This window comes from Carassius auratus, unplaced genomic scaffold, assembly GCF_003368295.1.
Source record: "Carassius auratus strain Wakin unplaced genomic scaffold, ASM336829v1 scaf_tig00215772, whole genome shotgun sequence".
Classification (NCBI taxonomy): domain Eukaryota; kingdom Metazoa; phylum Chordata; class Actinopteri; order Cypriniformes; family Cyprinidae; genus Carassius; species Carassius auratus.
Genome location: NW_020528237.1, coordinates 1 through 72,089, shown reverse-complemented (window position 1 = coordinate 72,089; position 72,089 = coordinate 1). Strand labels below are relative to the sequence as shown.

The 72,089-nt window shown below is 39.0% G+C and overlaps 1 protein-coding gene and 1 long non-coding RNA gene across 2 annotated transcripts in view; one reads left to right on the top strand and one right to left on the bottom strand.

The window, feature by feature from the left end:
- Positions 1-3,275, bottom strand: part of LOC113095716 (uncharacterized) — a 4,385-nt gene extending 1,110 nt beyond the window's left edge. The window contains exons 1-3 of the mRNA XM_026261063.1: positions 908-3,275; positions 324-404; positions 1-177 (exon numbers count right to left, since the gene is read on the bottom strand). The exon at positions 1-177 is cut by the window's left edge and continues 216 nt beyond it. Of these exons, the coding sequence (XP_026116848.1) occupies positions 1-177; positions 324-404; positions 908-1,139 (490 nt within the window). The 5' untranslated portion in view covers positions 1,140-3,275. The remainder of the gene's footprint in view (positions 178-323; positions 405-907) is intronic.
- A 41,750-nt stretch (positions 3,276-45,025) lies between these two features.
- On the top strand, positions 45,026-60,612 carry LOC113095713 (uncharacterized). The gene is made up of 3 exons (XR_003288399.1): positions 45,026-45,714; positions 59,228-59,287; positions 59,928-60,612. It is a non-coding gene; the product is annotated as an uncharacterized LOC113095713 (long non-coding RNA).
- Positions 60,613-72,089: the final 11,477 nt, after the last annotated feature.

The window sequence follows — 72,089 nt, the reverse complement described above, 5'->3', positions numbered from 1 at the left end:
GTGCCGCAGCGGTGTTCACCAGACGTGGTCTCTCTGTCCTCCATCTCTCTGAAAAGAGACTTTGTCTTGTGCTCCAGTTTGAGGAAGCTAGGAGAGGACCTCTTGAGGTCTCAAGAGATGATGCCTCATCATCTGAGGTATTGCTCAGTGAGTGCTGGAGATCTTGCAGAAAAGACTCTGTTAAAATAGTATGGAATATTTAAAAGCAATACTTTAATATATACATGAAAGTGTTCTGCATCAAGTGCATTTGACTGTGAAAAGGCCAGTATTCCGGAAAACTTTAAAAATGTTATTTGTTATTTACACAATGAAGTACACACCAACAGCCTCTGGAGCAAAGGTCACCTCACAGTTAGTGGCAGGTGCATTGATGGGAGGATCAGATTTCCGAATGGGATCAGCTGCACCAGATAAAAAAAGAAAAGAAAAGAAAAAAAAAAGAAAAACAACATTTACAACATTTTCAACTTGTCCCAAGGCGTGTGGCACAATTTTACCTCCCTTATTACCAGCCTGAAATGACCAAAGCTCATTGTTTAATGTTTAGCTACAGAGAAGGACTAGCAGATTTTTTTTTTCTCAAACACAAATGTGGACAGTACAGTTACTTAGTTATCTATATATCATGTAGAAGATGAAAGCAAATAAGAATGCTTGCTGTAGAAGCAAGCTGGTTGGCCACTGACAACACACTCAGAATAAACACAGCTTCAACACAGCCTTACCAAGACCAATCATTTAGTTTATACTGCTTTACACAAATACTGTACGTAATCAAATTTATTTTCATGTCAAAAATAAAATGAGTGCTTCTGATTTGATTGACATATTCCTTGTTTGATACATCATAAATGCCTAATCAACGCAGTTATTCAATAGATCTTGAATGAAAAACTATACTGACCCTTATTTGACTGATTCCTGCTTGATCTTGGCCTTGCATAGACAATGTTTCCATCAATGTCTCTCTTTCTCCAACGCACCCTCGGTTCAGGTGTCTTTACTGGTGCCACTTCCTTCTCTTCCTGCAGCTCACCAATCAAGTCATCAAGACTTTGGAGCTCATCATTGAGTTCTTGATCATCAACCAGTTTATCCAGCTCCATTAACTGTTCTTGGAGTTCTGAATCACTCATGGTGATGGGCAGAAACAAAAACAGACAGAAAGACTTACAAAAAAGATGGACAGAGACAACAAATAGAATTATAAACAGAGAGAGAGAGAGAGAGAGAGAGAGAGAGAGCTACAGACAGACAAGTGCAGGGTAACAAGACGGACGTGGCTCTTAAAAGTGCCTTTGGTTTGTGTGTGTGTGTGTGTATGTTTGTATGTTTGTGTTGAGGGAGGTTAAAATAAAGGAGGGGAGAATTTGAAGGACCTGATAAAAAAAGAAAGAGATAGAGAGAGAGAACAAATGAACTCCTTACATTTTTACCAGTATTTTTTTTCCATCGGTGTTGGCAGATTGGTCAGTTTTCAATTAGATATTAGTTTGTACCAGGTGGAATAAAATAGCTTTAGACAGGTGGCATTTTGATATTTCTGTTGTTCCCTTTTATTTCTTTAAGGCAAATGACAGACACGTAGCCTTACAATGTAGCCTTCTTTAGAGAGCACTTAATTTCCTTTATTACATGCCATTTGATGAGCCACAATACTGTAGTAGATGTGTGTGTTTATAATTTTGGATTGTGGATTTTGAACAATTACTGGAAAACACACCAATCTGGCAACTTGATCTGAACATTTATAAATGGCTAAAGTGTTGTGATCGAGCTAACTTAATATGGGTAACCGATCACATATAATAACGAAAAACCATACAATCTCCTATATTACCTTGCCTTGCATGATTGTATGTGAAAAAATACACAAGCTTGAATTTAATTAGCTAACTCAGCTAACGTTAGGCTATTGCACACGTGGTGCAGCAAGTTATATTTTGTAATGACTGCTGTCATTTACTGCATAAACTGATACCTTGCAACTCTAAAGGTTCTAAACACAACGTCTTGACCCAATTAAACGGTTTTTGTTCCATAAATATATGGATTGTTCCCATCTGTATTAATTAACTGCTCTACTTACCAAGTGGAAAATCGCACTGGACCTTGGGATCGCGCCTTACGATGACGTCAGCGCCACTGATTGATTTATTAATACATACAAATAAATAAATAGATAAACAATCAAACAAACAACCAAACAAACAATTAAATGCATAAATAAATGCATAAATAAATAAATAAATAAATAAATAAATAAATAAATAAATTTAATGAATGAATGAACAGGTTGATTGCATCGCACTGCAGTGATTAATCATTAAACAAACAATCACAGCACATTAAATACGTTTTTATCATCAACAAGCCTCCGATAAAAAAAACAAAACAAAACAAAAACAAACAAACAAATACCAGTATTACCTAGCAGGGCTGCAAGATTATGACAAAGATCATAATTGTTGATTATTCTCATAAAATTGTAATTGCGATTGTTAATTACGATTATCACAGTAATTTACGCTGAATGATTATACCATTGTCTGAAGAACCTGCATGCCATATTTTTACATAAACAAGATAAAAAACACTCTAACTGAAAAACCTTTATTGCTTTTCTATAGCATCTATAAATCTCAATTATACATTCGATTGGTTTATACTTAAAAAAATGGTAGGCTACTATAATGTTATACTAAAATTAAAACAATGAAAAAACCCTTAAGATAACCTGTAGAAAGAAAGAAAAAACTTCTTCAGCATGCAGAATAACATAAGTGGACTATAAACGATTAATTCACTTTGAACATTACATAATTGCGGCATCTGTAATTGTAATTGCGATTAGAAAATCGATTAATTGTGCAGCCCTATTACCTAGCAAAACTCGGTGGAGCGTTGTTAAAGTCACCGTTGCATGCTGTTTCACATGCGGCTCTTTAATATCAGACACCAACGTCATTTTTACAATAAAATAAAAAAAAACTGTTAAATATGACGCGGGGCGCCAATTGACTTGCCCTGCCATAACTAAATTATTGTAGCCTTTTCTTTTTTATGCCTAATTATCGTAGTCTCGACCCGTACGCGCTGCAGACAACGGTCTGGTTACCTGCACGTCAAATGTCAACGTCACGGGCTCCGGTCAGAAGTCTATGGGATTCCCTGAACGTTGAAACATGACGCCTAAGGGGTGCCCAGTAAGTTAAATATTGACGCCAAAGGGATCCTGACCAAGCTTCAATATGTGACGAGTTGGGAGTGAGAACGTGTTGCATAACCAGTCATACGGGTACATTTAGAGTTTTACTTTATAAATATTTTGCAGAGATAAAAACGGCAAAAAAACAAACAAAAAAAAAAAAATATATATATATATATAGAGAGAGAGAGAGAGAGAGAGAGAGAGAGAGAGAGAGAGAGAGAGAGAAAATCCCCAGTTGTCCAAATGAAGTCATTAGCAACAAATATTAGGCTACTAATGATAAATATTTTTGATAAATGTAGTGATCTTCACACAAACACCAATAAATATATTTACATTACTATTATTTTTATGGAACTTTTTTAATATCCTAATATTTTTTAACAACAGAAAAATCTATTATTTTGATCCATTTAATGTATTGTTGGCTATTGCTAATGCTACAAATATGACCTACATATGCTAGTTATGAGTTAACTTATGTTTTGTGGCCCAGGGTCAAATGTGACACGGATATATTATAAAAGACCAACTTTGGCCTGCGTGCCCTACAGTAGTTGACAGGTATCTGCAGATATTTATACCCGAGTTTGTCAGTCTGTATCACCCAACATGTTTTGCATTCACATGTGAAAGACTTTTAGATTATGGACCTGTCTATTGAATTTCTTTGTTTCTATTTTAAAAGATTTAATGAAATGTTAGGGTAGAATCATAATAACAAAAGAAACAGTGAACTTCAAATCATGAGACATCAGCAAAAACAAGCATCTTTAAATTTCACTGACTTATGAATATGGTACTGAATTTATCAACATCCTAGCTAGCAAAATGTGTTACATGATGTTTTTGAAACAGAATGTCTCATTTGAACTGCTTTTGTACAATGAATGCAGCACTGAGAGATACGTGCACAACATACTGACATAGGGCAGTTGGAGACATGTTTTCAAAGTGTTGGAAATATATATTCTGAAATAACATTTGTTGCATTCCTCTAGACTACATTAAACATGAAAAGTCCGAGACATAATTTTCACATATTAAAATGGTAATTGTGTCCATTGAATTTCAATTAATTTGAATGATGCTAAGTTTCTTAAATAGACTAATTAAATTATATTAATAATAAATGTATTTAGTAAACACAGTTTTTATGTTCCACAATACTGTATGTGCTGTCTTTACGAGACTTTGTTCCTACATACATCCACATACGTAAGGTTTCTGGATGTTTCCCGAGCTTCTATGTATTACCTTTCCAAGCACTCTGCCTCATTTATCTGGCAAACCTACAGTTTAGCTGAGATTTCCCATCCCGTATTTGTCCGTATACAGCTCTTTTCATGCAGTGAAGCACAGCAATGATATTTGAGTGTATTTTCCCTTTTCAGGAAAAGTATCAAAATCGAAATTCTTGACTAAGTATCGGTATCGAAACAATAATTTTGGTATCGTGACAACACTAATGGACGTCTGTGTTTTTTTCTCCACACGCAAGCAGCAAAAAAACAAAAAAAAAAACACTACAGCGAGATGGCTGCATTAGTGGCTTTACTAAACTGATTTGGCTTTACTAAAATGTGTGCATAAAGTGAAAATGACATTCAGCCAAGTATGGTGACCCATACTCAGAATTCGTGCCCTGCATTTAACCCATCCGAAATGCACACACACAGAGCAGTGAACACACACACACACATCCCCAGAGCAGTGGGCAGCCATTTATGCTGCGGCACCCGGGGAGCAGTTGGGGGTTCGATGCCTTGCTCAATGGCACCTAAGTCGTGGTATTGAAGGTGGAGAGAGAGCTGTTCATGCACTACCCCCACCCACAAATCCGTCCGGCCCGAGACTAGAACTCACAACCCTTCGATTGGGAGTCCAACCCTCTAACCATTAGGCCATTATGTTTTCTTGCATAATTAATATTTTAATTGTTTGGTCATCATATATAATATTCACATTAATCGGGGATCAAACGTGGAGTTATGTTCTGTATGCTAAATATGAAAACGAGTGTATCTGCACGGCTCCTATAACTGCGCTTTGTATCTGCTGATTTCTAATTGAGATTTACATGCTTGGCTCACTGACCCTGTAAACTCATTCATTTAGTTCATAAATGAGATGTATCAGTTCAACTCATTCACAAATGAGAAGATCTCTCGATCTCGTTCAGTGAAGGGTGGATTCGTTCACTACATTCAACAAATCACATGCTCCGTCACATCTTGAGTAACTCTTTGACAGGATGAAACAGTTCACAGAGCTGTTCACGAGCTGCACATGCACTGCTAATAGCGTTGAGCTTGCGCGCTGCTGTTGAGGGAGCTTCATTGAACGTGAAATATGAGTCTAGTAGCAACGTATCTTCTGTGGTGTCCCCGATGCGTGGGTCGGGGTGGGTAAAGAAATTTTACTTTATTTGCGGGCTGCGTTGGGCCAAATAATTTCATAAAAGCAGGACCCGCCGGTTGGAAAAAAACCCTGACCCGAGCATCACTAGGCTGCATGTGCGAGCACAAGTGATACTGTGGCCGCCGGTCCATGGCTGGTAGAAAAAGATGACCCTCAATAAAGCTCACTGGCTGAGTTTTCATCTCTGAAAGAAAAGTTGCACAACTGACAGAATAAGTTACAATATCTGAGATATTGCTGCTAATTGCCCATTTTTTTTAATTTTTTTTTACTTGAATGCCATTGCCACTGAGTTCAGAAACATTCTTTAATATAATCGATGTTCATATTTTTTTTTCAAAGTTCAGAATCAAGATACATTTATTACTCTTATGTTTCTATTAGCGATGGGCTTGAGGCAGCTACTAAACGCACCGTCTTAGAGCCATAGATCGTTAAAGGTACATTTTCCCATTGTAATAGCCAGGATGATTTCAATTAAACTAAGCAGTGACTCAGTATGATACAGTATTATCGGAGTTTGCGCGGTTTTCTATGAAAGTCCTTCTGACACGTCTGTATGCTGCCGCATGGACCTTGTAGTACGGGAACGCTGTGATACCAGTGTGATACCACCCAGATTCCTCATACAGAACTACAACAGATGAAACAAATGAATGCCATTGCCGCTGCGAGCGCATTTTGATGGAACAACAAATGAATCAGAATCAGAAAGAGCTTTATTGCCAAGTATGCTTACGCATACAAGGAATTTGTTTTAGTGACATAAGCTTCCAGTACACAGAGACAACAACACACAGAAAAAAAAAGATTTTTAAAGAGATTTACAAATTGGCAAATAAATAAGTGTATAAACAATTGTGCTATAAATGATAATGGAATAGGATTGAGTGAGATGCAGGAATGTTCTAGGATGGAGGGTTAACAAATAAATATAAGGATATTGCACGTTTATAAGCATAAGTAGGGAACATTTAACTGTTCATGAGGTAGATTGCCTGGGGGAAGAAACTGTTCTTGTGCCTTTCTGTTCTGGTGTTTGCGGCTCTGAGGCGCCGGCCAGATGGCAAAAGTTCAAAGATGGGGTGACTTGGATGTGAGGGATCCAGAGTGATTTTCTGAGCCCTTTTCCTCACTCTGGATGTATACAGTTCTTGAAGGGTGTGCAGGGGAGCACCAATAATCCTCTCAGCAGTCCGAACAGTTCTCTGTAGTCTTCTGATGTCTGATTTTGTTGCTGAACCAAACCAGACAGTTATTGAAGTACAGAGGACAGACTCAATGACGGCCGAGTAGAACTGTTTTAGCAGCTCCTGTGGCAGGTTAAACTTCCTCAGCTGGCGAAGAAAATACAACCTTTGCTGGGCCTTTTAAACAATGGAGTCAATGTGATTGTCCCACTTCAGGTCCTGAGAGATGGTGGTTCCCAGGAATCTGAATGACTCCACTGCAGTTCCGAAGGGCTGTTGGGATGATGGTGTTGAATGCCGAACTAAAGTCCACAAATAGGATCCTCACATAAGTCCCTGTTTTGTCCAGATGTTGCAGGATGAAGTGCAATCCCATGTTGATTTCATCATCCACGGACCTGTTTGCTCGGTAAGCAAACTGGAGGGGGTCCAGTAAGGGTCCAGTGATGTCCTTCAGATAAGCCAGAACCAGTTTTTCAAATGACTTCATAACGACAGACGTTAGAGCCACGGGTCTGTAGTCGTTAAGTTCTGCTATTTTGGGTTTCTTTGGGATGGGGATGATGGTGGAGCGTTTGAAGCAGGAAGGCACTTTACACAACTCCAGGGATCTGTTGAAGATCTGTGAAAAGATGGGGGCCAGTTGGTCAGCACAGATTTTCAGACAGGCTGGTGTAACACCATCTGGGCCTGGTGCTTTTCTTCTTTTCTTCTTCTTGAAGACCTGGCGCACATCATCTTCACATATTTGAAGAGCAGGAGGTGTGGAGGGTGGGACTGCAGGATGTGTTAATGGTTGTGTAGGGAAATGGTCAGAATGGGTGATGGAGGTTTCAAATTTGCAATAAAACTCATTCAGGTCGTTAGCAAGTCGTTCATTAGCCTCAGTGCAGGGGGATGATGTCTTGTAGTTTGTGATGGCTCTTAGACCCCTCCACACTGAAGTTGAGTCGTTGGAAGAAAACTGGTCTTCCAACTTTTTAGCGTAGGTCTTTTTAGCCGCTCTGATCTCTTTGTTCAGTGTGTTCCTGGCCTGATTGTACAAGACCCTGTCCCCATTTCTGTAGGCATCCTCTTTGGCCTGACGAAGATGTCTGAGTTTTACTGTAAACCATGGCTTATCATTGTTGAACGTTAAATAAGTCCTGGTAGGAATGCATATATCCTCACAGAAACTAATATAGGATGTTACGGTCTCTGTGAGTTCGTCCAGATCGGTGGTAGCAGCTTCAAAAACACTCCAATCAGTGAAGTCAAAACAAGATTGTAAATCCTGCTCTGTTTCGCTGGTCCATCTCTTCACAGTCCTTACTACAGGTTTAGCAGATTTAAGTTTTTGCTTGTAGGACGGTATAAGATGAACCAGACAGTGATCAGAACGTCCCAAAGCTGATCGTGGAACAGAGTGATATGCATCCTTTATTGTGGTGTAACAGTGATCCAATATATTACTGTCTCTGGTGGGACATGTAACATGCTGTCTGTATTTTGGCAGTTCATGGGAGAGATTGGCTTTGTTAAAGTCCCCAAGAATGATTAAAACAGAGTCCGGGTGTTGTTGTTCTGTGTCTGTGATCTGATCAGCAAGTTTCTGTAAAGCTGAGCTCACATGCGCTTGCGGAGGGATGTAAACACTGACCAGAATGAACGAGTGAAACTCCCGCGGCGAATAGAACGGCTTGCAGTTGACAAACTGCATTTCTAGATCAGGACAGCACATCTTCTTTAACACAGTTACATCTGTACACCACCGTTCATTGATGTAAAAGCATGTCCCGCCGCCGCGCGATTTCCCAGTTGATTCTGATTCACGATCCGCTCTGAACAGCTGAAAGCCAGGCAGATGGAGCGCGCTGTCCGGTATGGCGTCATTCAGCCAGGTTTCCGTGAAACACAGAGCAGCAGAGTGAGAGAAATCCTTATTTGTCCGAGAGAGCAGAAGCAGTTTGTCTGTTTTGTTGGGTAGAGAGCGGAGATTTGCGAAATGGATGCTAGGCAACGGCGTTCGAAATCCGCACTTCCTGAGTGGATGGACTAGCATATCAATTTAAGACGTGGCTAAATATTTTTTTTATCACCTTGTATGGAAAATCTGGATGTTTGTATGAATTTTTATGGCCTTAAATTCTTATTGTTAAATTTATGACTTTTTATGGCCCCGTGGAAACCCTGCTTGAGGTTGGTAAATACAGCTTCGGCAGTATCGGACCACCTAGATAGCTTTCATATGTGCGACTAGTTGGCTGAAATTGCGAATTAAACGCAGATTAAAAATTGGAGAACCCCAGAAACCACTGTAGGGCCATAAGGGAAACTGACTTGGCCAATCTATCACAGCCTTAACCTTGTCAGGATCCATACATATTCCCTCAGACGAGAAAATGTAACCTAGGAAGGAAACAGTCTGTGCATGGAAAACGCATTTTGCATTTCTGACAAAAAGCCCATTCCCTAGAAACCTCTGGAACACTCGTCTGACGTGTTGCACATGTTTCTGGAGAGACAAAAAAAATCAATATGTCATCCAGGTAAACATATGAACTGATCTACCATGTCTCTCAACACGTCATTAATGAGTGCTTGAAAAACCGCTGGAGAGTTGGAAAGCCTGAAAGGCATAACCAAGTATTCAAAGTGCCCCTTGGGGTGTTAAAGGCGGTTTTCCTGATGCAGACCAAATGATAAGCATTACGTGAATCCAATTTTATGAAGATGGATGCTCCCTGTAACCTCTCAAAGGCAAAGGATTCTTCACCGTGATGTTGTTCAACTCTCGGTAATCAATATAAGGTCTCAGAGAACCATCCTTCTTACCAACAAAAAAGATCCCTACCCACGCTGGAGAAGATGAAGGGCGGATGAACCCCAATGCTAGAGAATCATAAATATATTTCTCCATGGCTTCCCTCTCAGGAATAGACATAGAGCAGGGGCTTACCTGGGATTAACTCTATAGCACAGTCATAGGGACGATGCGGAGGAAGAGAAGCAGCGCGGGACTTACTGAACACCTCCTTCAGGTCCAGATATTCTGTGGGCACGTTTGACAAAACCGCTGACTTCTCCTGAAAAACAGAACCAGACAGAGAAGAACAAGCAGAAACCAGACAACACTCGCTCCACGAGGTGACTGTGTTGGAACCCCAATCCACTCGAGGATTGTTGTTGGCCAGCCAGGGTTGACCTAGATCAAAGGGTCCTACGGGGGAGTCCATGAGGAGGAAGGGAATGATCTCAGTGTGATTTCCAGAGGTGAGGAGAGTTATGGGTCCAGTGGTGAAGGTGATGTTGGGAAGTTCCTGGCCATTAAGTGCCCTGATGGAGAACTGGTGTGAGAGAGAAGTGATGGGGAGTTTCAAGTGTTGAGTGAGAGTGGTGTTCATGAAGCTACACTCTGCTCCGGAGTCCAGAAGGGCTTGAAAGGTGTGCGTGTTATTGGCCCATCTCAGTCTCAACTGAAGGAGATTGAATGTTGTTGGGGACTTCCCAGAGGAGATCCCACCCGATAGTAGCCTCAGGTTACCTGGCTGGCTCTTTTACCAGGCAGGAGATTAGAAAATGTCCAGAGCCACCACAATATAAGCACAGACCCTGGGACCTCTGCCTCTCTCTCTCCTCCCGGGTCAGCCGAGCTCTACCCACCTGCATGGGCTCGTGATTGAGGACGGGACCGGCCTTGCTCTCTCTGCTTGGGTTGCCACTCTCAGGGTTTCCGGGGAAATGTGTAGGATCGGCGTGTGGATCCAGTCAATCAATGCAAGCATCCAAACAAAGCGTCAAGTCAATAACCCCATTGAGGCTGGATGGCAACTCTCCTTATGAACACACTCCTTATGGCCCTCCCAGAGAGCCGAGTGAGAACAAACTCCACCTTCGACTCTTCCGTCTCGACAGCTCGGGAAACAGATGGTGTGGGCAACGCAGCGGGAGTGGTTAGCTGTTAGATTTGCTGGGTGAGTTCGGACACCTGCGTCACCAGTGCTTGGACAGCACGTCCGGTGTTTACGATGCTCTCCTGCTGTTGATCCATACGGGTGATGCTGTGGTGGATGAATTCCAGTAGTGAGGTGGAACTAGCTGCTTCCATGTTGGTCAGATAGTTCTGTAATGGCAATAAGGTGAGGAAGCAAGTGCAAGTAAATGTTAATAGATTTATTGAGAGAGTCAAGTGAACGGAGATGAACAGCAGGGACAACAGGTATGTAGAGAGCTGATATCACAGTGATCCAGGAAGAGAAGAAGATCCAACGACGGGACGAACAGAGAAAAAACAGGATCGAGGAACCAGGCATGCAATAGAAAGCTTCAACAACAATCTGACAGATAACACAAGATGAAATATCGCACTATTGAAGCAGGGCTACGAACCGATTTTTCGCGTTTCCCTCACTGTGCGTGCGTGAAACCACAAACGAAACCATGGTGACACCTGACACAGCTTGTAGTGTGGACTGATGTGATGGAGGGATAACTTGTGGAGTTATGGCAAAGAAAAATAAAAATAAAAGAGGGGAAAAAACGCCTGCTTACCTCCAGTTCGCGTTGCAAAATGGATTGACCATATTGGCCACGTCTTCCCTGCCACCTGCACGTCTAGATACGCCGGCGCCTTTTTTTTTGTTGGACGTTTCAGCACACATAATTGTGCTTTGCGCATAGCACCAAAGCAGTTTGTTTATCCCGGGAAAGCATGTTTATTCTGAAACAGCCACAAACATCTGGGTTCTGAGGGATCCTACGTGTTGATTCGGTTGATTCCTCATGTATAGTGTGAGCAGTCAAATCGCAACTCGACGATCGGACCGTACAGTGAGCGCACAAAAATCGTGAGCTTTGGCTTTACAACGCATGCGATCTACCCTTACAGTGTGAGTTGGTACCTTGCTGAAATTGCACAGAAATCGCAAAGTGTATGCCCGCCTTAAGTAGGTAGCAGGTAATGAGTGGGAGGCGTGGCTGATGAACAATTAATGGAGCCGCCAACATAAAACGATCAGTGCTGACGAGAGACACACAAAAACTCCACCTACATAGTGCAAAGCAGAGACAACGGTTTACCATGACACACAGTCATTAAGAGAGTTTGCTGTAGATCTCAATATGATTAATCAGTGGGAAGATAGGTGTGAGTATATATCCCATGTCTTAATATTTTTCCAACTGTGAGTGAACAGACTGCTTTAGAACATGGTTTTCTTTCATTTACAAATTTACATATTAGTTCTTTTGAAGAGCTGGGTAAAAAGGAGGCTTATATAATGTGTGTGAAAGTAATCTATAACAGATATTATAAAGGAATGAAATCATCAAGGTGGTTTGATATTTTTGGTCCGGATCATTCAGTGAAATGATGTTGGAGATCTTTGTACAAGATGCCTATTGATAAATGGACAGGAGATCTTCGGAGCTCTCTCTCTCTCTCTCTCCATCTCTGTTTGTGTCGGCCCATCTCCACACACACACACACACACACACACACTTGTTTTTGTGAAAAGTGGGGACAGTCCATAGGCGTAATTGTGTTTATACTGTAGAAACTGTATATTATATGGGCTCAAAAAAACTTTATAACTCAATAAGTCACCCTCTCCTTGTAATACCTGTGTAATACCTGTCATTATACGAAGTTGAGTCCTGATATGTCACAAAAACAAGAGCACTCTCTCAGACACACACACACACATACACACACTCTCTCTCTCTCTCTCTCTCACACACACACACATACACACACACTCAGGGATTAAAGCAAAAAAAAAAAAAAATACTGAGCATGAACTTTTTTGTAGGGATGGGGCAGCACATGCAAAGCATGCAATGACTGCAGTAACTTTAACATTTTAAAGGATACTATGTCAAAGTTATTGCTTTATTTATTCAAACCGATTTTCATTTGCGTGAATATGTGATTAACCTGAAGAATGAAAGCTGTATCATACACTTGGAAATTTAAGAGCAATATCACCAATGACACTATGGGTGTAGCAATCCATTTAGCTCACCAGATGAGACAAAATACAGATACTTGGTTCAACAGAACATGAGAATAATTTAATAATATTTTTAAAGACATTTTCAATTCCAAAATATTTGTCTTTTAATTACAAAAAGTTAAACAAAGCAGTAGTATTTATAAATATTTGAACTAATCTAGGGCTGTAACTAATGATTATTTTGGTTATCAAGCAATCTGAATATTTTGAAAACTCAGTAATCTTGATATTTTTTATTAACACAAACAGACCTAAGTGAAAACCAGGCTTTAGTATGACTATTTATATATAAACTAGCGATGATGCAATAAAAGTTGGCTCAAATAAAATATCCAAACCAAGAAATTACATGATTGCATTGAACAACAGTGTTAAAATACATAATGGAATATACTTATAAATAATTTGAACATAACCAACTTAAGCACATTATGTATTAAAACAAATATTCACAGAGGGTGCCAACAGCCTGATGACATTTCACTTTATAGCGTGCTTAAACGATATTCAAATCCATTAAATTTTAATATTTGGCAACATGCAGAAAATTTTATTTTGAAATCACGATGCACAATACATGGCATATTTAGACATAGGTTGGTGTATTCTCCTGTGTTGGCAAAGGTTTATAAGTCATTTACATTACAAATCTAGTGAGATAATGCACACTGTTTTTCCAGATGAACGTTAATTCACATTCACAGCATATACAGAAGGAAGAGTTTAGCCCCTTTCACACATACAGTATTCACTGGTAAATTACCGGGAAGTTACCATTTATTGATCATGTGTGAACAGGACCTTTTCAAAAATCCTGGTAAATTTGTTCTGGCAATCATATCGCTCTTATGGAGATAACATAATTAATCTGAGCTGTTTACAAAGCTCCGCTGCTTTATAATGAGCTTTTCTATGTAAATATGCACTAGATGGACATCATTGACCATTGCGCCTTGCAGCTTTTTGTCGCGCTTCTCCATTCTCTGCAGTTGGATACTACGCGTGTCTCATGTTTATAAGAGCAAAACATTCTGATTGGCTAGTAACATTACTTTGGTTGAGAGTGAAAGCTGCTCCTCTCTTACCATTGTTAGGCAAACTCATGGACTCGAAAGTGATAATCAACAAGGTTTATTATACTTTTTTCATGCAGGATTATTTTTTTCCAAAGCCAAATGCTGCACCCCGGAAATCCGGCATGGTGCCAGAGATCTTTAAGCCCTGCACACTGATCTTACGGTCTAGATGAGGATTTCTGATACATTTATTCTGACTGTTATTTCAGTGACAGAAGTTCAGCTGCAGTATTAATGTCATGAAGAGACTCTAAAAACGTCTCTCCGTCACTGATTCATCATTCAGCTCAAAGCATTATGGGTAGAATCTCTCGTCAGTCTCTTCTGATTCATTAACACAGTTTCACTGATCCTGAATAAACCCAGAACCCAGGATAGAGCGGCTGAGTGAATGTGGTCTGGACTGTGTGCATATGTCTCATTGTGTCAGAGACGCTGTAGAAGGACAGAGTTCCTGCACTGTGATCCACATACACTCCTATTCTACTGATATAATCATTATCAGACACTCCTGTTCTCCTGCTGATGGGTTTCACAGGGAGAACAGTCTCTATGTTATTGTGTCTCAATGAGTAACTGTCAGGAAAGCAGAACAAACTCCAGGACTGATCATTATGTCCAAACACACACTCATCACCTGCTCCCTTCCTGCTGATGCTCTTATATGACAGTGCTATATACACATCTCCACTCCACTCAATCTCCCAGTAACAGCGTCCAAACACACTCTCTCTACACAACACCTGACACCAAAAATCAAATCTGTCTGAATGATCAGGATACGACTGATTCTTCATCACACGTGTCACCTTTCTGTTCTTCTCAGACAGACTGAGTCCAGTGTTTGCTGTGTTTGGATCCAGTGTGAAAAAACAGGCATCTGAGAACAAGAACAGAGACATTAATAACAACAACAATCACTACAGCTGTGTGAGAGAAAGTGTGTGTGTGAGAGAGAGTGTGTGTGTGTTTGTGTGTGTGAGAGAGAGTGGAGTGTGTATGGGTCAGTGTCGTTTTAGAATTTCAAAACAGTAAAAAAAATTAAACTGAAAAGAAAAATTAAATCTAGCATTTTTTGTGTAAATCTATGTGTATATTTTTTGTTTTTATAAGTGCCCTTTATAAAAAAAAAAAAACAATATATGACATTTTAAACTGTTTCTTTGTATACAGTCCTTGAAAATGTCATACGGTAAAACGAAGTGATTTTTAGAAATAAATTAATATTGATATTAATGACACGGATCTCATACTAGCTCTCCTCCATTATTTTCATGAACCATGTAAACAAAGTATTTATTTGTATTTCTTTTAAAATTCAATGTTTTACCATATGACATATTTTGTTTTACTGTATGACATAGTACAATTTCAATGTTTCATTGCATTTTTAATGTAATAAATTGATGTAGGCCAATTCAGAATGATTTCAAAGAAGGCATCTCAAGTGAACCTTTTATTAACAGTAGAATATATATTCCCAACACTTGGAACATTTATTTTCTCAACCCTCTTTCATTTTAAGGAACACATAGGACGTGCTATTATGTAATACATGACAATATCAGTCAGATTTACAACAGTGAGATAACTTGTGTGAAAAATTCCTTTTTTAACATTCGGTTAAAAAATAATTCATGTCTGTTATCAAAAGGTTATGAACAACCTAATCTCATATAATTTACAACAGTTAGATAACTTGTGAAAAATTCAGTTTTTAACATTCAGTTAAAAAAGGACAGTAACATTCATGTCTGCTATCAAAAGGTTATAAACAACCTAATCTCATATAATTTACAGTAATAGCTCATATCAAAAGATTCATCACTTTTTCATGAAAAACGTATAACAGTAACATTGTGGAGACATCGAATGTATAACTCCTCACACAGTTTTTTGCCTTTCAGCTACAACAAAATTCATCACTTTACTAAACCATTTCAAATTAAGACAAACCTGTTATTCCTGATTAACCAACATCGCCGTCCCCCCAATCAATGCACATGCACACCACTACTACAAAGAGCTGGTCATTCTTATACTTTTCAGACCGATATGAATCTTTCCCAATCCTCAGATGACAATCTTGAGCTTCGACTGGTTGATGGTTCTTGTTCTGAGATGCCAGCTATGATATCTGATTTGAAGTAAAAGAGCACATCTCGGGTTTGGGGCCATATGAAGCAATTCTTTGTCCCAGACTGTTGCATACAGGAGACCTCGATTTCTTCCCCGACGATCTTCAGTACCTGCCCAACAAAAGACTTTTTGTCATAAGAGACTATAACCATCTTTCCAGCCATGTCCTCTTGTGCCAGAATGGTGGTGGAGGGTGCAGTTTTTTCAGCATTATAATCTAAGACTGAGGGTGATTCTCATTCACAGCAAAGTCCCATTCGATGGCAAAAACAGGACAGTTCTCTGTAGAAGATCTTGCCAGGGGTGTTTGTTGTCACTTGATGAATACCCAAAGTGGTCAGAGGCAAAAAAAAAAAAATGTCCCTCAGAAAGTCCCTGCTGGTAAGGTGGTACTTTTTAAAAGTTCCGGAACTTTTCGGGGGCAGGACTTGATCGCTAAACATGCTGATTGGTTGAGTTCACGCAGCATTGAGTTCAACCACCATTTATTCGGGTCATTTTAAAAATATTACTGTTATTGTGTTATGAAATGTAATTTTAAAAGTATTTCAGGCGAGAATGTAGTTGTTTAAAACTCAAATCTATGGTTTATTTATAAAGACAGAGCCTATTTAAAAATGTGTTTCGCCGATCTCAGAGACGGTGAGCTCCACACGATCAGCGGGAGCTCAGTGATCATCTATCCGCCGAGAAGCAGCCTCACCTCGGCTAGACCTTCTGATGTGTGCCGCTGGCTCTGATGTCTCTTTAGTGGTTGAACATAAAACATAATTCATTTTGGGTAAATGTAACAGCTAATCTTTGTTCTGTATTAAATTTATCTATATTTTAAAGTGAAAATAAAAAATGCTAATTTACAGTATATAATATTACGTTTCATTGTAATGGCTGTACACATATCCTTGAACTAAGTACATTTCTGCGGCATTTATTTTGTTTAAATGAAAACTAAAGGAGGCAGTGGTATTTTATATCCTATTTCATTTTATTGTAAATATACAGTGAGGAAAATTGCAGTAGTCAAGGCGAGCTGACTGATGTTATCAAGTACACTGCTGTTTGCAGAATTAGCGGATTTGCGTCGCAGACATCGCTCTCCCGAGTCTAATGCACAAAGTCTGCACTACCGAGGATGCACGTCCAAAATCAGCGTACCTTCTATTAAGAAACGCGCGCAGATCTAGGCAATTTTGGTGGAAACGCGGTGTATGTGTGAGAGAGAGAGAGTGTGTGTGTGTGTGTGTGTGAGAGAGAGAGAGAGAGAGAAAGAGTGTGTGTGTGTGTGTGTGTGTGTGTGTGAGAGAGAGAGAGAGAGGGGAAGATTAAATCACATATATAGTTACAATTGTCTTATTACATTAGATTTACAAAAACACAAACAAAAGTTTAAATAGAAAAATAATTACCCCCCCCCCCCTTTTAAACCTCAAGATCAATTCATTATCATGCAGTTTACATAATACTTCATTTAGTCCCCATAGTTCTCTAAACTTTGGTAGAGATTCCACCATCTTAATTTTGAAAAGCTACCAAACCTAAAAACATTATTTTTACCACACTTATTGACCTGTCTGTTCTTTCTTGTCTTCCAAATAGCCAATTTTGCAGTGCCAGATAAAAAATGTATTAAAACAGTCACATTTTTCTTTTGAAATGAATTATTTGGCCCCAAAATGTTCCGGATCCTAAACTGGATCTATTTCACACTCTTTCTTTGGCTCAAGTCTTTCAAATCACTTCTCAGGATATGTCCCAGCTTATTGCACCCAGCCGCTAACAGTCGTGCTAGCACATTTTCAGATGACAAATGTCTTGAAGATAAAAAAGAGTTGAAGAACAATGGTTTCTCTAACAGCCAATAGCCAGCAGGTGTGTAAGGTGATCTTTTTTTTTTTTTATAAATATGTTTATTGTGCAAACTTCCAAACATGTTACAGACGGTAAACAGGTCAACTGTAAATAAGAAGTCTGGCATTTTTCCATTTTCTTTTCCCTGGAGGTAAATCTTTTATGTAAAAGAACATAGATGAAAGAGAAAAAAAATAAAATAAATAAATACAAAAAAAAAAAAAATAAATAAAAATAAAAAATAAAAAATAAATAATAATAATAATAAAGATAAAAAGCAATAATAAAAAAAAAAAACACTCAAAAACAAAAACAGAAAAGGAAAAGGTATTCGATCAAATTTAAGAGTCTAGCGAAGTTAGGGAGTTAACATAAGAGAGAAATGGGTCCCATGTATTATGAAATCGTTTCACAGATCCTCTAACTGTATGTTTGATTTTTTCTAAATGAAGAAAAGACATTAAATCTTTTAACCAAGAGGTTGAGCCAGGGGGATTAGGACTCTTCCAATGTAGCAATATACGTCGTTTGGCTATGAGGGCAGAAAACGCAACAAGGTCAGCTTGATATTTATTAAACCTGTTCTCAGGGGACACACCAAAAATTGCAATTAGAGGGCATGGGGTTAGGGGGATGCCCAGAATAACAGAAAGGGAGTTGAAGAAAGACGACCAGAAGGAGTCGAGCCTAGGGCAGGAGAAAAACGTATGTGTATGATCTGCAGGGGAAAGGGAACATCTAATACAAGAATCATCCGTGTCAGGGAATAATCTCTTTAGCCTAGCCTTAGTGTAGTGGATCCTATGTACCACCTTAAACTGAATAAGGCTCAAACGAGCACAAGTGCAAGTGGAATTGATCCTAAGCAGCGACTCTCTCCACCAGTCCTCGTCTAGTGCCAGTCCAAGCTCTTTTTCCCATGTATCCTTTAGCCAAACAAGGGAAGATATTTGCGAGGAGAGTAAAAGATTGTAAGTTGGTCCAATATTGTTTTGTGATGCTGATGGAGACATTATATTATCTAAAAGAGTCTCCTCGGGTAGGTTAGGAAAGGATGTAAAATTAATTTTAACAAAACTACGAAGTTGGAAATATCTGAATCGACCATGAATAGATAAGCTAAATTTAGTAACAAGGTTTTCCCAACTACCAAATATTTTGTCTAGGAAGAGATCACAAAAAGAGACCAGACCCTTCTTTTTCCATAATTTAAAAGTTGGGTCTAGCAAAGAAGGTAAAAAGAGGTGGTTATTGCAAATAGGGGAAAGGACAGAAGGAGATTTTAATCCAAAATGTTGCCTGAACTGTTTCCAGATTTTTAGCGAAGAAAGTACAACCGGGTTATTAGTATACAGAGAAGGCCGCGTTGTAAGTGAAGCAAAAAGCAGTGCAGGTAGAGATGAAGTGCAAGAGCTGGCTTCTATAATACACCAATTAGTGTCAGGGGAATGATACCAAGTTTTAAGCTTCTGGACATTAGCAGCCCAATAGTACAACTGAATATTAGGGAGAGCGAAACCTCCATCACGTTTGGGCCTTTGGAGGATTGATAATTGAATTCTGGGGGACTTGCCCGCCCATATGTATGAAAGTACAGTGGCATTGAGTGATTTAAAAAAGATTTAGGGAGAAAGATCGGGAGAGTCTGGAAGAGAAATAGAAACCGAGGTAATATGTTCATTTTAATTGTTTCGATGCGACCCACTAGTGAAAGAGGTAGTATCCTCCATCTCTGAAGGTCTGATGTAATCTTCTCAGTCAATTCCACAAAGTTATTCTTATAAAGTGAGCTAAAGGAGTGTGAGATGTTTACACCCAAGTATTTAAAGCCACTAAGAGATAAATGGAAGGGTAGCGCGTCAGGAGGAATCAATTTCGCTAACTGGTTAACGGGGAAACATACACTCTTTGCGATGTTCAGTTTATAACCAGAAAATACTCCGAAGGCCTCTAGCAGATTTACTATTCCGTCAACACAACTTACTGGGTCTTGAACATATAATAGTAGATCATCAGCATATAGTGCTACTCTGTGTTCGACACCTCCTCTAATTATGCCTGAAAATAATGTGGATCCTCTCAGGGCTATAGACAGAGGCTCTATAGCGAGTGCAAAAAGCAATGGCGAAAGGGGGCATCCTTGGCGTGTGCCACGTGAGAGAGGAAAAGGAGGCGAGGTTTCGGGATTTGTTTTAACTCTTGCCACTGGAGCAGAATAGAGAAGACGAATCCATGAGACAAATTTAGGGCCGAATCCAAATTTTTGGAGGATTGTGAACAAGTAGTTCCATTCCACCCGGTCAAATGCCTTCTCCGCGTCGAGCGAAATAACCATCTCAGGATTTGGAGAGGCAGAGGGAGTCAGAATTACATTTAGAAGTTTACGTACACTAAATGACAGTTGGCGGCCCAAAATGAAGCCTGTTTGATCCTCTGATATAATATCAGGGAGGCAGGCCTCAAGTCGGCATGCCAGTATCTTTGCCAGTAACTTGACGTCATTGTTAAGCAAGCTAATTGGTCTGTAGCTACTACATAGGTTTGGGTCCTTATCTTTTTTTAGTATGAGGGATATCAGCGCCTCGTTCAGTGTCGGTGGCAGAACTCCCTGCTCTAATGAATCATTAAAAACATCTAATAATAAAGGAGCAAGCTGTGCAGAAAACTTCTTAAAAAACTCAGCGGAGAAACCATCTGGGCCGGGGCTTTTGTTATTCTGCATCAGAGAAATGCCAGAAGTGATTTCTTGTAGACTGAGTGGTTTATCCAAATTTTCTGCTGCTTCCTTACTTACCGATGGTATATCTAAATTATTAAGAAAAATTTCCATGCCAGAGGTATCAGGGGGAGGTTCTGATTTATAAAAGTTAGAATAAAACGAAGAGAACTCCAAGTTTATGTTTGTTGGGTCTGTAGTCAGTATCTGGGCAGAGTCATATATTTGGGAAATAAAGTGAGAGGCATGCTGATGTCTCAACTGTGAGGCTAGAAGACGGCTGGCTCTGTCCCCATGCTCATAGTAAGTTGTTCTTGTCCGTTGTAATAGGTGTTCTGCTTTATTTGTTGTCAGGAGGTCAAATTCGGTTTGTAACTGCAGACGTTTAGTTACCAGAGCAGGATTTAGAGAAGAGGCATGTTGCCTATCAATGGCTAAGATAGAGTCTATAAGTTGTTGCTGCCTTAATCTTCTGGATTTAGACAAGTGCGCACTAAAAGAGATAATACGCCCACGTATAAAAGCTTTTAAAGTTTCCCATAATAGCGATGGGGAGACGTATTCAGACCTGTTGGTCTCTAAAAAGAAATTTATGTCTGAAGATACATAGTCGCAGAACTCTGCATTGGCCAACAGACTTGTGTTCAACTTCCATCTTCCTTGATGCCTATGCGAACCCGAGGGAAGACAAAACCCAATTCTGTGAGGAGCATGATCAGAGATTACTATGGCAGTGTAATCTGTAGATCTGATGAAAGGTAAAAGGGCCTTATCAATAAAGAAAAAATCTAAGCGGGAGTAAACTTGGTGGACAGTAGAGAAATAAGAAAAGTCTTTAGTTTTAGGGTGAAAGAAACGCCAAGGATCAACACACCCCACCCGATCCATAAGTGTCAATAATGTCTTAGACATAGCTGTTGGCATGGTCGATCTGGGCTGTGAACGATCGAGGTTTGGATCAACAACGCAGTTGAAATCTCCTCCCAGTATAAGATGATGAGAATTTAAATTTGGTAGATGGGAAAATAACGTGGACATAAAATTTGGGCTATCCCAGTTAGGTGCATACACACTGACTAGCACAACCGGCGTTTGATGAAGAGTACCAGAAACTATAATGTAACGACCACCAGGATCAGAATGTATATGATCGGGGACAAACTTAATTCGTTTATGTATTAAAATGGCTGTGCCCCTGGATTTACTATTGAAGTTGGAGTGGAACATCTGACCAACCCATGGTTTACAAAGCCTAGAATGGTCAATTGTACGTAGGTGAGTCTCCTGCAAGAAAACAATGTCAGCGGAAAGATACTTTAAGTGTGAGAAAACCCTGGAACGCTTAATCTGCCCCCCCAAACCCCGCACATTCCAAGTAATAAAGTTGATTTTATGTCTGGCTATACCCCCTGGCATTACAGAAGCACTTGTCATTTATAATATGTAAGGTAGACAAGACTGAGTGTAAAAATAGTAGTTTGGGAACCGAAGGTATAGAAAGAAGAAAGAGCGAGGAAAACAAAAGCCGACAAAAAAAATAAAAAAAAAAATAATAAAAAACGACAATACAAGTCGTACCCTCCCCCCTCCCACCCTTGAGTTATACCAACGAGTGTACATACAACCGGATAAGCATGAAGTGTCATATGCTCCTAACATTGTATTTTTGCATACCCTGAATATTACAGTTAACCGAAAGGAAGAGAAAAAGCAGCCTGGAAGCAGTATCGCAACCGCGAGCTTCAAAGTGGCTAACCCCAGTGACATAACAGTGAACAGATACCTATACAATTGGAGCAGTATTGCGAATAGGTTGTAAATTGTGAAGTGGCATTGCTTAGTCCCAAGCCTAAAACAGTCTTAATCATGAAACCAGAAACGGAAAGGGCTACTGCTACTGTCATAACGAAACAAAATGAACATAGCTTTCACAGCAGTCCAACTGAAGACCGACAGAACTAACCAGAATACTAACCAGAATAGCAACACCTGAATATATATATATTCCTTTCTTTTCCCTTCCTTTTTCAATCTGTTGCTGAAGTCTCCTTGGCTGGAAAGTACTGTCGGTAGAAAGACTCCGCGGCCTCGGGAGAGTTGAAGACGTGCTCCCTGTTGTTGTGGGTGACTCGGAGGCGCGCCGGATACAGCAAGCCGAACTTCACTCCCCGTTGGTAGAGAAGCCCCTTAACTGGGTTGAATGCTGCTCGCCTTCTCGCAACCGCCGCGCTAAAATCCTCAAAGATTTTGATTTTATGGCCGTTATAAGAAGAGTCCTTATGTGACTTTGCCCACCTTAGAACAGCCTCCTTCTCCATATAGCGATGAAACCTGACAATAATCGGGCGCGGAGGATCATCCGGTCGGGGTTTCGGCTGTAGGCTGCGGTGTGCGCGGTCTAGCTCAGGTGGCCCAGAAAGTAGGTCCCCCAGCAGGTCAGCGAACAGCCCGGCCATATAAGCTCTAGCATCCTTTCCCTCCACGTTCTCCGGGAGTCCCAGCACCCGGACATTTTGGCGTTTTGAGCGGGACTCCAAGTCCTCCACTTTCGCTTTGAGCTCTGTATTCTCTTTCACCACCGATCTCAGGTCAGACTGGAGCCCGCTCACGTCCAGTTCTAGCTGCGTTAATCTGTCACTGTGGTCGGATAAGCTAGTCTCCATCTCTCTGATAGTAGAAGTTTGTTCAGCCAGGCTTAGCTGGAACGATTCGACCGACGAACGGATAGGTTCCAGGGAGCTATTTAGTAAAGCTGTGAGTTCACCGGTCATGTTCCTCCTCAGTTTTTCAAGTTCTAGGACAAGCGTTTCCGTCGTTAGAGGTGCTACGTGGTCTTCCTCCATACTGCTACATAATTTAGCACTCTGCTGCTTTTCAGCTTTACTACCTGATTTTCCTGCTTTACTCATTTTGCTTCACGAGTTCCGTTTTGAAGCAAAGTAACCGTTACAAAATAAAGTATTATGCGATGGTGAAGGGTATTTAATGAATAAGCTAAATCGAAAGGGTGCGGAGCTCAGACAACGTGCGTCTTACCACCACATGGCTTGAGCCGGAAGTCCGTGTAAGGTGATCTTGATACGATAAAAACCTTCCAGGACTCAAGCACAGATCTGTAAAAAGGGGGAATATCCACCAATTTTTTCTCTTGCAATTGCATTAAAAACAAATGTTTATCAAACCCCATTCCACCCTGCCCTCCTTAAAAGAGCTGTTGCAGTGTCCATCCAGGCAGAGTTTTTATTAAACAAGGGTCTTTGGGCTGTTTGGAGCCTAAAAGTTATTATCCTGGAATTAATATCCACCAAGCCCTGCCCGCCTTCTTGTACTGGAAGATACAAAGTGGTTGACTCAAATCCAGGGTTGTCCTGACCAGAAAAAGGTCAACAAACTCCTTTGGATGCTTTGAATCAGTCCTGTAGGTGGCTGCAGTATGCAGTTTATGTCAAAGAGTAGAAGACACTAAATTATTAGTGACCAAAACTCTTCCCCTATAGGACAGCTGGGGTAGCAACCATTTCCAGTGAGACAATTGGATACACACTCTTTCCTCTAAACCCTACCAATTTAACTTTTGAAACAAACCTTTCCCAAAATAAATACCTAAAATATTTAACCCCTCTCTTTCCCGTGCAAGTCCCCATGGCAACTGTGGAAGATTTTCATCAGAAAACTGCCCTACCCAAAATGCCTCAATTTTATCCCAGTTCACTTTTGTAAATGGTTGTGTTAGCTCTTTAGTCCCAATAAAATGTTGTTGTTACCCATTAATTTTCCATAAATTATCCATATTTTTTTATTATTTACTGTTTCACAAGAAGAAAATTGTAAAGCACTTAATTTTTTTAATCAGATGCTCAATTAATCAATAAATTCAGTCTAATAAATGTCTTAAACACTGTATGTGCTTTACAAAAGTATTGGTAGCACTTTATTTTACAGTCCTGTTCCTCATGTACATACTATGTACATATTATAGTAATTACAATAACTATGTAATAACTAGGTACTAACCCTAAACCTACCCCTAAACCTAACCCTACCCCATGTAGTTACCCTGTATTACCAGAACTTTCTTAGATAAATACACTGTAAGTACACTATAAGTACATGTTAGTACACGTACTGTAAAATAAAGTGCAACCAAAGTATTAGATAACCTGTCGTAATAAACCAAAATTGGGCATCTGCATTAAAAACTGCTCTGAGATATATTAGGGGTGTAACGATACGCGTATTTGTATTGAACAGTTCGGTACGAGGCTTTCAGTTCGGTACGCGGTACGCATTATGTACCGAACGGTTCGTTGGACTAATTAATTATATTTGGAAAATAAATACAAATTTGTGAAATATAATGATATGCATTCAACAAGGTAGCCCAATAACCCAAACGACAGGCAACGCCCCTGACACCCCCGGAGAAGAAAAAAAACACCAACTTATATGTTTATGTTAGGCCACTCAGTCAGGCGCTCGCTCACTCTTGCAAAATGGCCAATGCGTTTAACAGACCAGAAATAGAAGATCCTCCAATAACCAACAGGTCTGGTGTTTGGGTGCACTTTACCAATTGATCGGGGCATCCAAACAAGCATGGAAATCAAAATGGACTAGTACTGTACTGTGTCGGAATTTCCTGAGCAGTACGATACAATTAACAGGCCTGCACGTTATTAGATAGAAGAACTGTTATAAATAGAACGTATGCACGGGCAGTTTTGAAAACTCCATCTACTTTGCTCTTGGCATAGTGCAGCGCAAATCGCCTTGTATCTGAAGGGCAACGCTGAGCCCAGGGTCCAGCGCAGCGCATACCGCGTCCTGTGTGAAAGACCCTTTAGTCATTTTGCAACGAGCCTTCAGCACGCACTGAGTAATCGAGCGCCTTACTCTGTAGTGAAAACGCAGGTTTTGAGAACATGCGTAATTGAGCCCCGTTAGCTCCCATTTCAGCCAGACCGTAATTCCTGATTTGTACCAAAAAACATAAGCCAATTGAGTAAAACAACACTCAATATAAAGAGTTATAGAGTTCCATATAAAAAGTTACATCTTTGTATTTGTTCATAACTTCTACAACAATATAACATTTTCATTTTTTTGTTTTTGTTTTATACAGTATGCTGCTAAGAAAACTCCATAGAAGATGGGTAAAGAATAGCTCCATCATTGTTCAATGTAACAAAAAAAACATACTTTGTTAGTTTCAATAAATAAAACAGTTTTTAAAAATCAAGGAAATTTATCTGCCAATTTTTTTTTTCTGTATCTAAAACGTACCGAACCGTGACACCAGTGAATCGTATCGAACCGAACCGTGAATTTTGTGAACCGTTACACCCCTAATATATATATAAACTGCTCTGAGATATATTTTAATACTGTGACTAAAGAGTTAAACATAATGCTGAATTAATTATTACAGAAACATTATAAATGATTTTTGTAATCACCAATATTGTTAGTTTAGGGACGCTGTGGCACAAAACTGTACGTGTTAAGCAGTGTGTTTTTATAATATATTATTTCGTTTAAGTTATAGTTTAATTTTATCTTGTGTTTTTCAGGTTAACAGTCATTACAGCACAGCTGGGGGCCATTTCATTAAGGAGGTTCAAACAACATGCTAGTTATACTTTATACTGGCTGATACATTTGCACCTCATTATTGTTGTACATCAACATGATGCGATAATAACAGATTGTAACTGATTATATTTATTAGCGTGTTCCTGTAAAATTGTTAGCCTGAATGCAATTTAAGTCGCTTTAGATAAAAGCGTCTGCTAAATAAGTAAACGTATTACGATTATAAATAGTTGTATCAATATTAAACTCTCATTAGGCACTCTACTTCTACTTGTAAATAAATTTCTTCATTTTTATTGAAAATAAATTCTAATGTGACATGTGATGGGAGAAGTGAGAAGAACGAGCTCAGCCAGAGCTGGACTCTAACCCAATCGATCGCATTAAAAGCTAGTTTTCCATCCCCTAAACGTTACTGCTTACACCATTGAGGCCGTTATTCACATGTGTCTTAATTAACATTATGTGTCGATGGAGGGCAGAGCTACAGTAGATTTGCACTTAGTAATAGAGACTCAGAATAATCTTGTTTTCCATTTGCATTAAGATTATTTTCATTACCACACTGGCATATAATTTTATCATTTTTAAAGTAAAATGCACTAAATTTAGATCCCCCAGAAAACAAGACTAAGTATCTTATATTATTTTCTTATATAGAAAATCCATCTGTTTTATTATTATTTTTTTTATATATATATTTTTTATATATATATTTTTATATTATATATATATATTGTACTTGGGGAGAATAAATAAATAAATAAATAAATACTTAGTAAGAAGAGCATTTTTCCAGCATGCATCAATGAAGTGTTTAAACAGGGGGAGGAGACCGAAAGAAACTCTGGGTTTACCAAAGAAAACCTGCTCTGGACCAGGTTAGGAAATGGTAACTGACTCTGAGTTTAAGTTAGCTCTCTTTCAGAAATGGGCTTGACTTACACTGCTTTCTCGAGTTTGACAAACCTCCAATTCTGAAACAGAAAACCTAGAATTTCCCTCATTTCAGGGTTAACATACTCAGAGTTTTAACTTAACCTCCTTTGTGAAACGGGGCCCAGGTCTGTCTCACTATGCTGGAAATCCAAAGAAATAAGAAATAAATAAAGAAGACCTCAACAGAATGCAGAGCATCACCTTGCTTGAAAAACTGATAAACCATAGCTTCAACAGCAATTCATCAGCAAATATAAAGGCAAGATATTTAAGTTCGAGCCCAGACTCGATATTTCCCGTCAGTGACAACATACAAATGTGTTGGCTTTGTCTCGTGCATTAAATGCAGCACTCTGCTCGGGACTTCAATGATGAACAGACACATTAAGAAGGCTTACCATGACAGACACTATGATAGAAGTCAGCCTTAGCCCTCAGTGTCCTCTTTTGTTAATTTTCCAAGCATTCCCCTGAGGGCGAGGCAAGCCATCACTGAGAAATGTTTTGAGTTTTGGTGCAGAGACATAAGGCCATTTTACGTTGTAAGTGGCCAGGGCTTCCAGCGGCTAGCCCAAGAATTAATCAATATTGGTGCTACAGTAGGTGGTAGGGTAGAGCTGCACGATTAATCGTTAAAAGATCGCGATCTCGATTCAGACACCCTCTCGATCTCATTTCTAAAAGACAACGATTCCCCAAGTCTGTTAAACCTTTGACAAAGTCTTACCGGATCATTCAAATCCGTGCGCGCACTGCCGCTGACACAGAGAGAGCTCTTACCATGTTTGGTTAAGAAACATCTTCACAAACAGTCTTTTCAACTACACAGTATTATATCTGTCTTACAGTCATTTATATTATCACAGAAATACTGGGATAAAGTTTATAGTTTAAATATAAACATTGATTTCTATATGGCAGCGATCAAAATATAACAAATCCCCTTTTGAAAGTACTGCGCTTTAAATAACGTTTGTGTCGATTGCATTGTTTCACCAATAGGTGGCGACAAGTATCTTAATTTATTTGTCAATGAATTAATTTTTCATTCAAGAGAATCGTTCAAAAACGCTGATTCATCCAGAAATGAAACAAGTGTAGTAGGTTTATGAGTGAGTCGTTGAATCAGTGATCTAAACAACTTTTTCATCATTCTAATATTAAAAAAACTGGGGTTTTAAATATATTATATATACACTACCAGTCAAAAGTTTTTGAACCATAAGATGTGTAATGTTTTTTTAAAGTCTCTTCTGCTCACCAAACTATATTTATCTGATCCAAAGTACAGCAAAAACAGTAAAGTTTTGAAATATTTACCATTTAAAATAACTGCTTTCACTTGAATGTATTTTAAAATGTAATTTATTTCTGTGGTGTGTAGCTGTATTTTCAGCATCATTACTCCAGTCTTCAGTGTCACATGATCTTCAGAAATCATTCTAATATGCTGTTTTGCCTTTCAAAAAAAACATTATTATTATTATTATTATTATTATGAAAACAGATGAGTAGATTTTTTTCAGGTTTCTTTGATAGAAAGTTCAGAAGAACAATAATTGTGTGTAATAGAAATATTTTGTTATAAATGTCTTTGTCACACTTGATCAATTGAAAGAATCCTTGCAAAATAAAATAATTAATTTATATACTTGTGATAATGATAATGTTAATAGTAATAATAATAATAAAGAATCGTAGGAGAATAGTGATCTCTATATGAGATAAAAAAAATCGTGATTCTCAATTTATCCAGAATCGTGCAGCCCTAGTAGGTGGCCATGCCTTCTACCGCCGTGTCTGTAAAGTGCATTTGCAGCCTTTGACCGCTGAGTGGTGCTTTAACCACAAGTTATCAAACAAGCGCATCAAAGCACATTTCCGCAAATAGCCGTCAGTTTTGCCTCACTGCTGTGTTGACGGGTTCAGTCACGGAAAATGAAAGAAAAACACTATATTTAAAATATGTGATATATTTAATATTAAATATTATATATTTAATATTCACAGATGAAAGTTTGGTACTTATGAAGTTATGTGCATTTCTTAGAACAAATTCAAGCAGTATAAATGTCAAGCCTGTGCTTATATTTTCTCTAATCTACATGGTAACTAACCATATTTTAGATTTGATACATTTAAAAGGTGTGCAGCAATATTTATATTATATGAATTATGTGTTATATTATTCAAAAGAAGTTGTGGTTTACATTGAATCAGAGCTTCAAAAGTGGTAGCCTATTTTAGGGTGGTAGGCTACATGGACTAATATGCAATGTCAATATTTTCATATATTATGCCTATATTTTAATTTATATTTGAAAATATAATTATATAAAACATGCATTTTTGTTATTCGTTACCTGTCCTTTATTTTGACAGATAATTTCTTGAGAAAAAGACATTTTTCTGTAAACTGATTAAGAAATTGTTGCATGTTTAAATGTGAAGCACTGTATAATTTCGTTCCCATTATTTAGGCCTAATTTGCCTAAAACAAGAAACGAATAAATTTAAACCGGCACAATTAAATCTTTGAAACTCTAAACAATTAATAAAACGTCCTCACGATTAAACTCAAGTTCTCTCATTATAATCAACAAAATGCACACGATGTAAAAAAAAAAAAGCTTTATTAATTGACAACTTAAGTGATTTTAAAGGGAGCCTTCTTTTATTGCTTTAAGGGCTGGGCGATAACAGCACGTCTCTGTCAGACGCACGGGGAGGGTTGAGCCCTGAGTGGAGCGTCGGTGGATGTTAAAAAGAAAACCGATTTTCCTTCAAACAAAGCGATGTAAATTACAAATTCAAGTTAATTGATAAAATCGATTTATCACCCAGCCCTACTTGCTTTCATATAATTGAATTAAAAACAATTGCAGCCACATTTAAATGCAGGTGTGTAAATTATGTGCAAGATTTGCACTGCGTGTGTGATGCTGGATGAGAGAGGGAGAGAGAGAGAGAACCTAGTCTAGGGCTATCCTTAAACTTGGAGCTCATCATATTGAAGTACAAATCCAAAACACCAGAAACGTTATGCATTTTATAAATAAGGAAATATTTTAGTTCACAACTTTAAGTTCCATTGTTTAAAAAAATGCTTTGTTGGCTAAAGTTTCATAAACCTTCAGTTGTTATGCTCTAAAATCCAGTGCAATTTGTAATTTCACAGTATTTTCACCTCCTAAATCACTAACCTTTAAAGTCACAATTCTATAATGGTCAAATTTACTCAGGCTGATGCCATTTTTTTATGACATTATTTTATTATTTATTTATTTATTTTGAATAATTGTAGCCTACATAAATAGGTGAAGCAAAACAAATATTTGGATCGTCCCTTATTTTCCCTTATTTTCTTAAAGAATAAACACTTATTTTCTACAAGAATAAACATGATAACATATTATTCATTCATAGAAATAATTTAAGCAATTAAAACCTTTTTTTAAATTTGAATTAAAATACTATTAAACTAACTTTAAAATCTCAAGATGTTTATAAGTTAAAAAGCGTAAAATGTCACAGGGCATGTTAAATAGCCTAAATGAACTTGTGTTAACAATATAATAAGAACTAACAATATAATTCAATTTTTTTAATGAACAATTCCTGTATAAAATCGAACAGCAACCTTTATATCAAACATTTTTAACCGATTAATCACCTACTTTCATTTGCTGGAAGTTTGTGAGAAAAAAATAAAATAAAAGTTGTGTATAGTTTGCATTTTAACGGATTAATCACTTATTTTCGTTTGCTGCATGTTTTTTTTAAACACGTTAAAAAATAAATAAAGTTTGTGAGAGGGTAAAAATATATAAGTCATGTAGGCCTATAAGTTGCATTTTATTATATTTAGATATAAAAACGGCTGGCCTAATAATGTTATTTATGATGATATTTTTAATGAGATTTTTAGTTCCCTTCACTTTACAACAAATCCTTTAAATTTAACAAATTTATCACAACAAAACAAGAATTAAAAATATATAATTCAAATGGATAAATATAATTGCAGTATATAATAATATAGACTTAGCTATAAACAATCAAAATAATAATAATAATTTAAAGCTAAGCATAAGATAAGGTTGGGCTCTTCCATTCTCTCACTAGGGAGAAATCCAAACTTTTTCATATTCATGATGTTGCCCATTTGAAGCTTAACTATTATTCATGAGGTAAAACAGGCTGTATAGTTCACGCGTGTTTCAGTATCGATGGAAAAATTTTTAGCATTATGCCAAAGTGGACCGCTGCTCGTGCCGAATGTAATGGTGAACGGCTGCTGTTTTCAGTGAATATGTGCGTGAGGCACCAGCGCGATCAAACAGCTGACACAGATAATACTCCATTTTTGGTCACACATAAGGCATAATTAAAAAATGCAAAGTGTTAGTAGTTTGAAAAATTAAGAACAATAACAGAGTTAATAATAATTATTGCTACATGCTGGACCGTTCTCATTTCTCTCTGCATATATATATATATATATATATATATATATATATATATATATATATATATATATATATATATATATATATATGCACACATATGCCTTATATTGCCTTACGAAAAATAACCACGGTTTTATAATAGTAAAACTGTAGTGAACCATGGTTTTTTGGTGTGTTAACCACCATTTGTATAACCACAGATTTACTACAAATACCATGGTTAAACTATGGTTAATAAAGCAAAACTGTGGTTATTTTGTGGTTACCATGGTTTAACTATAGTAACCATGGTTTTTTGGTTTTATTTGTAGTAAAACCATGGTTAATTTTCCTAAGGGTTTATTTACTGTTTAATAACAATAGCATGCATATGATCCTTTGTGTAAAGGTCTTCTTTTAATTTTTGATGAGTAGACTGTAGCCTAAGGCTATGCTACATTTTGAAATCAACTTTTTAAAGATGTTACAATGTTATATCATAATGTTGTTGTTTTACTTCCTCCTGTTATCTAATTTTACAATTACATTAATTTTGCAATATGTACCTTTGCGCCCCCTGGTGGTAGTTTCGCAAATGATTTTAACATACAAATGACTTGCAGTTAACGTGCGGCAGTATTACCCATTTAGGTTGTCCACCTACTGTATAAATGTTCGTGTGTCCGCCCAGTCAATTCTGCAACACCATAGCACCAAATCCCAAAGCTTGCATAGAAAAGGATTAGATGAGAGGAGGTAGGTTCTGGAACAGACTTTCAAAGATGCTCTGAAGAATGGAGATGTAGCGACGAGCACAGATATGTGGACTGATGACTACAGAAAGATACGTTTAATCCAATCCAATTTTATCAAACCACCGCAATTTTTCCCATAGAAGATGCTAAAACGGGAAAAAATATCAGACGTGAGATGGTCAACAAATCTGGCCTTGACCCTAGCTATCTCAACCGAACCTTATCTGCTGCGAAAGGACTTGTAAGATATCTAAAACAATCTGGCCTGGTTGCACAATTGTCAAAGACAGTGCTGCAAATGGGGGAGACGCGATTCAGCACAGTGTACCTCACACTCAAGTCAGTGCAAGACATATACAAGACATATATATAGCTACGGGAGAAACTAGAGAACAGAGCTCATTATTGAGCTTTCTGGTAACATTTTTGGAGTCATTCAGTAATGCCTAGAGACAGTTGGAGGGCGACAAATATGCAACCATAAACCTGGTCTGCCTATGGCTTAAGAGACTGAAGAGACATTGCCAGCCCTCTCCCACCGACTCACCGCAGCAAGCATTTGTGCGTCAGAGACATGCCGAGTTCATTGTGCAAAAAAATCAAGGTGAACATGCTGCAGAAAGTTGCTCTTTTCCTCTGGCCCAAATTCAAAAATTGAGGATGATGTCTCCTGTAGAGATAGCTGAAGTACATGCTCACGTTCGCACCGTGGAGGAAGATGCTGTGGCGGCTCACAGTGCAATGAGCAGTACTGGCTTCACACCACCAGCAGACAGGCCCAGGAGAGACTCTGCATCTGAGTGGGAGAACCAAGATGATGATAACGAACCAGATGAGGATGAAGTGGCTATGTATAATTCACAGAAGCATGCCATGAATGACAACCGGGACCTACTGAAATGGTAGAAAGTGAACGGATTGGTGTACCCAAAACTAGCCAGGCTGGCTAGATCTGCCCACTTTATTCCAGCAAGCAGCCCAGCTGGCCGAACGATAGAGCAGAGAAGAACTGCTCTGAAACCAGAAACTGTGGACACAATCTTGTTCTTGCATGACAACATGTAGAACCATATAAGTAGGTTATAGCTTTGTGATTAATATGGTATTATATAATAATTACATGTATAACAGGCAGCCTTGCTTGGCTTATTCGATTTCTCACACTTCATCTACAGGCTCATACATAGGCAGGAGGCTACCAGAATGGAGTAGCATTTTTGCATTATATGTCTGCGTCTTATAATAGTTTTTACAAATATTTATTTTGTTTAAAAAATATTATATGCTCTAAAACATTGTATTTTATTTTTCAGATTAATATTATTGGTAATTTGCTAAGTTGCAGATACTTAAATTAGGTAAATACTCAAGTTTAGGAATAGGAATTTTGTCCCATTCTTGTCTAATACAGGTTTCTAGTTGCTCAACTGTCTTATGCCCTGTTTCCACCGCAGAAACTTTACCCAGGAATTTGGGACTTTGGCCTGGTACTCGGTGTGTTTCCACTGCAGGAACCAGGAACTAAATAAAGTTCCGGGTAAAAAAAACGTCCCTCAGAAAGTCCCTGCTGGTGAGGTAGTACTTTTTCAAAGTTCCGGAACTTTCGGGGGCGGGAATTGGGCGCTAAACATCCTGATTGGTTGAGTTCACGCAGCATTGGTTGAGTTCAACCACCATTTATTTGGATCATTTTCAAAATATTACTGTTATTGTGTCATGAAATGTAGTTTTAAAAATATATCAGGTGAGAATGTAGTTGTTTAAAACTCAAATCTGTGGTTTATTTGTAACGACATAGCCTATTTAAAAATGTGTTTCGCCGATCTCGGATATGGTGAACTCCACGCGATCAGCGGGAGCTCAGTCCTAAAAGTCAGAAAGCAGCCTCACCTCGGCTAGAGCTTCTGATGTGTGCTGCTGGCTTTGATGTCTCTTTAGTGGTAAACATAAAATATAATTCATTTTGGGTAAATCTAACAGGTTATCTTTGGTCTGTATTCAGTTTATTTATATGTTAAAATGAAAATAAAAAAGGCAAATTTATATAATATTTTGTTTCATTGTAATGGCTGTATATACACACATATCCCTGAAGTAAATATATTTCTGCAGCTCATTCATTATGTTTAAATGAAAATGAAAGGAGGCAGTGGTATTTGTTATCCTATTTTGTTTTATTGTAAATATACAGTGAGAAAAATTGCAGTAGCCATGGTCAGCTGACTGAAGTTATGAAATACGCTGCTGTTTGCAGAATTACCGGATTTGCGTCGTCGCGGACATCACACTCCCGAGTCGAATGCACAAAGTATCAACTACTGAGGATGCATGTCCAAAATCCAATGTCCAAAACTTTGTATTGAGAAACGCGCACAGACCTACATCACCAGACTATTTGCCTAATCTTCCCTGTACTTTACACCGCAGTGGAAACGCAGAAAGCAACAGGTCTTGGGGGAAAAAAGTTCCTGGGAAAAAAGTTCCTGGTACAAATGTTCTGGGTAATTTCAGTGGAAAAGCGGCGTTATGTCTTCTTTGTCGCATCTTCCTCTTTATGATGCACCAAATAAGATCTGGTATGCAGACTGGCCATTTTAGTACCCGGATCTTCTTCTACGCAGCCATGATGTTGTAATTGATGCAGTATGTGGTCTGGCATTGTCATGATGGAAAATGCAAGGTCTTCCCTGAAAGAGACGGCACCTGGATCGGAGCATGTTTTTCTAGAATTTGGATATACCTTACAGCATCAATGGTGCCTTGCTGCACACTCTCTCAGTACACGAACAGGGATGTTGTCAGGACCTGGAGCTTTGCGTGCATTGATCCTGGTGAAGGATCTCCTCATGCTGTCTGGTGTCAGCATCATCACCTGGTCGCCGGGAGGAGGTGGAGTCTTCAGTGCAGTGGTGCTGTTTTGTTGCTCAAAGCAATCGAAGAAGGTGTTCAGCTCGTTCAGCAGAGAGATGTTGCTGTCACAGGTCTATGGTGGGGGCTTGTAGTCCGTAATGGTCTGTATTCACTGCCACAGGCTCCTAGTGTCTCTGCTGTCGCTGAATTGATGGGTTATCCCCCCGGAGTGCTCTCTCTTAGCCTCTCTGATGACGTGAGACAGGTTACCTCATCTCCAGCTCTGAATGCAGTGTTCCGTGTCTTCAGGAGTCTGTAGACCTCCCCTGTCATCCACGGCTTCTGTTTGGCCCAGACAGTGATGGTTTTTGTGACTGTTACATCATCAATACACTTGTTGATGTAGGCAGTGACCGTCTCTGAGTACTCCTGGAGGTCAGTGGTGTTATTGTATGTGGCAGCCTGCTTAAACAGGCTGGACATGGACAGTATGCCATACATACGTTTTCAATGAAGTGAAAGAAAGCTCTGCGACTAAATCTAAAATATATTAAACTGTGTTCCGAAGATGAATGGAGGTCTTACAGGATTGTAACGACATCAGGGTGAGTCATTAATGACATAATTTTCATTTTTCAGTGAACTACTCTTTTAACTGTTCCAGCCTCTTATTGCTACCTGTCCGAACTTTTTTAGAATTTGTAGCTCTCATGAAATCCAAGATGAGCCAATATTTGGCATGACATTTCAAAATGTCTCACTTCCAACATTTGTTTTATTGTATTGTGAATAAAATCTAAGTTTATGAGATTTGTAAATTATTCCATTCCTTTTTAACTCACAATTTGTACAATGTCCCAACTTTTTTGGAATCGGGTTTGTATTACCATGGAGTCATCTGTGAATTTTATTATAGTGTTGGTGCCCTAAACAGGGACACAGTCATGGGTGAATAAGGAGTACAGAATATGGTTCAATTTGCAGCCTTGTGGAACACCGGTATTCAGGGTGATGATGGAGGAGGAGAGGTTATCTAACGTAACAGACTGAGGTCTGTTAGTCAGAAAATCTAGAATCCAGTTGCAGAGGGATGTGCTGATTCCAAGCTGGCTGAGCTTGGAGAACAGCTTGGAGGGGATTACAGTGTTAAATGCAGAACTGAAATAAATGAACAGCATTCTCAAATGTGTATTTTGACTGTCCAGGTGAGTGAGGGCCGTGTGAAGTTCTTTAGAGATGGTGTCCTCTGACCTATTGCAGCAATAGGCAAATTGGAATGGGTCTAGTGTAGCAGGATTTTAAAAAGGATACAACCAGCCTCTCAAAGTGTCACACCCAGGGGCGGCTATGCTTTGACTAAGCCACACCCCTTCTCAACTTCCACCTCGAGGAGGTCCCCAAAGCCAACCCAATGGCCAAACAACACGAGAACAAGTAAGTGATAAAACAATCTTTATTTAAATATTTAAAAATAGCTTGGGGAATAGGGAAAGGGCAATTAAAACTAAACTCTGACTCGGCCCTCCAGATGGGCTATGGTCAGGGAGCAAGGGGGCCACGGGGATCCGGGGCGTGGGACTCGGGGCCCGGCCAGAGTCTTAGGTATCCGTAGCGCCCTCCTTCTTCCTCCTCTTCGCTGAATACAACTCACGGTAAGTACTGGTTCACACAGTTCGTTCTCGGGGTGCTCACTCTCTTTCTCTTCCTCCACAGGCAACGGCTGGGACGCAGAGGCACAGTTAATTCGGCTTGGTTTTGCTCTCACCTCTTCGCTGATTGCAGCTCACAGTAAGTACTGGTTCACACAGTTCTTTCCTTGGGTGCTCACTCGCTTTCTCTTTCTCCACAGGCAGCGGCGTAAGTACAGGTTTCCTCGGTCTCTCCTCGTGTTACCCACTCTCTCTCCTTTTCTCTCCACAGGTATCAACTTGGGCACAATAGCACAGTTAGTTTGCTTTGAATGGCTCTCACCTCTGGGCTGGACACAGCGTACTGTAAGTACAGGTTTCGCTCTATTTCTCCTCGCGTTATCCACTCTCTCTCCTCCTCTCTACAGGTATCAACTTGGACACAAAACACAGTTACTCTGCTTTGGATGGCTTTCACCTCTTCGCTGATTGCAGCTCACAGTAAGTACTGGTTCACACAGTTCGTTCCTTGGGTGCTCACTCGCTTTCTCTTTCTCCACAGGCAGCGGCGTAAGTACAGGTTTCCTCGGTCTCTCCTCGTGTTACCCACTCTCTCTCCTTTTCTCTCCACAGGTATCAACTTGGGCACAATAGCACAGTTAGTTTGCTTTGAATGGCTCTCACCTCTGGGCTGGACACAGCGTACTGTAAGTACAGGTTTCGCTCTATTTCTCCTCGCGTTATCCACTCTCTCTCCTCCTCTCTACAGGTATCAACTTGGACACAAAACACAGTTACTCTGCTTTGGATGGCTTTCACCTCTGGGCTGGACACAACGTACCGTAAGTACAGGGTTCGCTCTATTCCTCCTCGTGTTATTCACTCTCTCTCCTTTTCTCTCCACAGGTATCAACTTGGGCACAATAGCACAGTTAGTTTGCTTTGAATGGCTCTCACCTCTGGGCTGGACACAGCGTACTGTAAGTACAGGTTTCGCTCTATTTCTCCTCGCGTTATCCACTCTCTCTCCTCCTCTCTACAGGTATCAACTTGGACACAAAACACAGTTACTCTGCTTTGGATGGCTTTCACCTCTTCGCTGATTGCAGCTCACAGTAAGTACTGGTTCACACAGTTCGTTCCTTGGGTGCTCACTCGCTTTCTCTTTCTCCACAGGCAGCGGCGTAAGTACAGGTTTCCTCGGTCTCTCCTCGTGTTACCCACTCTCTCTCCTTTTCTCTCCACAGGTATCAACTTGGGCACAATAGCACAGTTAGTTTGCTTTGAATGGCTCTCACCTCTGGGCTGGACACAGCGTACTGTAAGTACAGGTTTCGCTCTATTTCTCCTCGCGTTATCCACTCTCTCTCCTCCTCTCTACAGGTATCAACTTGGACACAAAACACAGTTACTCTGCTTTGGATGGCTTTCACCTCTTCGCTGATTGCAGCTCACAGTAAGTACTGGTTCACACAGTTCGTTCCTTGGGTGCTCACTCGCTTTCTCTTTCTCCACAGGCAGCGGCGTAAGTACAGGTTTCCTCGGTCTCTCCTCGTGTTACCCACTCTCTCTCCTTTTCTCTCCACAGGTATCAACTTGGGCACAATAGCACAGTTAGTTTGCTTTGAATGGCTCTCACCTCTGGGCTGGACACAGCGTACTGTAAGTACAGGTTTCGCTCTATTTCTCCTCGCGTTATCCACTCTCTCTCCTCCTCTCTACAGGTATCAACTTGGACACAAAACACAGTTACTCTGCTTTGGATGGCTTTCACCTCTGGGCTGGACACAACGTACCGTAAGTACAGGGTTCGCTCTATTCCTCCTCGTGTTATTCACTCTCTCTCCTTTTCTCTCCACAGGTATCAACTTGGGCACAATAGCACAGTTAGTTTGCTTTGAATGACTCTCACCTCTGGGCTGAACACAGCGTACTGTAAGTACAGGTTTCCTCTGTTTCTCCTTGTGTTACTCACTCTCTTTTTCCTTTTCTCTCCACAGGTATCAGATTGGACACAAAGCACAGTTAGTTTGCTTTGAATAGCTCCCACCTCTGGGCTGAACACAGCGTACCGTGCTATCTCCGGAGATCTGAAGCACGCTCACAACATATACTGTACTGAACTAGGCTAGAACCAGCAGTCTCCTTGTCCTCCCGCGACGGAGTGCGTGAAGGCGGGGGTTTATCTGACAGGACACACGGCAATACACAGCAACCCACAGCAATATACAGCACCACGTCAAAATTTTAGGTTTTCACAGCACGAAGACTCACCCACCACACTCAGTGTACGAAAAGGACACCCGTCTTCCTTCACTTCGCTTGGTTCGGATCTGGCGATGGAATATGCGGCCTAGCTAGTGATGTCGTCGTTGTGACTACTTCAATAAGTATTCCTTCGGCTCTCCCACCACGCTATATTAGGGGTAGGGCCGCCCTCCTCCTCCTGGGGAGATCTACACAACGCCAGGTCAATATACAGGGCACTTTCGGCTTGCTCTTAGTACTCACATCAATGCCGCTTCCAATCCCCTTTTTCACGTCGTCTCAATTCGCCGTATAATCCGTTCACTTCTCAACCTTTAAGGTTCGCGATGTCTTCACAATCATACAATTCCAGCCTGAGGGAGAGAGAGAGTTAGACAGCCACCAGCAGCGCACCAAGACGGGCACGACACAGTGCTTCACACACACCAGAAAGAGCTCCCAGACTGTGAAATAACTTGGCCTTAAGTACTGCCTTGTCCAGCGTATCCTCCAATCACCAACCGCTGTCCCTAACTAGGCACAGGTGCATCGAATTCCCTGATTTTCCCTCTTACGGCGCTACCGGACGTTCCGGTGTTCTGTTTTTCCGGTCCGGGCGGAAACACTTCCGGGCGGAACCAAACTTCCCGAATTTTGGTTCCGCCCCTAAAGATCGTCACCTTGTGACAAAAGCACTTGGCAATGATGTTGGTGAGTGTGACAGGACGGAAGTCGTTAGGGACCAAGGCAGAGGCGTGTTTCGGTACTGGTACGATGGTGGAGGTTTTGAAACTAGTGGGGACAGCTGCCTGGGCCAGGGATAGATTGAAAATGTCTGTGAAGACCTCAGCCAGCTGCTCCATACAGGCTTTAAGCACATGACCAGGTATTCCATCAGGGCCAGCTGCCTTCTGTGCATTCACCTTACACAGTGTAGCAGATCTGACCCGAAATTAGAGTCGATCAGCACTGTGGTTGAAACACGAGCCGAATTCCTCAGAAAGGCAACAGGAAGTCATAAATCATTATGTGCCACAAGTCCCAAGCAAGATAACCAACCAACCAACCAACTCTTTCACAGAACAGCTTTCAAAAGTAACACCATTAGAACTATTAGAATTATTGACAATTTCAATTTGGAGAAGAGATTGTCAAATTTGGGGCAAGTAATTGAGAGGCAACCCCATCACATTTAAACCCATGAGAGTACAACACAAGATCCTTTGACTTCCCCCACCTAGCAGAACCAGACTGAAATTCCTAAGGGGGGCCTTTTAACCTCTGGTCTCCAAAGAAATCTTTGTCAAGAGAATGGCACAGCAACTGTCTTTTCTACATACATATGGACCAAAATGAACTCAAAAAGAAATCAATATCAGTCCATCACTTCACTCCATATTCATTTATATGTAACCAACACATTTGACTATTGTTGTGAGTTCGTGTGGGTAAGGAACAGAGGTGGGTAGAGTACCCAAAAACTTTACTCAAGTAAAAGTAAAAGTAATTCTAGAAATATTTACTCAAGTAAAAGTAAAAGTACTAGTCTTGAATAGTTACTTGAGTAAGAGTAAAAGAGTATCGGATAAAAAATCTACTCAAGTAGTTAGTTACTAGTTACTTTGGGTCATATATACGGAGCCTTTTTTTATTTAGATAGGCTATATAGAAAAAAGTTATGTAATGTATGTGTGTGTGTGTGTGTGTGTGTAAATGTATATATTTCATCAGCCTTTACTCCAATTTATGTAATTTGTTATAAAACCCTGTCTGTTTACTTAAGTAACAAATATAGGTGTCATGCCATAACATATTTTTAATACGACTGACTTTATATTAAATGTGAATTTAACACTGAAAGTTAATGTGATATAAATATTGCTACTAATCTTTCATTGTTCAGAAAGAGAGCAAATAACATTTACATTATTAAAGATCATTTTCACTGACAGTGTAGATTTCAATCACTCTCAGAAACTCCCATTAAAATCACTGAAACTGTTAACACTGTGAAATCAATATCTTAATTATAGATTCGTACACACATCTGCACTTTGTTGTTTCTGACAAAAGAGGTATTCAGTCAGTGAGCGAGTGAAGGAAGCACCGGCATTTCAGCGATGACTCATCGGAACACTTCTGATTGGCCACTGCATTCAAGAGCTCAACAGAACCGTGTGTGATTGGTTAATGCACAGTGCTGTAAAAACGCGTCTGTCTCTGGCTCAGCGCCAGCAAGCGACCACGGATCTGAATTTAGCAGCTGATGATATGACTCGCTGAACGTACACGCACCGGTGTGATTGTATTAAAATTAATAAAATCTTAATTGGCTATTTTTTGTCTTTTGGAAGCTGCATTCAACTTGACTCCGCTCTGTTATAAGCCACACACGTACAACAAACTAATGTCACAGTGGTATCGTGTAGGCTACTGTAATCGAATGTAGCCCAAGTTATTACCTGTTAAACAGTAGACAGCACACGCGTTCATCTAACAAGGATCTCCATCACAAGCAAATAATAGCCTTTGCAGATTTGCTTTCAATTCAGTGCAGTTCCATAGCCCCGTTTTCAACGCTGCTCATATTCTTAAACGTTACTCTGAGTGAACCGCTTCAGACACTCAGTGCGTGCGGCAGGGAACTGAACAAATCATTCAAACTGATTCATGAACCAATTCACTCGTTTGCCAATTGGATTGATCAAGCCTTTGAACAGAGTTGACTCAAAATAATGAATCATTCGCGAATGGGCATCGCTCATTGCCCAGAGAAAAGTAGACGGCGCGTTTGGAATTAACTGAAGCATTTATAACATTTATTGCATTAAGATAAAGTAACGAGAGGGGCGTCGCCCACAGTAACGAAGTAAAAGTACAGATTTTTCCCAAAAAAATTACTCAAGTAAGAGTATAAAGTACCCATCTTTAAATATACTCCGAAAAGTATTAGTTACCCCGAAAAATTACTCAAGTAAATGTAACGAAGTAAATGTAACTCGTTACTACCCACCTCTGGTAAGGAAGAGGACAAGGGGTTGGCTGGACTGCTGACGTATATTTATTTAACATAAAATAAAACGAACGTTTTCTAACACAATATGGTGACTTCTATTTTGCTGCGTTTACTCGGTGCTTTCGCTTTCCGGCTTCCGGTTTCCGGTCTCGGCTTCCGTCAGCAGTCCCACTCTCTCTCCCTTGCTTCCGTCTCTCCTGGTGTTTTATACCCCCTCCACGCCAATTACTAGAACAAGAAACAGGTGATAACAATTTCTGCCCAAACCACTCACTTACCACTCGTCTCCTGATCCTCTCTCCCGCTGCAGACTTCGCTAAACCACGCCCCCCCTGCCACAACTATCATGTTATAATCACTTATTGTGTATGTCTTTTAATAACTATTGGATAGCTTAAGGATACATATTCATGTCTAGTATGTATTATTTTGAATCTGTTAGCTCGAAACAGTCATGACCATCAGTTATTTGTCAAATGTATCATATTCTTGTTAAAGGAATCATGTCCAAAATTATACCCTGCAAGAGCGGGAAAATTTGGACCACGTGCTTGATAAGACAATATATGATTTATGATACCCCCGAGCGAAGACAATATCTGGTCAAGACAACATTTGAAGTGTGGCCAACACAGTTTAAATACTTAGGACACCATAAAATTCTGCTTTTAGCTTGCGTTTAGTTTTTGCTATTAGTCATATATGCTTTTAGCTTTTAGCTTTGCTTCTGCTATTAGTCATGCCTGCTTTTAGCTTGTAGCTTTGATCCCTAGCTTTTTCTTCTAGCCATGCTTTTAGTCATAAATGTTTTTTGAGTGCGGTTCCAGCGTGCTTCGGCCTGCATGTCTGCTGCTTCTTAGCCATGATGAGAAGAAACACCACCTCTGAGTTAAGTTTTGTAACGCCGTTTCTCCGAGTCTGACCTCAAGTGCCCGTTCAACTTCAACCAGCCCACAAAACTCCGCGTCTTCACCCAATGCCCAACCACGGGCTTCCCAAGACGTCACTTCAGCGACTACTGAACTTCCAGCCAATCAGCGACATCGGGAAACCCCCTTTCAACGACAACTTTACACAGGAGACACAAGTACTACCTCCAGACTCTGATTTGTACTGGTGTATCTGATATAATTTTAACCTCATTAAGGAACTAAATGCGAAGGTTAATTAAGTGATTAAAGGCTGTTCATGTCTATGCAATTTAACGTATTGCTGTAAACTTGGGATTCCACATTTCCATTCTCTTAAACTCATCTTTCCCTAACTTTCGATCTTCCTGCAACTTGTTTTTGTGTGAGTGCGTTTATCTAATAAAGCCTTATTCATATTGAAAAGAGAAGTTTCTTGTGTTTTGTGCTCACGAGTTAATGTCTTTAACTGCTGATTTTGTTACTGTGCTAATTGACAGTGTTTTCACTATACTGGATAGTGGATATTAATATCCAGCGCAGATTTGATGTTAAACGGCTCATTCAGTGAATCGCAGGGCGTATCAGTGATCATTCTTGTGCCCAGTGCACAGCAATTTTTGTAACTTTCCGAATAGCTCCGCTTCCGAACATGCACGTCTGTGCCTGGGTTTTTTGTGAAACAGAACCAGTTTAATGTGAAGTAGAGGCTGACATTTTTTCGGGATTTCCGCGGGTCACTGGAATCCTGTGGGAATCCCGCGTGATTGGGAACAAAATCACTATTAATCACGGGATTCGGACGGGATGGGAAAAAATGACAGCTGGAGTTGGCGGGACTGGGAATACACTTGGATCCCTAACTTTATACACAAATATAGCCAACCTTTTATATAAATAAACTATAAGCTAGGGGTGTGCGATATGAAGATTTTTGATCATGGATGATAAAAATGTCTCTACAATCTGCTTTTGAAGAAATGTGCACTCATTCTATCAGTTGCAGTTCTGGCTTCTCCATCATATAGCTACTGAACAACACCACATCATTCACAGCAGTGTTAACTCAGCACTAGATTAACTCTCTCATTTACATGTGCTTTTAAATGTTTCATTTGCGTGCTGCTTTGACATGTGCTTTTTCTGAGCGCCGCATTCACCCGACAAGAGTATTTGAGAGCGCGCTTCATCACGAGTACAATTGAATCTCTCCGATCAGAAGGTTATTATGATGGCAACAACCAAGCAGGATGTTACAGGCTAGTTCTCAAGGAGTTTGTCTGTTCCTTTTACTGAATATTTTCGGGTTAAAGCATAATTTAAACAGATTCAGCACATTCATATGCAGTCGCTTTCCCAGTAATGCATTTGAAAAAGTAATCTTACATTGCTACTTCATCTGTCTCTGATTTTGAATAAGCAGAAATCTGTAAGAAATGCATTGATCTGTAGATAAAATATATGACGAAAGTGTACTGTTATTTTCATCACAAACAAAATTTTAGAGCAGAATGCAGCAATTATACCTTTTAATGCTGCCAATGTTAATAGTTTGGCGTGTGGTAAGGATAAAAAAAGTTTGCACACAATAGCCTAAGCCACTTTGAAACTCTCCTTTTATTTTATTTTTTATTTTAATATAACAAAGAAATACACTGAAATAGTTTATCCACGGAGCGGAGTGATTATTAAATTAAATGTGACATTTGGAAAAAAATGTTTGCATATTTTGTGTTTCTTTGAAGTATGTTTTACTTTTGTTGTATAAAATATAATTCAAATTCATTTAGCTATTAATTATACACTATATGTTTGAAGTTGTCTTGTTTAATGCAAAATACAGCCAATAGTTTAAGATTGTTTTAAGTTGTATATAAAGAAATTATTAATTCATCAACTTATTCATCACAAGACTTGTACTGGCCATAATGGCAAATTGGCTTCTTCTCATCTGTGATTACTGACGGTTTTAGAGGACAGTTACTCCTCGTCAGTCCTCTGTCATTTCAAAGAATAGTGCAACGGTGAACACGACAAGAATAAAAGACTAGTCCATTTGGGAATGTGCACTCGAAGTCAGGCGAACGTATAAATCCCGCTTAACTTTGTTTGTTGTCATTTTGTTTAGTCAGATTTTAGTCAATGACAATGAAGAGATATTTCAGCATAGTTTTTATTTTGTAAACCACATTTAGTCTTGTTTCTATCCGGCAACAATATTGCATTATATATTTAATTAAAGTCATTGTCACAAGACCAGCATTGTCATCATCACATGATTGTAACAGTGTCATGAACTGTACAAGGTTTTAAATGGGTGTAGTTTTCTTCCTCACCACCAGGGGGTCATAGTGTGCTCCATGGGTGCTATAAAAGCTGAGGAAGTAGTAGAGTGAGACAGAGACATTAACACTTACAATATACAAAGCTTTTTAGAATGTAATTTTGAGCAATGGAAGACGTATAGAGCCATTATTAAATTTATTAAAGACATAGGGTTATACGGGATAATTTAGTTTTTTTTTTTTTCATTTCCTTGCTTGTCTGGGCTCCACACTCCAGTTTGGTAGGTGGCGGTAATGCACCATAAGCTGGTTTGCCAACCGCCATAAAAATTCAGAAGAAGAAGAAGAAGAAGAACAGTGAGACAGAGGACAGCATGGTGTGCCTCGTGTTACTTCTCTGTACTGGGAGATCATCCTTATTGAGAAACTTGGTTGTTTGCTGCTAAATTGTAAGTAATGCTTGATTGCAACTACTAAATGGTTTTCTGAATAATTTTGATGTTCATGCTTCTATGTATACGTGTCAAATGTAGTTCTGAGGCAACAGTAATTGGAGGTTGTCCATCACAAAACTTAAGAATAGGATTTCCCTGAATGTTTTTTTTTTTTTTGGTCATTGATTGTATTGATTTGATTTGAGAACGGTTACCATTTAATATGGGTTATTTGTGTATGGTAGCAATGGAAATCTTTGTAGTGTAGAACTGTATTGACAAGTGTTGGTTTTGGATATGTTATGTTTGCATGAAAACAAGAACTTAATTGGCAAACATGTTTGAGAGAAATTTTTATTGATGTAGCTGAGTGTAATATGAAGAAATACAGTTGATCCCTCCTTCTAAAAATTGTATAGCTGTTTTTTTTTTGTTTGAGAGATAGAGAACCAGTTATAGATGGCGCCCGAACAGGGACAAATCTGTATTCATTCTTAATTACTCTGGTATGCAGAATAAGAAATGGAAGACTTAAGTCCTGGTGAGAAGGATGAGAGCGTGCCCAATCCTGATTTTACAGCTGGCCCATTTGTGACACGTAGAGAACCTGTTAAAGAACTCATAAATACATTGAGTGAGCTGTATATTAATTCTGAAGAGGATGATTCCATTGCAGATACAGATCCACCACCTTGTTCTACAACGCCTCTACTACCTGATGAAAGGGAGGAAGCTGACTTGAACTTGTCCCTACAGGCAGTAATAGAGGAGTTAAAAGGACGGGTTGTCATCCTGGAGAAGTGCAGTGCAGATTGTATTCAGAAGGTGAGCCAGTGCTGTTCACAAGCAGATCTTGATGTTCAGTGTAGATCCCTGGAGGAAAAGTTGGCCTATCACATCGACAGAGAGTGTGACAGAGTTAAACAAATCGTAGAACTGAGTATACAAGACTTGGGGAAGTCTATGGTCGACTGTCTAAAAAGGAGAGATATACAGATTGATAACAAGCTAAGATCCTGGGTACCAGTAACATCAGCTCCTGAGCAGTATTCGACCATAACACGTCCAGGTGTGAGGAAGACCCATGCCATTCCATCATCTCAGCATTTATTAACCAACACTGAAACTGTACCTGCAGCCGCGTATCTTCCCCCTGTTAAAGTAGAGTTTCCCCATTTTGGAAGTGAGGGAGAGATTGATCCGGTGTCTTTTGTCGGGCGGTGTGAAGAATATTTGGCCAGTCGACCCTTGAGTGACTCTGAAATTCTCGCTGCTCTTACTTCAGTATTGAAGGGTACGGCAAAAGATTGGTGGTTAGCAGAGAAAAGAACTGTATTGACATGGAATCAGTTTAAAGAAATATTTCTTTGCTCATTTTTAAATGACGATTATGAAGCTGAAGCTGAAAGAAGGCTGCTGGAGAGGAAACAGGGGTCTAAAGAGAGTATACGTGACTTTGCATTCCATTACAGGGCATTGTGCCTAAGATGGAAGAAGGACATGCCAGAGAGAGAAATGGTACAAGCCATATTAAGAAACTGTAATCCTCGTCTTGTCAGCTTGTTATGTGGAACAGTGAGAGGTGTTAGTGAATTGGTCAGGATAGGGACCCAAATTGAGAAAGATTTTGAAGAATCCAAACGATATTGGAGCCAGGCTAATTCTGAGTTGCAGAAGAAAAAGACTCCTAATGACCGAGACCCTGTCCATAAGTTGACCCATGCTAACACTCGTGTAATTCAGTCTGTTTCAATTCCAAGTCAGTATGAATTGAAAATGGTGACTTTACCCATATTACTAAGAGGTCGATATTTTCAGGCAATGGTAGATACTGGGAGCACCCTCTCTCTAATTCAAGAGTCCTGCTGGAATCAGCTTAAAGGACAGGAGCAGTGGAACCCAAGCAAAGGGCAGACATTCATGTTAGCCAATGGGCAAATGCATTCTTCCGTAGGCATGTCAAACTGGGAATGTGAGCTGCAAGGACAAAAGCTAAAGTTAATGTTGTATGTGTTAAGAGATTCAGATCTGACAGTACCAATAATTCTGGGAATGGATTTCTTAACTTCAGCTGGGATTATGCTGGATTTCCGGAGGGCCCAGTATGGCATAATATCTCAAGAGGAAAATGAGAGCTAGAAGTTTCCCCTTTTGCCAGCCAAATCCCTTTCCGACTCCTTGGTGTCCTTTTATCTGGCTTTGTCTAATGAAGAAGTAACATCAAAAGTCCCAAGGGTTCAACAGCTAGCTCTCCAAGCAGATACCACCTCAGAGTTCCAGAATCACTTAGAGAAGTTGATGAGTGAATGGCCTACGGTTTGCACAAATGTGGTAGGACACTCTTCTGTAATCAAGCACTGCATCAACACTATAGATGAAATTCCTATCCGTAGGAGAGCCTACTGTGTATCTATAGAGAAACAATGATTCATTTGTCAAAGAGATAAAGGAGATGTTAGCCAATAATATAATTCAACCTTCCAACTCCCCATGGGCTTCTCCTGTTGTTATTGTTCCCAAGAAAGATGGTGGATCTAGGTTTTGTGTAGATTTTCGTGGATTGAACTCAAAAACTCATTTGGATGCTTATCCGATGCCCCAAATCCAGGACATTGTGGGATCTTTACATGGAGCAAGAATATTCAGTACATTAGATCTCAAAAGTGGATACTGGCAGGTGGAGCTGGAGCCAGAAAGTATACGTAAAACTGCTTTTGTGACATCTTCAGGGCTATTTGAGTTTTTAGGTCTACCTTTTGGCCTCAAAAATGCTGCAGCCTCCTTTCAGCGTTTAATGGAATGTGCACAGCGCAAAATCAAGGGAAAGTGCTGTTTTGTATATATAGATGATATTGTGGTATGCTCAAAGGATGAGAATGAACACCTGCTACACCTCGGACAAGTATTCCGCTGCCTCCATCAAGCTGGTCTGACGTTAAACCTTAAAAAGTGTAACCTGATGAAAAAGTCTCTTACTTTTCTGGGCCATGTGATCTCAGGCGAAGGCATTAAGACTGATCCTGCTAAGATAGTATCAGTAAGTCAGTTTCCTGTGCCTCAGTCTCTGAAGGATGTGCAACGGTTTTTAGGGCTTGCTGGGTGGTATCATCGATTTGTACCCCGATTTTCAGAAAAAGCGGCCCCTCTACATGCTTTAAAAAAGAAGGGAGCCACTTGGGCTTGGACAGAATCTTGTCAAGAGGCATTTTAAATAATTAACAATGATCTAACTCAAACCCCTGTCCTGATTTCCCCAGACTTTACCAAGCAATTTAAGGTCCAGACAGATGCCAGTGAGAAAGGGCTGGGAGCAGTTTTGACTCAGGACGTAGAAGGAGAAGAACACGTTATAGCTTATGCTTCTCGCTTACTTCAGGGGGCTGAAAGAGCATACTCTGTATCTGAGAAAGAGTGCTGTGCTGTTTTGTGGGCTGTGGAGAAGTGGCGACCCTACTTGGAAGGTAGACCATTTGAAGTTATAACTGATCACGTAGCGTTGACTTGGGTTTTTAATCACCCCAAACCATCATCAAGATTGACCCGTTGGGCTATACGGCTGCAGGAGTTTGAATTTACAGTTCGATATCGCAAAGGTCAATGCAATGTGGTCCCGGATACATTATCCCGAAGTCTGGAAGATAAAGCGATGGTGAACATGGTGCGGCAGGTGAGGTCTGCAAGTTCACTAGTAACACCCTCAAGTCTACCTGTGGATTGGGAGGAAATTGCCAAAGCGCAGAAAGAGGATACTGAAATAAAAGAACTAGTTGATAAGACATGCACTCAAACAGATATCAATGCATCAAGAATCCATTATGTTGTATAGAATGGCTTTTTATTCCGCAGTGATCCCTGATGGACAGAAAGGTCAGAAATTTCAGTTGGTGGTACCAGAATGTTTACGTGAAGACTTCTTGAAATACGCCCATGACAGTCCTTTGAGTGGTCACTTTGGTCGGCTCAAAACCCTTTTGATATTGTTGGATATGGTGTATTGGCCCAGTTTACGCTCGGATGTTTGGAAGCACTGTAAAGAGTGTCAAGTGTGCCAAATGTATAAACCCTCTATATCCAAGTTGTCTGGTTACTTGCAGAACACCCCAGCGGTGGAGCCAGGATATATGCTCGGAGTTGACCTGATGGGACCATTTCCTAAAAGTCCAAGGCAAAACGAGTATCTTTTGGTGGTAGTAGACTACTGCTCAAAATGGGTTGAGTTGTTTCCTCTTCATGTAGCTAAAGCGCCACAAATAGCTCATATCCTGGTAAATGAAATTTTTACTCGATGGGGTACTCCACTCTATTTGGTTTCTGATAGAGGAGCACAGTTTACCTCGCACCTCTTGAATTTAGTATGCAAGCAATGGGGGGTAACCCAAAAACTTACCACTGCCAGTCATCCTCAAACTAATCTCACAGAGTGTATTAACCGTACGCTTAAAACTATGATAGCCTCTTACGTGAATGAACATCATCGTCATTGGGATCGATGGTTTGCGGAATTCCGATTTGCCATTAATACAGCCTGGCAAGAAAGCACTAGATTTACACCTGCCGAAATCGCTTTAGGGCGAAAATTGAAAGGACCATTAGAGCGAGCCCTGTCAAGTCCACCTGACCCCAGTAACCCTGCTTATGCAGTACTGGAACGATATGAGAACCTACTGAAGTCGGTGAGAGAGAATGTGGAGCAAGCTCAAAGGAAGCAAAGGCATTATTATAACCGGAGAAAAACATGCTAAGTATCAAGTTGGGGAGCTGGTATGGGTGCGCACTCATCCCTTGTCACGGGCCAGTGAAGGTTTCATGTCAAAACTAGCTGCCAAGTGGAAAGGTCCAGCCAAAATTCTAAAGTGTTTGGGTCCAGTTAATTGTTCTGTTGCATTCTTGGATTACCCTGACCATCCAGACACGTTTCATGTACAGAATCTGAAGCCTTTCCATGGTTATGTTAAGCCTTCCAATGAGGGGAAGGGTATGTAACAGTGTCATGAACTGTACAAGGTTTTAAATGGGTGTAGTTTTCATAGTGTGCTCCATGGGTGCTATAAAAGCTGAGGAAGTAGTAGAGTGAGACAGAGGACAGCATGGTGTGCCTTGTGTTACTTCTCTGTACTGGGAGATCATCTTTATTGAGAAACTTGGTTGTTTGCTGCTCAATTGTAAGTAATGCTTGATTGCAACTACTAAATGGTTTTCTGAATAATTTTGATGTTCATGCTTCTATGTATATGTGTCAAATGTAGTTCTGAGGCAACAGTAATTGGAGGTTGTCCATCACAAAACTTAAGAATAGGATTTCCCTGAATGTTTGTATTTTTTTTTTTTTGTAGAAGGATTTTGGTTATGGGCTTCCTTTTCCTTATACATCAACTCATGCTATGGGAATAATGTGGAGGTGCTATCATTGAAGAAGAGACTGATGTACCTGGGCCTATGGGACACTTCATGTTATGTGTCTGGACTTTATCACAACAATCAGTATTCTTTACAATTATAAGGGTTTCTGTGGTTTATTTTACCTTGGGTTAATGTTTGATTTCTACTACTGTTGTTTTATTGATTGTATTGACTTGATTTGAGAACGGTTACCATTTAATATGGGTTATTTGTGTATGGTAGCAATGGGAATCTTTGTAGTATAGAACTGTATTGACAAGTGTTGGTTTTGGATATGTTATGTTTGCATGAAAACAAGAACTTTATTGGCAAACATGTTTGAGAGAAATCTTTATTGATGTAGCTGAGTGTAATATGAAGAAATACAGTTGATCCCTCCTTCTAAAAATTGTATAGCTGTTTTTTTTTTGTTTGAGAGATAGAGAACCAGTTATATGATAAAGGTTCATTTAATGCTGTTTTATTACAAAGTTCTGGAGGAGCAGTCGCAGTTCATTACCCTGATTAACACAAGTGGAGACCAATCAGTAATCAACTCATGACAAGGTATAAATAACTGCAGAACCTACCTCTGTTCATTGACTGTTTTCAGCATCCCGATTCCTCTGTCTGTGATCTTATCACAGACCCAATTTTCCATTCAGCAAGGAGATCCATACCAGGGATTTTTCAGATCTACTACTTTTGCTGACACCTATGATCATTAAACATGGCCGTTGAGCACCATCAAATGTCATTGCGACAGCTGCTCTTCTTGCCAAGCCACACGTCGTGGCCAATAGGCCATGCAAAGCCTGAGCTCGCCTCTTTTGACACCACGATTGATCCGATCAAGACCGGGCTCTCTTTGAGTGCTGGAATCGCAGCACCAGCAGGCATTCAACCAGCCCGCACCTCAGTTCTTACTGCAGCAAGCCTCTCTCACTTCCCGCCGCGGCTCAGCCTTTCACCGTGGCTTTTCCAGCCGAGGCGCAGTTTGAGGCTGCCTCCTCTAGCGGCGCAGACCGTGCGTCATAAATCAATACACTTTCAGGTTAAGACGCTAAATACAGGTTTGCGGCTAGAAAGTAGTGTGGGAGCCGCGTGGAGTTCCGATCACATACGTATGTGGAAATTTCAGATCCGATTTGAGCCTCGGATGCGTTCAAATATTTGAACTTCTGCAACTAGACCGTGTGCGAACGCCAGACCGGATGTTGATGTCAGTATTACCTGTATTTTGTTAACTTTGACATTATTCTTCAACACATTTTATGTAAAATGGTGGTTTATAATAATTGTGGGAGAAATAATTATTAAACCATTATTTAGCCCCATAAAACCTACTGTTTTTATTTTGGGGGTCATCTGATTTGTCATGATGTATTCATAAATTATATTCATTAAAATGATTAATTTTACCATGGTGAACATGTCAAGGTAACAGTTGCTGCATGACCAGTTTGAAAGTTTTGCATGCCTGCCGCTAGAAGGAGAACTGCGACAATCGTGTACAAATGTCATGTGCAGTGGAAAGGAGGCTTAAAGTTTGTTAAATGAGGCTATGACGTAGTTTCTGTCGGATGACGATGCAGTTTTTATTTTTACCACGAAGCTAAAGCTTTTTTTTTTTCCAGAGTCGTTATCCACACTGAAATGTCCAAAGATATTATCTGCCTAACCGTGCATGTTTAAACCTCACTGAGGTTTTACAGACATAAGTTTCATGCAATTATTCTGGCAGGACCAATTTATTTAGGGACATATTTCACCATCTACTGGCGTGATCACTTAGAATTTATCTAATACACCACTACCCTCGTTTTGCCGCAGGACAGCAAGCGTGAGTAAAATTCTGTTGTCTTTCTAGGACTGTAATATGAAAAGCATGCAAGTAAATATCTTTAGAACTGCTTGGAAGTGAATAGCACATAACTGCAATTAATGTTATTGCCATAATCATGTATATTGGCATGTTTTACAGACTAAATGATATTCATAGTTTTCAGAAGCCTCTGTTTCCACAGTTTATACTACCACGTGAAACCAGTGTTCCAAATGTATCCATTTTTGGAGGCTGTTTAAAAAAGGCCTGAAAGACAAGGCTTAAGGAATTGTCAAATTAGGCAACCAATTTCTAAGATGGCAACACAGTAGGCTATGCATTCATTTTTTAGGTAGCCCCATCAAATGCTACTAACCTGTCTACTCTTCCCACAGCCAAGGAGGGGGAAGTTGTGGCCCAGTGGTTGGAGAGTTGACTCCTAAACCTAGGGTTGTGGGTTCGAATCTCGGGCAGGCAATACCATGACTGAGGTGTCCTTGAGCAAGGCACCGAACCCCCAACTGCTCCCCAGGCGCCGCAGCATAAATGGTTACCCACTGCTCTGGGTTGCGTTCATGGTGCGTGTTCACTGCTGCGTGTGTGCACTTTGGATGGGTTAAATGCAGAGCTGCTTCTGCAGGAGCCTTTTCCGTATCTCCCCACTGCCTCAGCAGTGTCTGCTCCCGCAGGAGCCTTTTCTGTATCTCTCCACTGCCGCAGCAGTGTCTGCTCCCACAGGAGCTTTTTCTGTACCTCCCCCCTATATATATATATATATATATATATATATATATATATATATATATATATATATATATATATATATATATATATATATATATATAAAAATCCTTGATTATGCACAAAGGTTGCAAATTTTCTGATTTTCATTACGTTCAGTTTTCCCAAATAGGCGAAGTGAATTTCAACAAGGGTTCATGATCAGCTTCGATGCCCCACATTCTCTGTTGCATTAGCTATTGGAGCGGCTACTTGGATAATTCCGGGGTCAGAACTCCTAATCGATCTTTCAGCTCTGCATAACCCACCGTTTTCAAACATAATCGCCTGAGAAAAAATAAATAAATAAATATATATATCTTTCCGTTTCCCTTGTCCGTCCAGCAAGCACTAGTCTCTCAGCGGACGCAGTAAAATACCTCCTTGTCTCCTCTGTCCGTCCAGCGAGCACTAGTCTCTCAGCGGACACAGTAAATATCTTATTGTCTCCTCTGTCGGTACAGCGAGCACTAGTCTCCCAGCAGACGCAGAAATATCTATTTGGTTCCCCTGCCTGTCCAGCGAGCACTAGTCTCTCAGCGGGCACAGTAAATACCTATTTGTCTCCTCTGTCGGTCCAGCGAGCACTAGTCTCACAGCGGACTCAGTAAACATCTATTTTTGTTTCTCTGTCTGTCAAGCAGGCCTAGTCTCCCAGCGGACGCAGTAAAGACCTATTTATTTCCTCTACCCATCCAGCGAGCCTCAGTCTCCCAGTGGACGCAGTATGCATCCATCTCTTTCTGTTCTTCGTCCAGAGAGCCAGTCTTCTAGTAGGCGCAGGAATATAATTTGTTTCCTCTATCTGTACAGCGAGCCTCAGCCTCCCAGCTGACACATTACGCATCTAGTCAACACATCATTACACCTCGCAGGCAGACGGTGGAGCCTGTCTTCCCGACATCGTTACCGCTTCTTCCTCATCTATTAACCAACAGGACCTGCCTGCTCCTCCGCTTCTGCCAGAGGCAACGCGAGATCTCCTGGTCAAACGACCATGCTTCTAAAAATGTCAGCCCGCCAAATCTCTGCGTTTTGGGGGGTTCGTAGTCTGGCGCTTGTCCTTTTGCTCTCTTGTTTTGGGGGGAGTACTCTGGGTTTGGGCCACATCCCGAGCTCGTAGCCCTCTACCCGGACAGCAAGCCAAATACGCATGACCTTACTGTATTAATATACGTAGATGTGAAATCTTGAAATGCTGTTTTATAACAAAGTTCGGGAGGAGCAGTCGCAGTTCATTACCCTGATTAACACAAGTGGAGACCAATCAGTAATCAACTCATGACAAGGTATAAATAACTGCAGAACCTAACTCTGTTCATTGACCGTTTTCAGCATCCCTCCTCCACCCCATTTCTCCTCACTTATAGATCCATCTACTCTTACCACAACAGGGGGGAGTACTCTGGGTTCGGGCCACATCCCGAGCTCGGAGCCCTCCACCCAGACAGCATGCCAAATACGCATAAACTTACTGTATTAATATACGTAGATGTGAACTCGTGAAAAATTATATTTCGTTATAAATCTCATTGACGAAGGCAACACTAGCTGTAATTTTCCCGGTCTCCACACATGAAGGCTGCATCTATTGCTTTGAGCAGGAGGGGAACCTATCTGTTCATCCAGGGCTTCTGATTAGGGAATTTGTATTTCTTTTATTTGGTCACTCTGTCCACACACCTGTTTATGTGCTCCAAGACAGACTTGATGTATATGTCAATGTTGATCTGAGAGTTTGTGGTGGCCTGGGCAGCAAACTCACTCCTGTCTGTTTGCTGGAACTGATGTTGAAGAGTTGAGTCAGCTCCTTCTAGAGAGATTTTAACAGTTCTTATTGTAGGTTTCACACATATGATGACCCAGGTGGGGTAGAGAGGTGACTTTTTGTAGGACACACATAGTTTAATATACAACATTTATGTAATAAAGGGTTTGTGAAATTTTTTGTTTGGAGCTGCTATTCTTTTCAATGTAGATTATCTTTTTACTGACTGCTTTAAAAATGTGTTGAAGTCAGTTTATTACTTTGTAATAACTTCACAAAAAGTATAAAATGGGTGTGAGTTCGATCCCCACAATGACTATAAATTGGTTGTGTGTGGCAGAATCCAGATATACAGCATAGCTGAGTTGTCACCACAAGTAACAACTGTTTCAGGTTTATAAGTTTTGTAGTGAAATATTTGTAATCTGAAGTGAGGCAAACATGCTTTTTAGTTTTTTCACATAATTATTGGTAACACTTTAAAATAATGGTCCGTTGTTAATAAGTAACTACGCAGGAAGTAATAGGTAGTACTACATTAACACTTAACTCAATACTATTAACTAATATAGAAGCAAGATTAACGAAGCAGTAAGTAATAGCTCATTTAGGACATAGGTAGTTCCTTATTAGTTATTTGATAATTACTAAAGAAAAATATTGTCATTGAGAACTAGTTTGGAACTATGGCCAACTAATGAAGAATAACTAATTAATTACTAATCACAACAGCTACGTCTATAAGGTGAACAATTAGCTTCTTTATGGAAACTTGTGTGTGTGTGTGTGTGTGTGTGTGTGTGTGTGTGTGTGTGTGTGTGTGTATATATATATATATATATATATATATATATATATATATATATAGCCTATCCATATGATATATTTTATGAGCTCCATTAAGTTCAATGTCTCCAACTCTAATAACTTTAACGTTAGTGATATTATGCTGGGGAGGGCTTCTCTTTAGGAAGTGACAATAAATAATGATGTTCTCTTGTCAAAACATGTTTGCATCCTTCATGAAAACATTGACTGCATTTATAGTGTTAAGCACAAAACAACATCTTCCAGATTACAATGTCTGGTAGAATATCACTAGTTCCTCACAGAAATATATGGCTGTACAGTATGTGTTAGATAATTTTATTGTAAATTACTTGTGAAATCCATGGCTCCTTACTCGAGTGTTACCTTGTCAGTCCGCAGGAACTACTAGTGATCTGGCCCATTATTTTAAAGTGAAAAACATGTTAACTCCTGACTAAATACTCAAGCGTTACCTTCCCTTATGAAAAATAACCATGGTTTTATTATAGTAAAACTGTAGTAACCCATGGTTTTTTGGCGTGTTGACCACCATTTGTACAACCACAGATTTACTACAAATACCATGGTTAAACTATGGTTAATATAGCAATACCGTGGTTATTTTGTGGTTACCATGGTTTAACTATAGTAACCATGGTTTTTTGGTTTTATTTGTAGTAAAACCATGGTTAATTTTCGTAAGGGTTGTCAATCCGCAGGAACTAATAGTGATCTGGACCATTATTTTAAAGTGAAAAACATGTTAACACCTGACTAATTACTCAAGCGTTACCTTGTCAGTTCGCATGAACTACTAGTGATCTGGACCATTATTTTAAAGTGAAAGATTTCACTTTAAAGTGAAAGATTTTTTATTTTAAAGACAACATTTCTTAAAACTACATAACGTTAATGTTATAAATAAACAAATAACAAACAAACAAACGTAACGTTAATAATTTTTTGCAAAAATATTATCATTTGAACTACTTTTGGTACCACTTTTGATGAGTTCCAGTCGCAGTCCTCTATATGGAGGTAATAGTTTTATAGGGTACAGAGCAGAATTTAATTTATTAATCCATGAAATTATGTATCTGTCTTCTCTCCGTGAAGGCGCACTGGCGCAGTACTCAAGTGTCATAAACTGAAACACAACATGTCGCAATCTGTGACGAATTGGATGAGGACCAATGAGCGTTCGATATCAGTGCCGTAAACCATGTCGTATTCTCATGAGATCACGTTGAACACTCGAGTAATGAGTCATGGATTTCACAAGTAATTTACAATGAAATTATCTGACACATACTGTACAGCCATATATTTCTGTGAGGAGCTAGTGATATTCTACCAGATATTGTAATCTGGAAGATGTTGTTTTGTGCTTGACACTATAAATGCAGTCAATGTTTTCATGAAGGATGCAAATATGTTTTGACAAGAGAACATCATTATTTATTGTCACTTCCTAAAGAGAAGCCCTCCCCAGCATAATATCACTAATGTTAAAGTTATTAGAGTTGGAGACATTGAACTTAATAGAGCTCATAAAATATATCATATGGATAGGCTATATATATATATATATATATATATATATATATATATATATATATATATATATATATATATATATATACGTTTCCATAAAGAAGCTAATTGTTCACTTTATAGACGTAGCTGTTGTGATTAATAATTAATTGGTTATTCTTCATTAGTTGGCCATAGTTCCAAAGTAGTTCTCAATGACGATATTTTTCTTTAGTAATTATCAAATACCTAATAAGGAACTACCTATGTCCTAAATGAGCTATTACTTACTGCTTAGTTAATCTTGCTTCTATATTAGTTAATAGTATTAAGTTAAGTGTTAATGTAGTACTACCTATTACTTCCTGCGTAGTTACTTATTAACAACGGACCATTATTTTAAAGTGTTACCTAATTATTTTTATGTCTGTAGGATCATATGAAAGGGTGTTCCCAATTATGTAGCTATTCTGACAGGTGACCCCCACAATGCAGTGTGTGTGCGTGAGAGAGAGAGAGAGAGAGAGAGAGAGTGTGTGTGTGTGTATTTAGACATACATTTCTGTAGTCCTGCTGTAATCCTGGATTTTCCTCCATTATCCACACTAGAAAACACAGAGTCACATTCAGTCTAGGGTGTTGCAGTGCAGTTGCTAGAGTACATGGGGTGGTTGCTAGTAGGGCTGTGTATCACCAGTAAAGCAATGCTTAATTTTGTTCAGTCTATGGTGTGAAAATGTTGCATTAGCAATTCAGAAAAAAAAAACACTTAAGCAAAACATGGTGAGGTCAAAGTGTCTGAATAATATTTAGTCCCTATTTTTTTTTTTTTTAATCAATTTCACTGGTAGTCTAAAATATGAAGAATTTTTGGGTATAATACATCCCAGTTTGCTTTATTTTGCTATACTCACTAACAGTACTATAGTGAACTATAGTGTCCTGCACTCACTAGTAAAAAAATATAAATATTTATAACTGGTGTCTGAATCATTTTTGGTTTGGCTGTGGATAAATTTTTGTTAAAACTACAAAATAATTCATTCAAGAGCAGTGAGTGATTTACTTTCATTTTCAGAACATTAAAGATACCTACAGCGGATAGTAAATTAGGTGATGTCACTTTAAGAAACAGTGCATCTATTATAGAGGTGCACATCCGATTTCTTTCATAACTGTTTACTTTTACTTAAGACATAACCACAGTTTTTTCCCAACACAGTTTCCAAGTTGGGTATTTTGACATATTTTGTATGTATTTGTTGGTACAAAAGCCAGAAGAGGAAGATTTATCATTTAAGCGCTTTTGAGAAAAACGCTTAATGTGCTTGAAATGCTTGAGCCCTGAACACTAGAACACAGCAGGTGCTGAATTGAGCTCTTTCACATCCTTTTCTGTTTGTTTAAACTACGATTTGTATATGTTCACTCAGGTGCAGGAGGAACTTCGAGGAGAACTTCGCAAAGGAGAACTCGGTTTAGTGTTGCTGTAGGTGAGACGCGGCTCTCTGCATGTGCACCCAACACAGTAAGCGAGTAGCCTACTCAGTCAAGTGAAGCCATATAGTTAATATCAGTGATACGCAGCATGCACAATACAAGGAAATGATCGGTAACATCATCACGTTGAGATACAATATCTATATCAGTAAGATCGATTCCATGCGAAATAATTAAATCTAGCATATGATTTAAACGATGAGTGGGCCAGGTGACATTTTGCTTGACTCGAGTTTATTAAGTCAGTAAACGCAAGTTCTAATGCATCATTTGTATTATCAACGTGAATATTAAAATCTCTGATTATTGCTTTATCAACTGTAACCAAAAGGTCTGAGAGGAAATCTGCAAATTCTTTTAGGAATTATATATACGACCCTGGTGGTCTATACACAGTAGTAGAAGTCTGCATGCGCTGGAAAGAGTGTCCTCATCTCCTGTTGTTATCTCTCCACCGAAGATGGCATTATTAAATGCTCAAATTACGATCGCTTTCTATTGGTGGGCGACTTTAATATCCATGTCTGCTGTCCGTGAAACCCCTTATCAAACGAGTTTCTTAATATTATCAATGCTACTCTCCACATTTTAGCACAAATTTTCAACTTGTGTTTTGCTTAATGTTGCTTACAGTTGCACTTGGATCAACCGTTATCTGACTTGGATGCTGAGACCCTTGAACTCTGCCTGGCTTAAGACAGCAACTGCCCCCCTTAAGCCTCACAAGCAAAACTCTGATGCCCGTCTCCTAAGACAATGCTGTAGAAAGGCAGAATGTAGATGGAAACAAGACAGGCTGCATATTTCTCTTTAAATGTTCAGAGACTCTCTTACTTCTTACAATACTGCAACTAAGTCTGCAAAAGCTGCATACTTTTCTAACCTAATTGAAACTAATCATTCTACACCTACAGTTTTGCTTTCAATTATTCAATCTGTTACCTATCATTCTGTGAACACCTTGCTTGTTGCCTCTGATGCTCTCTGTGAAAGCTTCTTGAGATTGTTTTGTGACAAAAATTGCTAACTTAAGACTTGGTGTCTGCCCCACACTAGGGCCCAATCCAAATTCTATTTTATACCCCTTCCCCTACCCCTCCACCTACCCCATCCCCTTGTCCCTTGAAACAGAGTGTCAAGTGGTAGGGTTGAAAATATTCCCCAAAGAATTGGGACACCACTACTATGCCATCACACGTCATCATACATCGTCTAGCTCCTACAATGCACACATATATTGGTGTGCTGTTGTACATTAGAGCCTTTAATTATTGTTCTGTATTAAAGGGTAGTTCACCCAATAATCAAAATTATGTAATTAATAACTCACCCTCATGTCGTTCCAAACAAGTGAGACCTCAGTTTATAAATATTTTAGATTTAGTCCGAGAGCTCTCAGTCCCTCCATTGAAACTGTGTGTATGGTATACTGTCTATGTGTACATTAGAGCCTTTAATTATTGTTCTGTATTAAAGGGTAGTTCACCCAATAATCAAAATTATGTAATTAATAACTCACCCTCATGTCGTTCCAAACAAGTGAGACCTCAGTTTATAAATATTTTAGATTTAGTCCGAGAGCTCTCAGTCCCTCCATTGAAACTGTGTGTATGGTATACTGTCTATGTCCAGAAAGGTAAGAAAAGCATCCTCAAAGTAGTCCATGTGACATCAGAGGGTCAGTTAGAATTTTTTGAAGCACTGAAAATACATTTTGGTCCAAAAATAGCAAAAACTACGACTTTATTCAGTATTGTCTTCATACTGCGCATGTGTGATTCAGTGTGAAGCAGACTGACCCGCAGAACGTCTGAACCGAACTGATTCTTTTGGTGATTGATTCTGAACTGATTCTGTGCTAATTTGATGAGCCCAGGTAAACCGAAGGCTTGAATCAAGGGCAATCATTGCTAATGACACCATTACGTCGAACACAAAAGAACCGGTGAACCGTTTTCTTCAACTGGTCTATTGAATCGAACTGTCCAAAAGAACTACTGGTGATCTGAAAACCGATGCAACTGGTTCTTGTCTCATGCACAAGTCAATGTTTTGTTTATTATCTGGCTCGGCTCGGTGTTCATCTTCAGTTCTCTCTTCACAGCAGTTCAGTCAGTTTACTGTTTGAGTAAATGAATTACTCCAGGATATTGGTTTGTTTGAACTCACATGGAGTGTCAGCCACATAAAAAAAAAGTTAACAGCTTAAGTCATTTGTGGATTAATGCGTATTGTAGACGCGAACCGTTTAAAACGATTCAGTTCGATTTGGTAAACTTGTTCAAAAAGATTAGGTTATATCGAATGATTCGTTTGCGAACCGGATATCACAAACTGCTTTGTTTGGAACTCTATCACAACAGACACGGAAGAGAAGACAATGCTGAATAAAGTCATAGTTTTTGCTTTATTTGGACCAAAATGTATTTTCGATGCTTCAATAAATTCTAACTGAACCTCTGATGTCACATGAACTACTTTGATGATGTTTTTCTTACCTTTCTGGCGATGGACAGTAAACCATACACACAGATTCAGTGGAGGGACTGAGAGCTCTTGGACTAAATCTAAAATATCTTAAACTGTTTTCCGAAGATAAATGGAGGTCTAACTGGTTTGGAACAACATGAGGGTGAGTTATTAATTAAATAATTTTGATTATTGGGTGAACTAACCCTTTAATGCGCTGCCTACTTACATGCGCATATCGGAAATCGTGCATCTCACACATCCATGGGAAGACCACGGGAAGTCATGGCCGAATGGTTAGAGAGTTGGACCCGCAATCAAAGGGTTGTGAGTTTGAGTCTCGGGCCGGTAGGAATTGTAGGTGAGGGAAGTACATTTTCAGTGCTCTCTCCACCCTCAATACCATGACTGAGGTGTTGTTGAGCAAGGCACTGAACCCCGAGAATGCGTCACCATACTTGGCTGTATGTCACAACACTTTCACTTTTTTCACTTTCACATCTAGGAGAAAAACTTCTCATTGCTGCCCCACGACTTTTATTAAGGGGTTAAATCAGTTTAAATACTGAATTGCTACATTATATTTGACAGCAGCGAGAGGATAAAATCACTGTTTTTAAGTAAACTCACTCTAAAAAAAAGATACGCATAGACGCGCATACACGCAACTTCCATCTCTCTCTCTCTCTCTCTCTCTCTCGCTCACTGTTTGAGAAAAGGGTTTAGTGATTTCTAATTATTGGGGGGACTAGCCCTCCTCAATGTCTATGGTGGTTATCACCCTGATCAGTCATGAAAATATGTTGTGGTAGCCTACTATCTACAGTCTATAATGATATGAAATTAGCAAATGTTAGCAATTTTTTTCCTAACATTTCTTTGAGTAATATGACTGTTAATATGAACTCACAATTGAATGTAACCTAAAACAAATGATTACTTTTCATAAAAATCTTCATTAATGCCCAAAATGCTTACATTTGTGTATTTTTGTTCACTCAAGCAGCCATGTTGCCGAGATAATTCATACCCCATCGTTTGAAGTGTGGTCCCAAAAAAATCTTAATTTTGAGGGCTGTCTGGCCCTTACCCTTCCCCTACCCCTCCAACCAAAAGAGAATCAAGACACCACTACCTCTTCATGTGAATGCACAAAACGGAGGGGTAGGGGAAAGGGGAAGGGCTAAGGGGTAGAATTGGGATTGGGCCTAACTTTAACCATCTCTCCATACATGCCATCTTCCTCTGCATTTTGGATGCTTTTGAACCCATCAATCTCCAGAAATTGAAGGAGGTAATTGACAATCTTAAACACTCATTCTGTTCTAGTGATATCATTCACCCCAAATATTTAAAATTAATTATTTATTTGATTGGGCCAGGTTTGCGGTTTCTTATTAATAAGTGTCTCCGAAATGGCTCTGTTCCTGCCAACCTTAAAGTCCCTATAGTCACTCCTCTGCTCAATAAGCCTTCACTGGGCCCCGCTGTTCTAAAAATGTTTCATCCAATTTCTGTTTTGCCTTTCATTTCAAATGTTTTTCAACTTCAACACTTTTTGACTAGTAATTCTATTTATAAGGTTTTTCAATCTGGTTTTAAGTCTGCTCACAGCACTGACTCCGCCCTTTTGAGGGTGTTAAATGATATGTACCCTTCCACTGATTCCGGGGACTCTGTGGTCCTTATTCTTTTAGATTTATCGCCTGCTTTTGTTACCATAGAACACTCCTTACTATTATCTAGATCAGAGTTTTGGGTAGGTCTAAAAGCAAATGCTCTGAAATGGTTTTTAGCGATGCTGGGAAATTTCTTTTTTTGCAATGAAAGGAAGGGAAACTGGTCTGTAGTTCTCTAAAAGAGATGGGTTGAGGGTTGGTTTTTAAAGTAGTGGAGCTATACGAGCCTCTCTAAATGTTGTGGGAAAAACACCAGTGTGGAGGGATATGTTAATGATGTGAGTGAGTGCAGGTACAACTGCAGGAGAAATGTCTTAAAGGAGATGAGATGGAATTGGATCAAGCGGACAAGTAGTAGGATGATTAGAAAGAATGAGTTTGGAGATTTCTGTCTCAAAGAGTGAAGAGATGGATGTGAATGAGTGTATGGTTTGCTTGTGAGATGTGCTTGACAGATTTTGGTGTTGAAAATTGTCCCATGTTTTTCATTAATAAAATTAAAAACATCAGTGCACAAAGTCATCATATATTAATATTGTAATGTCCTCATTCTAATATATTAATAAAATCACCTTTACATTGCCGGTAGGTGATCATTGCACAAATGTTCCAAACTAATGTGCAGTCTTCACTGCAGCTCACATGCACAGATTCAGTCATACAGATTGAGCAACACAGAAACTTCGGAAGATATGCAGGTGTTTTGTAGTTGGATGCAAAATTGAACGTTAAGAGTCTTCATTTTTTCCTGATATCAGAGGCACTGAGGAGGCAGTGGATTAGTTTCAATTTTTGATGGTAACAGCACCAAACACACACAAATACACACACAAACACACAAATGAAAGAGTGGGGTGGGGTGAACAGTAGCTCAATATAATTTAAAGAAACACGGCTAATGGGGAACAGAGTTGTTTTTGACAAGTTACAAGGGTGTTTTTTTTAAATGACCATTGAGAAATGTATCCAAAATTTGATGTTGTATGTTGTACTAAAGAATCATACCAACTTGTGAAAAATGGATATACAATGTCCAACTTTAAAGTTAGGGCTTTTTTGTTCCTTCATTTACAAGTTGTTAATGTTTGCAAAATAAGTTATCATTTTGAATATGTTTGTTTCTGGAGAAGGCTGCTATTTTTGTTGTTTTACTGTTTACTGCTCTTTAAATTCTAAAATATTGTTGCATCCTCTAAAAACTCCTAGACTCATATAGATATACCAAGGAACACTAAAAAGTTTAAACAATAAAACCTTAAACCACTTCCTGCTTGACATACTTGAATTTATCCAGTGAGCAGTTTGGGGCCTCCAGTTTTTCAGAGAGCAGTTTGACCCCTGAATCTCCCAGGTGATTATAGCTTAGATCCAGCTCTCTCAAGCATGAGGGGTTTGAAGTCTGAGCTGAAGACACATAACAACAGCCTTCCTCTGTCACCATACAGCCAGACAACCTACAAAAACATAGAGAAACAGTCCACATCACATTAGTTTTTTTGTTTTGTATATCACATCATGTGTTGATTATTCAATAAAACATATTGTGCATATTTGTCATTCTGATCTTGTCAGGATCTTGTTGGGTCAAATATGTAATATTCACAGAGTCAGAACAGACTTTATGAATATGTGCAATTACAGTAGGTGGCCATCCAAAACGGTGGTTCTACCGCTTTAATCACAAGTTTTCAAATAAGCGCATCAAAGCACATTTTCACAAATAGACGTCAGCTTTGCCTCACCGATGTATTATATGTGACTGCAGTCTGGGAAAATTAATGAAAATATTGAATATTCACATGTGAAAGTTTAGTACTAATGAAGATATGTACATTTCTTAGAACAAATTCAATCAGGATAAATGTCAAGTTTATGAGCCTGTGCTTATATTTTCTCCACACCATATTTTAAATTTGACACATTTAAATAGTGTGCAGAATTATTTATATAATATGAATTATATTATTCAAAAGAAATTGTGGTTTACTTTGCATCAGAGCATTAAAAGTGGTAGCCTATAGTAAGCTAGGCTTGAGTGTTTTATTAATTATTTTCTTTATTTTAGTAAAGCGTGAGGCACTGTATAATTTCACTCCCATTATTTAGGCCTAATTAAAACAAGAAACGGATAAATTAAACCTGCACAATTTAACTAAGTCATTGAAACTCTAACAAATGGACTGATTAATAAAACGCCTTCACGTATAAACTCAAATTCTCTCGTTATATCTCGTTCAACAAAATGCACACGATGTAAAAAAGAGCTTTTGACAACTTTTAAATGGAGTCTACTTTACTTGCTTTCATATAATTTAAGTAAAATAAATAAGTAAACTGCAGCCACACGTCACAGTTGGTAAACTGTGGCCTCAGGATTTGCACTATATGGGTGGAGTTTGTGTGTCTCACGTCAGCACTGATTGTTCATCTACACCAGCTGCTACTCATTCTTTCAAGTCAAGTCTTTCGTCTTGTGTTTGTCAGAGCGTTGTTTGCTTTTCCCCGTGTTATGCCTGGCCTCTCGTTTCTGTGTTCTTCTCTTCGTTGGATCGTCTCTGTCTTTTGGAATCCCATCCACTCCTCACTACCCATGGATTATACCTCTCACCCCCATGGCTCGCTCATCTCAGTTCCTGTGTCACGCTCTCCTGCTGCATCTCCTCACTGCCACTTCCTGGATCACCATCGGACATTGTTGCTTCCCGGATCTCCATCAGACTTCGCCTCACCCACCAGTTATCCTGTTTTATGTTACTCGTGGTCCTGAATGTGTTTATTGAATATCCTATTTACTTGCGCTTGCTTTCTCACCTTCATTTGCCGTTACACCACATTTAAATGCAGGTTTGTATAATATTCCTTAAAATATCACGGTGCAAGATTTGCTCGGTACACATGATCCTGAATGCTTGCGCAGCATTTATTCTTATTTGTCTACATATTTTATCTTCTTTACAAATCTTGTTTGGTTTTATTTTGGATAATTGCATCTAAAAAAATGTTACTTTGTAATGCGAAATCGCATACTGCAAGGTCAGCAGTGTTTTGATTTGAGTGTGCGGGCAAACATAAAGAGAACGTTGTGGTGCGTGTCCATTGCAAGATAGAACTGGCATACAACAACTAGGGCCCTATGATTTCCGCGATGCAGAAAACGCAGAGAGAATTTGTGGAAATAGTCATAAAAACAGAATTTACTGTTTAACGGAATGACACGGAATTTGCCGAATTTTGAATGAATTAATAAAAAATAGGTCATTGCACTTGCATCAAGTCACGATATGAAATAATGTCTGTAAATATTAATCCGGAACAGTCTATTTAAATATGAATCCTGCATGTTCTGCGTGTCTCTTCACTAACGTGAAGTAGTTTTACTTTTCTGTAGTTTTTAATGGCTCTCTGCATCTTACCGACGGAGTTACCGAAGTCGTCGACAGCTGTATTTATTGCATGGATGGAGCAGAAATGTAAGTGCCTAAATCATACGCACAGATCCATTGAATGATAAATGTTTTTAAACAATACAGATGAACCGAATATACAAAGGAAACTTTTAAAATTAACCACAGCATTAACAACGACCTTGAAATAAGAGCGCGAGATTTATCTGATAATCAGATGCAAGAAAGTAGCGTTTGTTTCATTAGCAAACAGACATCTGGCGTGTTTTCTCTCAGAATCATTCGCTGATAGAGAGGAAAAGTTAAATAGAGTCGAAGACGTTTTCACACTGAAAGAGAAGCGATCTCGCTCTCATAGACATGCCAGGCTATACCTGCAGCTAAACTGAATAAAATCAGAATGAACTGATGAAACAAAACAAAAAAAACACAAATAATTTATGAATGATGCAGTGCTAATTGACATTCATTACAGTACAGAAACTATAAAGTATATTTTCTACCTTATTCTGTGCAGAAAATTTAAATAATTGCTAATTAAATGTAGCCCGGTATATAAAACAATCATAAAATTGCCATTAGGAAAAAAATATTGATTACAAATGATTGATTATTGTCCAGCAGTGTATTTGATTTATTACAGCTAATTAAAAGTAAAAAATAAGATAATTCCTTATAAAAAAAAAAAAATAATAATAATTATTATTATTATATTATTATATAGGCTACATACATAAAATGATTGTATTTGACATTTCTGTCACTTCTGAAATTATGGCTATGCCCCTGGTGTGACAAAATGTTAGCTAATACATAATACTCTTTAAGCTCTTTTTTTAAAAACTTACATACATTTCTATGTCGCATCATTAAACTAGCATTTAACAATGGACAAAAGTTTTTTTTTTTTTCTAACCTATGGTTCTCTAACCATAAATGCTACTGTAATTTGCCCCCTGACTAAGTATTTAAAGAATTTAGTAGAAGCATTTAAATAATCCTGTGATTGCACTTGAAGAATGCAGAATCAAATCATTATAATCGAATCGAATTTAATTGTGAATCGAATCTAATTGAATCGTTCTAAATTAGCAAAAATCGTTCTTGAATCAAATCGAAAACCTATGAATCGTAATCGAAGTGAATCGCTGCCTTGCCAAAGATACACAGCCCTATCGATTACTAATTCTAGAGAGCCAGCACTGTGAATTTCATCTTACAGCCAAGAAGAAAATATTTATTTATTAATAAGTAATTAAAATGTATATATTAAGGCTCATTGTGGATTATAGATGTAAATTTAATATAAACCCGTGTTTAGTTAAATAATGCAACGGATAATGACAAATGAACAATTAGTAACTAGAAAAATCTTACGTGGGGCCAGACCTAATTAAATACCCTCTATACATTTCTGTTAAAGTTTTCAAAGCATTTTATACTCCTTTGCATAAATTCTTATTTCAGAACGGTTCGTAATGGAGAGATGTCTTAACACTGATTTTCCTTTTGAAACACAAATTGAAAATCACATAAAGCTCAACCCTCCCCCCACGCGTTTGAGACATGCTGCCGAGCAGAGTTTTAGTTGAGTGCTGTTATTCTGCGAGGAGTGGATTTTTTAAAAGTCTGAGTGTCGTGGCTTTCACTCGCTACAAGAGCACTCACCACCACTCCATCATGAATACAATTCATGCTAACAGCCCATAATATAACTGCATATTTAGCAAGAATTCACATGATAAACATATTTAGCTACAGCTTGATGCACATAATCTTTCAGATCAGAAATATACAATGACGACAATGCTTGAGCGTTATAGGCTAGTTCTCAAGAAATTTGTCTTTTCCTTTTACTGATTATTTTCAGGTTATAGAATGATTTAAACAGATACAGCACATTCACAAACAATCGCTGTCGCAATAATGCATTCAAACAAATATAATTTTACAGTGCTTCTTCATCATCTGTAACTGATTTTGAAATCTGTAAGAAATTCATCAATCTGTAGATAAAATAACTGGTTAAAATGTACTGTTATTTTCATCACAAAACAATATGCACATCAGAAAGCAGCAATTATACCTTTTAATGCTGACAATGTTATTATGGGTTTGAGCACGCAGTAATTGTTAGGATTATTATTATTATTATTATTATTATTATTCTGCCTAGAACTGAACGTGCAGCTCAAACCGTAAGGCCTAGAGAGCTGAAATTTGGACAGATCGTAGAGCTCAATTTGGGGAGAACTGATCAAAGTCTCAGCTAAATTGGCAAAACGGGGGCGCTACAGCGCAAAAAAAAAAAAATGGACATTGTTGGCCGCAGGTCGTAAACCATTAGCTGTAGACTTAAAAACATTACATCGTTGCAATCCTTGGGTTAGCCTGAACAAAAGTGTACACTGCCATTTTTAGCTGTTTACGGCGCAGTTTTCTCGCAAAATTGAGTCAAGTCTGAAAATCTACTTTTGCAAAATAGTTCTAGGTTAACATCCAATCAGAACCAAACCACTGCAGAAATAATCTCTGGACATTCAATAATCAATAATTATCGAAAAAAAGTTTAAATTTAGATTCTTACGCGAAGCAGTATCCCAAAAAGCGTCTATGCAAACGTTAGCCAAATGTAATTTTAGCTATAACTCTTGAACTGTATGAGATATCTTCATCAAACTTGGCAGACATGTGTATAATCTCAATGTTTGGTGAAAAAAAAAATTGCGCACCTCTGCCACTTGGGGGCGCTATAAGATGGAAAAAAAACAACATAAATGGCTATAACTCCCCAATCATTGGTCAGATCAACTTGAAAATTGGCATGCAGTGTCTTTGTCCTCAAAGGTACTTATGTCCCTTCAGACATTTGCGTATCTCAAAAAACATGGCCGCCATTGGCCAAACAATTCTAAACACTTATATGGCAGGGTTAACGGAGGTCAATCGGAACGAAACTTGGTGGGCCTGTTCCACTAAAGGCTCTAAAGGTCTGTAAGAATTTCGAAAGACATTGGCCACTAGTTGGCGCTAATGAGTTTTTTGGCTCTGTAATCACGTGGTGTTTCACGTATCCACACAAAATGCATATCATTTGATAGATCTCGTCATATTGCACATCTTTGCCTCAAGAACCAATTGCTGTCAATCAAATCATTCATGAATTATTTACAAATATTTTAAAAACCTACTTTTGTGAACTAGTCCTAGGTTCTTTGCCCTATCAGTACCAAACCACTGCAGTAATATTTTGTGGACTCTCTAGATCAATAATTATCAAATAAATGTTGAATTTTGTCTTTTGGTTCGCTTTAAAGGGCTCATTTAGAAAAGGGGAGTAGCCAAACATACCCCAAAGCCTATAAAACCAAAGAAATAGTCAAAACCTTATGAAAGTTTTATGGAGATCGGTCCATAGGGGGTGCTATAACAGTTGAAATTATCTCAAAAACACATTTTCAATAAAAAATGAATCATTTTGTAGGACATGATCATACATTCACACAAACACTAGATCTTTATATCATATGATAGATATCCTGTTTATGAACAACTATGTCCCTTGGAACATTCACAAATATATTAAAAACATACCTTCGCGAACTTGTACTGGGCTTTTCGCCCAATCGGAACCAAACCACTGCAGTAATATTCTGTGGACTCTCTAGATTAATAATTATCTAAGAAAATTATGAATTTTGTCTTTTGGTTAGCTATAAGGCTCATTTAGAAAAGGTGAGTGGCCAAACATACCCCAAAGCCAGGGTCGGCACCACGAGGGGGTCCCAGGGGGCCTGGCCCGGCCACCTAGGTTACTGTGCCCCCTCACCTCTAGTCAGCACACCCCCCTGCCTCAGAGCGCAATTTCAGCCATTGAGACTCAAGCTGTGTGTGTGAAATCGCTCAATCATTCACTCATTCACTAATCCCTAAATAGTGTATGGCAGTTGAGTTCACTATATCAGGAAGGAGTGAACAAATAGATAAGTGAACAGATTCGGGCAGTGACGTATAGCCTACACTGTGCGTGAGGCTGTTGCAAAAAACATTGCCATATGTACTTTTATATTACATGTACCTAATTTTAGAAAATAATACTAATAGCAATAATAATCAAAATTACTTTATATTGCAGTTATACATACCTCCGCTTCAGCTTTGTGGTTTCATCCATGGTATATAATTATTAATTTATTTTTGTAATGCTTTTATGTTCATAATCATTAAATGCTATTAAAATAACGTACTGAGAACAAAAATAAACACACAAACACTTTAATAATTATGAATTATTATTTTTAGTATCTTGACACTTGCTCAAGCAGTGTTTTGAGCTCAAATAAGATGTTTGTAAAGCGTCCTCAGGCGACCGTTAATTTTACATCAGAATACACTACCTGTTATTAATGAAATTTTTTTTAATTATCTATCAAATTATCATCATTTTTGTAAGTTAACAACGATGCCACCATAGTAAATTAGTCAAATTTTAAACTGAGTTATTGCCTACATAACATATTTTAATATAAGTAATGTAGGAAAAACTTTAAACAGAAATAACAAAAATGTAAACTTCATCTCTCATTCAAACTCGCTCGCTCTCGCTCTCTTCCAGCTCGACGCTACTCCACATTGGATTGTGAGAAATAGTGCTCCAGCGAGTGTACATCGGTTGTACACTCGAAATCAGAATGAATTGTGGGTAAAAAGTAGTTGACAAATGTAGGAATGAAGTAGTTCACTCAGAATTCGGACTGCACTACAAAATGTCTGACATCCCATATAGTGCACTATATAGTGGATAGGAGCGGTTTCGACACAGCAACAGGCACAGTGACGGTTCCACTGTGCCCTCTTATTCCCTGACATATATATATATATATAATATTATATAATATATATATATAATATATATATATATATATTAATTTTTTTTTTTTTTTTTGCATATTAATTTAGTTTTACTAGAATAAAATCAGCTTTGCAACTTTGCGTGAAAAACTCGCGACAGGCGATTAACTAAATTACGTCACTAGCAGCTTGTATGTAATTGTTGAAATATGACTGTATACAACATGATGTTAAATATTCTTTTTTCAGTCAACTTCTATTCTTTGTTCAATTCATAATAATCTGTATTCATCTAAAACACCTAACACGCTTGATCATTCAAGCAATCATGGATTTAAGGAAGTGATTTTTACAACCTCAACAACAGTGAAAACTGTCATGCCTAGCACTAG